Here is a 57,239-nt window from a genome sequence, read left to right as displayed (position 1 = left end):
GGGTTCATAATTTTATTTTCTGGCTGCTTCTGTCATTTTTTGTGTAGCCACAGAGTTTTACCCCAGAGTTTTACCCCCTTCCTAATGTAACCCTCCTTATCTTAACCCAAAATCATTAAAAACTGGGACAGTATGGAAATGCAAAAAAAATTGAAGTGTTTGTTACATTTACTTTGACTTTACTTTGATTTCACTGTATGAACCCGGGCGGCACGGTGGCTAAGTGGGTAGCACTGTCGCCTCACAGCAAGAAGGACCTGCTTTCGATCCCCAGGTGGGGCGGTTCGAGTGCTTTCTATGCAGTTTGCATGTTCTCCCTGTGTCTGCGTGGGTGCTCCTGTTTCAGACCACAGTCCAAGAACATGCAGCCAGGCTAATTAGAAATACTGAATTGTCCTATAGGTATCGAGTCGCTAGGATGCATAAACCAGTGCATTGTAGTGCCGGTCTTAATCCCGGATGAATAGGGAGGGTTGTGTCAGGAAGGGCATCCGGCGGGGATGTTGTTGCTGCAATTTCGTTTCAAAATGTTCAACACACTCGCTACTGGGGACAGGTCAGGACTGCAGGCCGGCCAGTCCAGTACCCGAACCCTCTTCTTCCTTAGACATGCCGTTGTTATATGTGCGGCATGTGTTTTTGCATTGTCTTGTTGAAAAATGCATGTGGTTGCTGTTGCCTGATTCTCCTCTTCATCACTATTGTCATGGTGATGGTGGACGCTAGCGCATTTGGTTGCCGCTGCCGTTGCTGTATTTTGTCATGTTTTGCCATGTTTTATTGTATTTTTGTCATGTTTTTCTTTCGCTTTAGTCTTTTTGTGGTCGCTGCCGCTCCTGTTGCTCTGTTTCTTTTTTCGTCGGATGGTCTCGGCGTCTGTTGGGTACTGGATGGCTGGCGTGTGTTGGATAATTTTGAAAGATGCGGACGCTGATTGCAGTGTGCAGCTATGGAATTGCTTGGACTCCGATTCCGGCTTCCCTCCCCCGGGCCACCTTCGGCTTTGAGCTTGCATCGGGATGTCGCGCTCCTCCCTCGCCGAGGGTGCATCCATCGGGGGATCTCGTGGGAGTTTCGGGTTTGATGGCACTGGTGGTGGCTGGCTGGCCTGGCTGGGTTGGCTAGCATGGAACTTGACCTGAACTCTCTCTGCTTTAGATGACTTAACATCCGTTCGCTATCCGGCAAGGGTCCTCTGGTCTATGATATCCTGAAAGATCATGGATATGACTTCCTTTGCTTGACGGAGACATGGCAACAACCTGGTGACTTCTCCCAGCTGAATCAGTGCACTCCACCTGAGTTTGTTTACATCTGTGAAGCTCGTGTCACGGGATGAGGAGGCGGAAATGTAAAGTTTCCACAGTATCTGTTCCTGCTTACTCTTCTTTTGAATCAACTATTGATTCCCCCTCCACCTAAAGACTCACTTATTCAAACTAGCCATTCAATTAATTCACTTGATTGTTCAATGTTAATTGTAAATGTCTTGTATTGTCTGTTTTGTTGTTTAACTGCTCTGTAAGATGTAAGGTGCCCTTGAGTGCTTTGAAAGGCGCCTATAAATAAAATGCATTATTATTATTATTATTCATGATGCACCATATATAATCAATAGGACACAGATCTGAGTGATCAACCACTTTCAGTACTTCAGCAACGCTAACGTGAGTTGTATTTATAACAGTAGCGGGTGCAGCAGTGTTATTGGGATTTTAAAACACTTCATTATCAGTGCATTGTCCATGGGAGAAGAATAGTGCTCCATCCAAAAAGATAAAAGGAGCAATAATAACACACATAGAAAAGAAATAACTCTAGCCTCTGAGCTATAACTGTAGATATAAAACAAGTTTAGGTATGCAAAACATGTTGAATCATGTCCTGGTTGAGCAAAGTACCAGATTATTACTCCCGCCAGCCAAGATAGGTGCAGTATGCAAAATTTGGCATAACACGGGGTCAAAATTCAGCACTGAATGAAGCCATGGACCCAACCTGGTTTTGTATGTTCTTTAAGGTAGTTACAGGTTACACATGACTTATCAGTTCAATAACAAACCATCAAACCATCACAGGCGATTTTGAATCTCTAATTCACCTAAATTACTTGTCTTTGGACTGTAGGAGGAAACCGGACCTTTTGCAGGTAACCCAACAAAGAAGGGACCCGGACTGCTTCATCTAGGAATCGAACCCAGGACCTTCTCTTGCCACAATCTGTCTAAAGTGGGCGGTGGCTCGTTGCAGTATGACTGAAGCCTATTAAGTAGATTCTAGACATAATGTGGGAGATACTGGCTCAGTGGGTGGCGGATTGGTGCTGGAACCTGTACTAGCTTGTCAATGGGTGCAAAGTACACAGTAACACCCTGGACGGGGTGCCAGTCCATCGCAGGGCAGACACACATACACACACACACCCATTCACCTATAGGGCAATTCAGTGTCGTGTCTCCAATTAACCTGGCTGCATGTCTTTGGACTGTGGCAGGAAACCCACACAGACACGGGGAGAACATGCAAACTCCGCATCTGGGTATCGAACCCAGGACCTTCTTGCTGTGAAGCGACAGTGCTACCCACCGAGCCACCGTGCCGATCCTTGGGGCCTAGATACCTTTAATATTTCACCTACCCTGTAATTTCCTTAGATCATGACAGTGTTCCTGTAGAAAGAAACTTGGAATGGGATACTGGTGCCCTGTCCAAATACTTTATTGTCAAGAATTTTCTTGTTTTTGTATTTTTGTTTATGCCTTTTCTCCCAGCTTTTAGCGCATCCAATTGCCCGATTGCATCACGCTTCCTCTCCACGAATGCCGATCTCCGCTCTGATTGAGGAGAACGAAGCTAACCCCTCCGACACGTGGGAAGCAGCTGGATGCATTTTTGCACCTGGCGAGTGCTAATGCGGATCAGCCCTGTGTATGGCGAGACACACCCTGATCAATGCATCCCCTCCCCGCCCCTCAATCAACAACCAGAGGTCGTAGTTGCATCAGTTACGAGGAGACCCTATCCCTATTGGAGACACTGAATTGCCTTATAGGCAAATGGGTGTGTGTATATGTGTCTGCCCTGCGATGGACTGGCACCCCATCCAGGGTGTTACTGTGTGCCTTGCGCCCATTGAATAGCTGGAATAGGCTCCAGCACCCAATCCCCCCCCCCCGGCAACCCTGATTGGATACGCGGTTAAGAAAGTGAGTGAGTATATCTAAGTAACTTCCTCACACCCTTTAATTTTTTTCCTACAACCCCAAATCAGAAAAAGCATGGAAAATGCAAATAACAAAAAACACAGAGTTTCTTACATTTACTTTGACTTTTATTTCATTGCAGACAGAATGAACCCTAGAGAGTTCATGTTCCATCTGGTCAGCTTTATTTAATTTATTAATAAACATCCATTCCTGCATTTCAGGCGTGCAACACACTTAAAAGACGTTTTGGCACCGAGGATACCAAGTGATTTAGTGTTTCAGCTTTTATTTTGTCTCATTCTTCCTGCAAACACGTCTAAACGTGTTACAGTACGGGGTCGTCACTGTCACATTTTTCCTTTCAAAATTCTCTATTGGGGACAGGTCAGGACTGCAGGTAGACCAGCCCAGTACCCGTACTCTCTTATTCCGCAGCCATGCCTTTGTAATGTGTGCAGCATGTGGTTTTGCATCGTCTTGTTGAAAAATGTATGGACGTCCCTGGAAAAGATGACGTCTTGAAGGCAGCACATGTTGCTCTAAGGTCTCAATGTACTTTTCTGCATTGATGCTGCATCACAGAAGTGCAAATTACTTTTACCAAGGGCACTGACACAGCCCCATACCATGACAGACCCTGGCTTTTGGACTTGTTGCTGGTAAGAGTCTGGATGGTCCTGTTCGTCTTTGGTCCAGAGCACACGGCGTTCATTTTTTCCAAAAAAAGACCTGGAATGCTGATTCATCTGACCACAATACACGTTTCCACTGCGTGATGGTCCGCTTCTGGACATGGTTAACATAAGGCTTCTTTTTTGCACAGTAAAGTTTTAAGTGGTATTTGTGCATGTAACTCTGTATTGTAGAGCTTGCCAAAGTAATCCCTCACCCATGTGGTTATATCAGCTATTGTTGAGTGGCGGTTCTTGATGCAGTGCCGTCTGAGGGATCGAAGATCACGGGTGTTCAGCTTAAGCTTGCACCCTTGGCCTTAATGCACTGAAATTCCTCCCGATTCCTTGAATGGTTTAGTGATATCATGCACTGTAGAGGGAGAAATATGCAAATCCCTTCCAATTTTTCTTGCTTTTGTACCAAACCATGATTACAATCACCTGTTTGGTATCACATTATTTAGTTTTTTTTTCATCTCATTATTAGACCTACCGTCTACCAAACCGTCTTCAATAAAATAAAAGTCAATGTAAATGTAAGGAACACTGCATTTTATTTACATTTTCCATACTGTCCCAACTTTTTTCTGATTTGGGGTTGTATTTCCTTAATCAAGACTAAAATAAAAAAGACTAAAGAACATTTTCAAATATGCCATCTTTTATTATTCAGATACAAATGTTTAAAATGCTTTAAAAACAAGCAATGGACAGCGAAAGATGATGGAGGGTTCTTCTCTATTTCCACACACACCCCCAAGTCACATCACTATATAAAAGTTCTTATCCCAAATAATCTGTGTCCTCTTAGGAAGGGTTCAGATTCTGAATCAGTCCTTTACTGTAGGTTCTGGAAGCTTTTGAGGTTTGCGGTATTTACACTGCACCCAGACTCTGTACATGGTCAGCTGCTTCCCTCTGTTCACCTGCAGCCTCCGATCCACCAGGTTTTGCAACTTCTCCAGTCCTGCTTCACAGAAAAGCTCATGGAGATCCTCTGGAAGAGAGACAGGAAAAAGGACATAAGTATTATCAACAGTACAGTGCTTTACATTTACATTTACATTTTCAGCATTTAGCAGACGCTTTTATCCAAAGCGACTTACACAATGAGCGGAACACAATGAGCAATTGAGGGTTAAGGGCCTTGCTCAGGGACCCAACAGTGGCAACTTGGTGGTGGCGGGGCTTGAACCGGCAACCTTCTGTTTACTAGTCCAGTACCTTAACCACTGAGCTATCACTGTCCCACAAAATTTAAAATGTAATGTATTCTTATACACCTCCATGTTTCTACACTCACTGTCCTTTTTATCAGCTCCACACCACATAGTAGCACTTTGTAGTTCTACAATTACTGACTGTAGTCCATCTGTTTCTCTGCATGCTTTTTTAGCCCGCTTTCATGCTGTTCTTCAATGGTCAGGACCCCCACAGGACCACCACAGAGCAGGTATTATTTAGGTGGATCATTCTCAGCACTGCAGTGACTGACATGGTGGTGGTGTGTTAGTGTGTGTTGTGCTGGTATGAGTGGATCAGACACAGCAGTGCTGCTGGAGTTTTTAAACACCTCACTGTCACTGCTGGACTGAGAATAGTCCACCAACCAAAAATACCCAGTCAACAGCGCCCCGTAGGCAGCATCCTGTGACCACCGATGAAGGTCTAGAAGATGACCGACTCGAGCAGCAGCAATAGATGAGCGATCGTCTCTGACTTTACATCTACAAGGTGGACCAACTAGGTAGGAGTGTCTAATAGAGTGGACAGTGAGTGGACACAGTATTTAAAAACCCCAGCAGCGCTGCTGTGTCTTATCCACTCATACCAGCACAACACACACTAACACACCACCACCATGTCAGTGTCACTGCAGTGCTGAGAATCGTCCACTACCTAAATAATACCTGCTCTGTAGTGGTCCTGTGGGGGTCCTGACCATTGACAAACAGGGTAAAAGCAGGCTAAAAAAGTATGTAGAGAATTAGATGGATTTCAGTCAGTAATTGTAGAACTACAAAGTGCTTCTATATGGTAAGTGGAGCTGATAAAATGGTTTTAATGTTATGGCTGATCAGTGATTTATGCCTGCATAGTATAAATTGTAACCCGTGTGTAAAACGTCTTTACCTTGAGTAAAAAAATAGACCCGTGTTCCATCTCCTCTGACGTAGAAATTTTCGGACAAGCACCTTCCCTTTTTAAATCGAAGCTGGGCCATGTCATAGCGTCCGTAGTCACGCAGTAAGAGAACTCCTCCAGGTTTGAGCAGACTGGCCAGTCGACTGATACAGCTTTGCATCCTGAGAAGAGAGTGACCACAGTCAAACAGTCATGGACAATTTCATATCTCCAGCCTGCATGTCTTTGGACTGTGGGAGGAAACCGAAGCTCCCAGAGGAAACCCCCGCAGACACGGGGAGAACGTGCAAACTTCACACAGAAAGGACCCGGACCTTATACTACTAAACGTACTTTTCAGGGTGCAAGGCGGAGAGGACGAAGATGAGAACGATGACATCGAGGCTTTGTTCTGGCATTGGATAGGCTGCTGTCGCGTCACTCAGGTCGTGGACAAAGGCGTGGCAACGTGATGGGTCGTACTCCGGATTAGACTGCCAACAATGAATCAACTGATTAAAATGTTCATCGACACAATATCAGTATAGGAATGAATTAGCTATGAATTAAACAGTATGAATTTCCCACATTAAACCAATGAACCCAGTTAGCCATCATGCTAAGTTGGTAATATTCATGGTTTTAGGCATCCGCAGGTCTTAGGACACATCCCACGCAGATAAATGGAAACTACTATAGTGTATATACACCGATCAACCATAACATTAAAACCACCTCCTTGTTTCTACACTCACTGTCCATTTTATCTGCTCCACTTACCAAATAGAAGCACTTTGTAGTTCTACAATTACTGACTGTAGTCCATCTGTTTCTCTGCATGCTTTGTTAGCCCCCTTTCATGTTGTTCTTCAATGGTCAGGACCCCCACAGGACCACTACAGAGCAGGTATTATTTAGGTCGTGGATCATTCTCAGCACTGCAGTGACACTGACATGGTGGTGGTGTGTTAGTGTGTGTTGTGCTGGTATGAGTGGATCAGACACAGCAGCACTGCTGGAGTTTTTATATACTGTGTCCTCTCTATTAGACACTCCTACCTAGTAGATCCACCTTGTAGATGTAAAGTCAGAGACGATCGCTCATCTATTGCTGCTGTTTGAGTTGGTCATCTTCTAGATCTTCATCAGTGGTCACAGGATGCTGCCTACGTGGTGCTGTTGGCTGGATATTTTTAGGTGGTGGACTTTTCTCAGTCCAGCAGTGACAATGAGGTTTTTAAAAACTCCATCAGCATTGCTGCTGTGTCTGATCCACTCATACCAGCACAACACACACTAACACACCACCACCATGTCAGTGTCACTGCAGTGCTGAGAATGATCCACCACCTAAAAATATCCAGCCAACAGCACCACGTAGGCAGCATCCTGTGACCACTGATGAAGATCTAGAAGATGACCAACTCAAACAGCAGCAATAGATGAGCGATCGTCTCTGACTTTACATCTACAAGGTGGATCTACTAGGTAGGAGTGTCTAATAGAGTGGACACAGTATATAAAAACTCCAGCAGTGCTGCTGTGTCTGATCCACTCATACCAGCACAACACACACTAACACACCACCACCATGTCAGTGCAGTGCTGAGAATGATCCACCACCTAAGGGGCTCTGACCATTGATGAACAGGGTGAAAGAAGGTTAAAAAAGTATGTGGAGTAACAGATGGACTACAGTCAGTAATTGTAGACCTACAAAGTGCTTCTATATGGTTAGTGGAGCTGATAAAACGGACAGTGAGTGTAGAAACAAGGAGGTGGCTTTGATGTTATGGCTGATCAGTGTATATACTGTATATGCATGTGTCATCCATCCATCCATCCATCTATCTTGGTTTGACAATTGCAATAATGCATCTCTTACCTTGACAAGGTCAATAGCCGTACTGGAAAAATCACAGCAGTACACAAATAGGCCCGGGTCACTAAAAGACAAAAACAATTCTCAGTATGTTCTCAGAGAAAGGGTATTAATAGTCATACTGGTTATTTATTCTCTTGGATTACTTACTTATTGGTCTTGAGAATTGGAAACACCGTATTGCCAACTCCACAGCCAACCTACAACAGAAAGAGACAAAAGTTGTAACAGCATGATCATTTTTTAGTTCATTCCAATAACAGCTTTATCCTGGTATGAGTCAAAGCGGGTCTGGTTCCACCGGGAAACACTGAACGCAAGGCAGAAATACACTAGCCCGGGCGGCAATCCATCGCAGGGCTTTGATGCCCACCAACACCCCAGACATGGCCGATCATGTCGTATTCGTGTAGACGCTCTGCCAGCCGAGAGCACAGCTGAGATTCAAACCTGGATCTTAGCACTAGCGGGCCAGAGTAGCATGTAGACTAATTCTACAATGCACCCTGCTGCTAGTATTCAATAAACTGTGTGGTGTGACACCTCACCACATCACCAGTATTAAAATGCTCTGCAATCTGAGTCACATTAGCCCTTCTGTTGCTCTTACAAGGCCATGACAAGCCATTAACTAGCTAACAATAAGTTACTTTGATAGCAGGAGAACATGGAATAAATATTTATGCTTAATATATATAAGGTAAAGATGTAAAGTTGGTTCAAGGCCATTACAGCAGTGTAATTATAGGTTAAAATCAGAGTTGGAATGGATCAATTCTCTAGTGGCTGATACACAGACACCTCTGCCCCACCACCAGACATGTAAACACACTATCTACACTTATTATAGCAGTGTACAGGCCATTATAGCAGTGTAATCAGCATTAAAACTATTAATTATAGGTTAAAATCAGAGTTGGAATGGGTCAATTCTCTAGTGGCTGATACACAGACACCTCTGCCCCACCACCAGACATGTAAACACACTATCTACACTTATTATAGCAGTGTACAGGCCATTATAGCAGTGTAATCAGCATTAAAACTATTAATTATTGGTTAAAATCAGAGTTGGAATGGGTCAATTCTCTAGTGGCTGATACACAGACACCTCTGCCCCACCCCCAGACATGTAAACACACTATCTACATGCATTATAGCAGTGTACAGGCCATTATAGCAGTGTAATCAGCATTAAAACTATTAATTATAGGTTAAAATCAGAGTTGGAATGGGTCAATTCTCTAGTGGCTGATACACAGACACCTCTGCCCCACCCCCAGACATGTAAACACACTATCTACATGCATTATAGCAGTGTACAGGCCATTATAGCAGTGTAATCAGCATTAAAACTATTAATTATAGGTTAAAATCAGAGTTGGAACGGGTCAATTCTCTAGTGGCTGATACACAGACACCTCTGCCCCACCCCCAGACATGTAAACACACTATCTACATGCATTATAGCAGTGTACAGGCCATTATAGCAGTGTAATCAGCATTAAAACTATTAATTATAGGTTAAAATCAGAGTTAGAATGGGTCAATTCTCTAGTGGCTGATACACAGACACCTCTGCCCCACCCCAAACATGTAAACACACTATCTACATGCATTATAGCAGTGTACAGGCCATTATAGCAGTGTAATCAGCATTAAAACTAGAGATGGGACGATCGATCGGCTATGAATCGGTATCGGCCGATTTTTAATCAAAATATGCTATCGGCGATCGGCCGATATTTCCTAAGAGTAGCCGATCCGATCGTGTGATATATAAAGATCATGTTAAGTTAACAGCTCAGTGGATTGATCCAGACTTTGAGCTACGAAGCGCCAACCATCACATCACCATTCATCAACAATCGTACAGAAACCATCGTGAAAGCTCTTCATGACCTAAAATAACATCCTTAACGTTGTGCATCATACATACGATGTAATTTTGCTGATTGTAATATTTACTTTAAAAAGATCATTCAACCCGGTCACATCTGAGTCGATTCTATCAGCACGTTATATAAACTCCTGGTTCACTTTGGTAAATCGTAAGCGGTTCTTACTTGTGATGTACTAGATGAGAACAGAAGACGTTACAGAGCCAATCAGAGGCAAAAGTTTATTCATTAGCAAATTCGTTAGTTCAGGATCATCTGCTGAACTTTTAGCTCCTTAGACGGAACGAGTCTGACGGTCGGTTACAGATCTGTGGTAATAGCAGTTTAATTAAGCTTTTTAATTAAGCTTTTTAATGTAAGAGAGTCACACAGAATGTTCTGTATTAGTTGGTGTTTATTTAAAACCACGACATTTAATTAATAACAGTAAACACGGAGAGATAACTGAGAAGAGAAACTTACGCTTCGCGAAAAATGAATCGACTCGTGAATCAATTAATCACTTATAGCGACACTGTGAACAAAGCGTATCTTCTAAAGGCACACACACACACGCACGCACACACACACACACGCTGCTCCGGTTTATCTCCACTGTGAGGCTCTTTTTAAGTTTATTTATTTTTATTACCCCCCCCCCCCCCCCCCCTCTTCCCGATCGGAATCGGCTATCGGCCGATGTCCCTGAAAGGAGATTGGAGATCGGAATCGGTGCCAAAAACCCCGATCGGTCCATCTCTAATTAAAACTATTAATTATTGGTTAAAATCAGAGTTGGAACGGGTCAATTCTCTAGTGGCTGATACACAGACACCTCTGCCCCACCCCCAGACATGTAAACACACTATCTACACTCACACACATATACATTTCAGCTGACTCACCTCTAGAATGCGATAGGAGGCAGAGGTTCCAGGAAAGTTTGCCGCGCTCTGGGCGAGTTCCTCAGCCGAGGCCGTGTTTGCTGCAGAGCTCTGTGAATGCTGGGGGCCAAGCTCGGGAAACTCGGTAAAGAGCCAGTGTCGGTCCTTAAAGAAGCGGTTCTCATGAATGGAATAGAAGTCGTTCCAGTATTCATTGGCTCGGTTCTCAAACGCCTCTGATTAAAGTGAAATGAAGAACATTAATGATTAAATGTACAATCCATCCATCCATTCATCAAAATAAAAGCTGCAATTGTAATGTTAGAAAGTACCCACCCCAGGTTCTATTTCTGCATATTTCTTACAATTATCTTTCAGATCATCAAAATACTTTTAATATTACCTTCTGCTTGCTGTAACATGACTGTGCCACACCCCTGTAGTTTATTAAGACATGGTTTGACAAGTTGGGTATTGAGAAACTCTGGTGGCCTGCACTCTAGTGCCCTGAAACCTACTGAACACTTTTAGGATGTATTGGAATGTTGAGTGTGAGTCTTCTTATCTATAGTCAGTGCCTGACCTTAAAAATGCTCTTTTGACCAATTGGGAATTGATTTCTGCAAACACACTCCAAATCCTTGTGAAGAGCCTTTTTTAAAAAAGTGAGGGCTATTAATGCTCCATATACAATAAATATTGTAACTATAGCACACGAACACACACACCTTGTTTCTCTGCTGGGAGAGGCTCGCTGTTCTCCTGCACCTTTATCCGGGCCGCATCCTCCTGCTCTTTGGACCACTCCACGTTATCCCTAAAACATGTGCAACACACAGAAGGAATACAGCCTTAAGTTTCCAAATATGTGAGTAATTGCAAAAAACCCAAAGAACCATGCGTTATGGAGTGCTTGGGTGTAGCAGCAGTTTAATACACTTTGCCCACCACTCAACAAACTAAGGTCTCTGCAGTGTCACAGGTCTGCCTGGTGCCTAAAAGACAACACTGGTTATGAGGAAGGAAGAGCTGGATGGGATCATCACTGATTCCTACAGTCTTGTTAAGGCCTCAGCTTGACCAGTGGAGGAACAAAGAGAGCACAGTGTGTGTTATGGCTATTTGGAAGAATCCACTTCCAGGTGTTGTGCAAGAAAGTAGATATTATAGATAATTAGTTCAAGAGAGGCTTTATTGTCATTGTATGTATATATATATATATATATATATATATATATATATATATATATATATATATATATATATATATATATATATATACAGTATATACAGTGTATACAGTGTATACAGTGTATCACAAAAGTGAGTACACCCCTCACATTTCTGCAGATATTTAAGTATATCTTTTCATGGGACAACACTGACAAAATGAAACTTTGACACAATGAAAAGTAGTCTGTGTGCAGCTTATATAACAGTGTAAATTTATTCTTCCCTCAAAATAACTCAATATACAGCCATTAATGTCTAAACCACCGGCAACAAAAGTGAGTACACCCCTTAGTGAAAGTTCCTGAAGTGTCAATATTTTGTGTGGCCACCATTATTTCCCAGAACTGCCTTAACTCTCCTGGGCATGGAGTTTACCAGAGCTTCACAGGTTGCCACTGGAATGCTTTTCCACTCCTCCATGACGACATCACGGAGCTGGCGGATATTCGAGACTTTGCGCTCCTCCACCTTCCGCTTGAGGATGCCCCAAAGATGTTCTATTGGGTTTAGGTCTGGAGACATGCTTGGCCAGTCCATCACCTTTACCCTCAGCCTCTTCAATAAAGCAGTGGTCGTCTTAGAGGTGTGTTTGGGGTCATTATCATGCTGGAACACTGCCCTTCGACCCAGTTTCCGGAGGGAGGGGATCATGCTCTGCTTCAGTATTTCACAGTACATATTGGAGTTCATGTGTCCCTCAATGAAATGTAACTCCCCAACACCTGCTGCACTCATGCAGCCCCAGACCATGGCATTCCCACCACCATGCTTGACTGTAGGCATGACACACTTATCTTTGTAACATCTGAACCAAACAAATTAATCTTGGTCTCATCAGACCATAGGACATGGTTCCAGTAATCCATGTCCTTTGTTGACATGTCTTCAGCAAACTGTTTGCGGGCTTTCTTGTGTAGAGACTTCAGAAGAGGCTTCCTTCTGGGGTGACAGCCATGCAGACCAATTTGATGTAGTGTGCGGCGTATGGTCTGAGCACTGACAGGCTGACCCCCCACCTTTTCAATCTCTGCAGCAATGCTGACAGCACTCCTGCGCCTATCTTTCAAAGACAGCAGTTGGATGTGACGCTGAGCACGTGCACTCAGCTTCTTTGGACGACCAACGCGAGGTCTGTTCTGAGTGGACCCTGCTCTTTTAAAACACTGGATGATCTTGGCCACTGTGCTGCAGCTCAGTTTCAGGGTGTTGGCAATCTTCTTGTAGCCTTGGCCATCTTCATGTAGCGCAACAATTCGTCTTTTAAGATCCTCAGAGAGTTCTTTGCCATGATGGAACTTTCAGTGACCAGTATGAGAGAGTGTGAGAGCTGTACTACTAAATTGAACAAACCTGCTCCCTATGCACACCTGAGACCTAGTAACACTAACGAGTCACATGACATTTTGGAGGGAAAATGACAAGCAGTGCTCAATTTGGACATTTAGGGGTGTAGTCTCTTAGGGGTGTACTCACTTTTGTTGCCGGTGGTTTAGACATTAATGGCTGTATATTGAGTTATTTTGAGGGAAGAATAAATTTACACTGTTATATAAGCTGCACACAGACTACTTTTCATTGTGTCAAAGTGTCATTTTGTCAGTGTTGTCCCATGAAAAGATATACTTAAATATCTGCAGAAACTCACTTTTGTGATACACTGTATATATATATATACACATCAGCCACAACATTAAAACCACCTGCTTGTTTTTACACTCACTGTCCATTTTATCAGCTCCACTTACCATATAGAAGCACTTTGTAGTTCTACAATTACTGACTGTAGTCCATATGTTTCTCTGCATGCTTTGTTACCCCCTTTCATGCTGTTTTTCATAGGTCAGGACTCTCCCAGGACCACTACAGAGCAGGTGGGCAGCGTCCTATGACCAATGATGAAGGTCTAGAAGATGACCAACCCAAACAGCAGCAATAGGTGAGCGATCGTCTCTGACTTTACATCTACAAGGTGGACCAACTAGGTAGGAGTGTCTAATAGAGTGGACAGTGAGAGGACACGGTATTTACAAACTCCAGCAGCACTGCTGTGTCTGATCCACTCATACCAGCACAACACACATTAACACACCACCACCATGTCAGTGTCACTGCAGTGCTGAGAATGATCCACCACCTAAATAATATCTGCTCTGTAGTGGTCCTGAGCATTGCAGAACAGGGTGAAAGCAGGCTAAAACAGTATGTAGAGAAACAGATGGACTACAGTCAGTAATTGTAGAACTACAAAGTGCTTCTGTATGGTAAGTAGAGCTGATAAAATAAACAGTGAGTGTAGAAACAAGGAGGTGGTTTTAATGTTATGGCTGATCAGTGTATATATATACCTGCATGAACACATCTACCAGGGTAATACTGAGACAACGTGTAGTATGCAGGCAGCATGGATACATCAGTAGCACAGTAATCGACTACATAGTAGCTAGTAATGTGGATCACAAACTGTCTTACGTACCAGGCGTTATGCTGAAACACTTGGCGTGGGTCTGTCAAAAAGCGGGTACCAAACTGCGGTCGCTTTTGCCCATCATGCGAGTTTTCTGTCGCCCCATTAGCAGAATCTGTCATCTTCTCATCGGCTGGCACACCGGTGAGGTTTTCCCACCCGTTTTCTGCCTAACCCCACCTCTTGCCATAAGACTGGTCTATGGTAACTCCGCCCCCTTTTCTTAAAGGGGCACTCCACCGTTTCATTTTGGCAACAACACTCACTCATTGTCTTAACCGCTTATCCAGTTAGGGTCGCGGGGGGGTGGTGGGGTGCTGGAGCCTATCCTAGCTTTTCAATGGGCACAAGGCACACAGTAACACCCTGGACGGGGCGCCAGTCCATCGCAGGGCAGACAGACAGACACACACACACACACACACACACTCACACACACACACACACACACACTTATACCTAGGAGGACTTTTGCATCTCCAATCAATCTTTGGACTGTGGGAGGAAACCGGAGCATCCAGAAGTATCCCTATACAGACACGTGGAGACCATGCGAACTCCACACAGAACTGCTCTACATGGGAATCGAACCCAGGACCTACCACGGAATTTTACTAAGCCAAAATAATTCATTTTTGAACACTGTTGCATGTTTAAAAAATTATTTTTAAGGGTTTTAATCTCAGGCTTTAAGACAGTGACTATTAAATTAACCAGAGCAAAGGGTCTTGTATGATTGGTTGTGTTTTGGATAATAAATAGAACACAGTTTGCAGTGGCATTTATAGCATTCATTAAATTAAACGTTTTGCAATGCAATGCATAAACAAATACTCTTTCATTTAAAAATAGCATTTTTAAAAAGACAAATTACACATATTATTTCACAACTCTAATGAAGAATTAGTGTACACTTAAAAGAAAAGTAAGGGAATTTAAACAGGGACTGGGAGTCAACCGAAAAGAATCGATTCCCCATTACCATGTATTAGAAATAGAGAATCGACACTAAACTGTTCGAGTTGATACCTTACAGTAAAACTAATTTTGCTGACAAAAAGTCTCTAAAGTAACACAAAGTGCACAATAATATTACAATACAATATATTACTATTACAAAAACGATAAAACACATTCTGGATTTCATCATCCTTTATATTAGTCAAGCGTAGGGCAGGAAGAGGAATGTATCAGAAAACGGGTAGGGAAACACAACAACACCATGCTGACATCAGTAAGCGTCGCCATGCTGTTTAAAGACACCAGATATTCCTCAAAAGTGTAACAACATCGCCATCTATCAGCCTATGTGACAAACATAGTATACTATTTCTAAATCACAACATTCTAACTCCAAGTTTCTTTCTTTCTTTCTTTCTTTCTTTCTTTCTTTCTTTCTTTCTTTCTTTCTTTCTTTCTTTCTTTCTTTCTTTCTTTCTTTCTTTCTTTCTTTCTTTCTTTTCACACCTCATTTAGCACATTTAGGGCTTGCTAATCAGCTCATGATCAAACTCAGATGTGTTGACCTTGGTTTTGGGTTCCTAATGTCAGCTTCCAACACACCTGATCCAAATACTTCAGCTGACTAGTGGTAAATTAGGTGTTTTGAAAGATGGACACCAAAAGTAAAAATCTGACATTTAAAAACCTTGTTATACAGTATGCATAACAACGGATGGACGAGGGGCGCATTCCTAGAGACCTCTTGTATGGAGAGCTAGCCGAAGGAAAGCGTCCCACGGGCAGGCCTCAGCTACGCTATAAGGATGTCTGTAAAAGAGACCTGAAAGCCTTGGACATCAACCTCAACACGTGGGAAGCCCTGGCCACCGAGCGATCATCCTGGAAGCATACAGTGCAGAAGGGTCTCTCCAAGTTTGAAGAGAAAATAGCTCGACAGAGGTAAAACGCCAGAAGAGGAAAGCGCTAAGTGCAGCTGAGAGACCAGCATCTGCGCAAGATGTGGATGTCATTCCCGTATAGGCCTGACAAGCCACAACCGATGTTGCAAAAATTTAACAGTGCACAACTCCATAGTCTCCCGAGACTGATGGATGCCTATATATACAGTATGCAACATCCAGCTGGACAATAGCTTGACCTTGGTTTTGGGCTCCTAATTTTAGCTTCCAACACACCTGGTCCAAATACTTTAGCTGAATAGTTAGCAAATGTGGTAAATTAGGTGTTTTGGGAGAGGGACACAAAAAGTAAAACCTGCAGGTCAGTGGGACCTTAGGAATGACATTTAAAAACCTTGTCATACAGTGTAAAACATCTAGCTGGACAATAGCTTCAAAAACCAACACTGAATAAGTAACAAACACTATGGGGTATACCATGAAATTTACAGGTCTCACAACAAAAAAGGTCCTGAGTTCGATTCCCAAGTGGAGCTGTCTGGGTTGTTTCTGTGTGGAGTGCGTGTGTTTCCTCTAGGAGCTCTGGTTTCCTCCCTCAGTCCAAGGACATACAGTCAGGCTAAATGAAAATACTAAAGTCACCCTAGGTGTATTTGCCCTGTGATGGACTGGCAACTGTCCTGGGTGTTTGCTACCTTTACAGCGGTGGTAAAACAGACAATGAATTAACTTATGATTCTGATTGAATACAATGCAAACGATTAAGGGTTAAGGGTCTTGCTTTGGGCCAAAGCAATGTGTTAAATCAGGAGTTTTGGAAGTAAGACACAAAAAGTAAAAATCTGCAGAGCAGTGGGACTTTAGGAATGATATTTAAAAACATTGTGTACAGTGTGGAACATTCAGCTGGACACTAACTTTAAAAACCAACGCTGAATAAGTAACAAACAGTCAGAAAGCCACATGTTTTTGTGGGGAGCCAACTGGAGAAAACCCAATGGATAGAACATGAAGAACTCCTCATACAATAACTGCAAGGAGAGGATTAAACCATGTCAACACTCACTCACTCACTTTCTTAACCGCTTATCATGGGTGCTGGAGCCTATCCCAGCTTTTCAATGGGTCGCCAGTCCATCACAGGGCCGACACACACACACACACACACACACACACACACACACACACACACACACACCTGCAGGGCAATTCAGTGTCTCCAATTCACCTGACTGTGGGAGAAAACCGGAGCTCCCGTAGGAAACCCACTCAGACGCGGGGAGTACATGAAAATTCCACACAGAAAGGACTGCCCCACTTGGGGATCGAACCCAGGACTTTCTTGCTGTGAGGCGACAGTTCTACCCACCATGTCAACAGAATCCATGTTACTGTGTGACACTCACTCATTCACAGCACAAGCTAATCTAATTATGTACAATACTAAATTAATATTTGCTAATAAACACTTAAATTTACTCTACATGGTCAATGTGGTGTTTAATTTACACTACAGTTTCACAAAGTCAGTCCTGTACAGCCCGGTAAATAATCCATACCCCAAACACTCCTGATTATGCTCACAAGCATAACTATAAATACATAAATGAGCTTTGGTTTGTTTGGAGTAGGAAAAGCTTCAAACTCTGTTGGCTAGTGGGTCTCCAAGACTGGACTTGATAAACCATGGGAAGATCTAATGTATGGTGTATGTATGGTTTAAAAAACCCCAATTCATGCAGCTTCCGATATACATTACCTACCAGAAGCAGCAACCAAGGACAAATAATTGTTGTAAATATGTACAGGGCAACTTTAGCTGAGCAGAAAATTGGAGTTATATTTTGCTAATCAGAACAAGCGTTATATCTGGACACCAGAGGGCGACATATCTGTATAAATGCCCCTTTAATTGTTGTATTTGGGGGGTTTGAGAGAGACGGTTTTGTGGTTTAGAACATACTTTTTACTCATATTTTTCTGATAAAGACTGAAGCAATGGGAGCTAAAGAGGCAAGTTGAAGCTGGTAAAACGAGATTCAGAGTTTAAATGGGTTCCAACAGCCAATCAAAGGGACAGAGACGTGGTCATATATACAACCCCTGGCAAAAATTATGGAATCACCACTCTTGAAAGATGTTCTTTCAATTGTTTAATTTTGTAGAAAAAAAATAAATCACAGACATGCCACAAAACTATCATTTTTTAAAATGTCAACCTTCTGGCATTAAGAAACAATAAAAAAAGAAACAAATATAATAGTTGTGGTCAGTCACAATTGCTTTTTTTAGATCAAGTAAAGGAAAAAAATATGGAATCACTCAAATCTGAGGAAAAAATTATGGAATCATTAGAAAACACTGCACCATTATTACTTTGTTGCACCACCTCTGGCTTTTATAATGGTTTAAACTCTCTGAGGCATGGAGTTAACTAATGACAAACAGTATTCTTCATCAATCTGCCTTCAACTGTCTCTTATTGCTGTTGCCAGATCAGCTTTGCAGGTTGGAACCTTGTCATTGACCATTTTCTTCAATTTCCACCAGAGATTTTCAAATGGATTGAGATCCGGACTATTTGCAGGCCATGCCATGCCATTGACATTATATGTTTTCTTGAAGGAAAGTTTTCACGTCCTTTGCCCTATGACAAGATGCATTATCATCTTGAAAAATGAAGTCATCATCACCAAACATCCTTTCAACTGATGGAATAAGAAAAGCGTCCAAAATTTCAATGTGGACTTTGGCATTTATTGAAGACCATCTCCCCTGTGCCTTTACCCGACATGCAGGCCCATATCATCAACAACTGTGGAAATTAACATGTTTTCTTTAGGCAGTGATCTTCATAAATTTAATTGGACAGACACCAAACAAAAGTTCCAGCATCATCACCTTGCCCAATGCAGATTCGCGATTCATCACTGAAGATCACTTTTATCCAGTCACCCACAGTCCACGATTGCTTTTCTTTAGCCTACTTTAACCTTGTTCTTTTCTTTATAGGTGTTAATTATGGCTTTTGTTTGGCTTTTCTGTATGTAAATCCCATTTCTTTTAGGTGATTTCTTACAGTTCAGTCACAGACATTGACTCCACTTTCCGGCCACTTGTTTCTCATTTGTTTTGTTGTGCATTTTCTGTTTTCAAGACATATTGCTTTAAGTTTTCTATCTTGATGCTTTGATGTCTTACTTGGTCTACCAGTGCTTCCCTTTTACAACCTTCTCATTTTGTTTGTACTTGGTCCAGATTTTAAACACAGCTTACTGGGAACAACCAACATCTTTTGCGACATTCCACAATGATTTATCTTCTTGAAGGAGTTTTATAATCCTCTCATTTGTTTCAACTGACATATCTTGTGTTGGAACCATGATTCATGACAATCTGCTTTGTGCAACAGCTCTCCGAGGTGTAAGCACTCTTTTTAAACTGAAGAATAATTAGCAAATCTAATCTGCTGCAGATGTTTTGTTTTTAAACTGCAAATTACAGAGTGATTCCATAATTTTTTCCTCAGATTTGAGTGATTCCATATTTTTTTCCTCTACTTGATCTAAAAAAAGCAATTGTGACTGACCACAACTATTATATTTGTTTCTTTTTTTTATTGTTTCTTAATGCCAGAAGGTTGACATTTTGAAAAATGATAGTTTTGTGGCATGTCTGTGATTTATTTTTTTTCTACAAAATTAAACAATTGAAAGAACATCTTCCAAGAGTGGTGATTCCATAATTTTTGCCAGGGGTTGTAGAAACAAATCCCAGAGTTTGTATAGTACAATAAAATCTGTGATATGTTAACTTAACTTGAACCTTTATTTAACTGACAAATAAATGACATAATGGGTGTGTTCGAAAACCTAGTGAGCTCTCTGCATAGCCAGCATTTTACACCATCCTACACACGCTCCCGAGAAGCAGGCTGTTCGAATTCTTAGATGCCTTAAAATGTTGTCTAGTAAGGTACCTTAAATTTGAATGGTATTTTGACTGAATAACGAGGAAGCATCCGATGCTGCCTTAACGGTGAAGGCAATCCCAGCATTCAGTGCGGCACAACTCTTCTCACAAAAAAATTACAAAATTACATGGTGGACGAATGCAGAGCAACGAACAGACTCAGGTGGCACGGTGGCTAAGTGGGTAGCACTGTCGCCTCACAGCAAGAAGGTCTTGGGTTCAATCCCAAGGTGGGGCGGTCCGGGTTTTTTCTATGTGGAGTTTGCATGTTCTCCCCGTGTCTGCCTGAGTTTACTTCTGGTGCTCCGGTTTCCTTCCACAGTCCAAAGACGTGCAAGTGGGGTAAATTGGAGACACTAAATTGTCCATGACTGTGTTTGATATAACCTTGTGAACTGATGAATCTTGTGTAATGAGTAACTACTGTTTCTGTCATTAATGTTAGACATTTGTGCTAATTTATTAAAAATCTAAATGTAAAATCATATCATATATCATATCATATCATATGACATGATATGACACCCAAACGTGAGCTGAGGTGCATTTTGTTTTCACTCATACTGCTTGAGATGTTTCTACAATTTAATTGGAGTCCACCTGTGGTAAATTTAATTGATTGGACATGATTGGGGATTGCCAACACCTGCCTATATAAGGTCCCACAGTTGACAGTGCATATCAGAGCAAACTCCAAGCCATGGTGTCAAAGGAATCATCTGAAGACCTCAGAAACAGGATTGTGTCAAGGCATAGGTCTGGAGAAGGGGACAGAAAAATTGCTGCAGCTTTACAGGTCCCAAAGAGCACAGTGGCCACCATCATTCATAAATAGAAGTAGTTTGGAACCACCAAAAATCCTCCTAGACCAAACTGAGCAATCGGGGAAGACGGGCCTTTGCCAGGGAAGTGAGCAGGAACTTTTATGGTAAGATACTTGTACCTTTATACTTGTACCTTATTACTTTAACTGTAATGCAAGTCGCTTTGGATAAAGCCGTCCGCTAAATGCCAAAAATGTAAATGAAAATTAGACAACAGTGACTAAGGACTGCTGAGCAGCTAAAGTGTTGTATCAAGCAAGAACGGGCAAAAATTCCACTTAAATAACTGCCACAATTGGTATCCTTATTTCCCAAACGATTAAAAAGTGTAATTACAGGCGCCCAGGTGGCACAGCGGGATATTCGGCTAGCACACCAGCGCCGAGATTCTTAACTCTTCTGTTCGAAACTCGGTGTTGCCTCCGCTCGGCTGGGCGCCATCTAGCGGGCATAATTGGCAGTGCCTGCAGCAGATACTAATTGGCCACCGTATCTGCAGGGTGGGGGCCTATGGGGGACTATGTGTGAGTGGGTGGGTCTTCATACACAGTGTAAGGACCCTAATTGGCGGAAGAGACGCCTGTGCAGAATGCACGGACGAGAAGAGGAGGGCTGTGCACGTGTCAGAAGAGGGGTACAGGGGGGTACAGAGACGTGCTCTCCTTTGATGCAATCTGGTATCTCTGGTAGCAGCAAAAGACAAAATTAAGTGTGCTAAATCGGGAGGAAAAATGGGGAGAAAATGCATAAAAAAAGAGTAATTATAGGCACAGCGGGATATTCGGCTAGCACACCAGCGCAGAGATTCTGAACTCTTCGGTTCGAAACTCGGTGTTGCCTCCGGTCGGCTGGGCGCCATCCAGTGGGCATAATTGGCAGTGCCTGCAGCAGACACGCCTCTGCTAGAGCGGGAGGACCGGACTATGTGGGTGGGGTCTTCAAACGCTGTGTAAGGACCCTGATATGCAGAGTGCATAGGTGAAAAAGGGTTCCGCTGAGCGCTGCACGCGGGTCAGAGAAGGCGTGAGTAGCAATATACCCTCCTCGACTGCAGTCAGGGATCCCCCAGCAGCGGAAGACAAATTGACTATGCTAAATCGGGAGAAAATGCATAAATAAAATAGAAAAAAGTGTAATTATTAGTAAAGGTGATGTAACACAGTGATAAACATACCTCTGTTCTAACTTTTTATTGTGTTTCGGGCATTAAAATATGTTTATGGTCAGTGAAAACACTGGAAATCTGTCCATTGTGCTTTTGCCAGTTGAATAAACGTTCAAAGAGAATGAACAAATCACAGATTCTTGTTTGATTGCATTTTACAAATTGTTCCATATTTTATGTACCAGATTTGACGATAGTTGGAAAATAGTACGTCCAACAAGCTTATGATTAGATGCCCACATACACCGATCAGGCATGACATTGTGACCACCTACCTAATATTGTGTTGGTCCCTTTTTCTCCCCCTTTAGCACGTCCAATTGCCCAGTTGCGTCATGCTTCCTCTCTGCCCATGCCGATCCCTGCTCTGACCGAGGAGATCGAAGCCAACCCATCCCCCTCCGACACGTGGGCAGCAAGCCGTATGCGTCTTATCACCCACACATTGACGAGTGTTGTGCCACCTAGCGTTGTGTACGGAGAGACACACCCTAAGAGCACTCTTTCCTCATCTCTGTGTAGGTGCCTCTAATCAGCCAGCAGAGGTCGTAATTGCACCAGTTTTGACAGAGAGAGACCCATATCCGGCTTAGTCCCGCCCATCTGAACAACAGGCCAATCGTTGTTCATGTAGCCGCTCAGCCTCAGCCGGCAAGGCAGCGTGTGTTTTTACCGCTGCGCCACCTAAGCGGCCTGCACTGTGTATTCTGACACCTATCAGAACCAGCATTATCTTAATTAGCAATTTGAGCCACAGTAGCTCGTCTGTTAGATCGGACCACACGGGCCAGCCTTCGCTCCCCATGTCCATCAATGAGCCTTGGCCACCCATGACCCTTGTCGCCGGTTTACCACTGGTCTGTCCTTGGACCAATTTTGATAGATACTGACCACTGCAGACCGGGAACACGCCACAAGAGCTGCAGTTTTGGAGATGCTCTGAGCCAGTCGTCTAGCCATCACAATTTGGTCAACTTTGAGGATAAATTGTTCACTTGCTGCCTAATATATCCCACCCACTAACAGGTGCCATGATGAAGAGATAATCGGTGTTATTCACGTCACCTGTCAGTGGTCATAATGTTATGCTTCATCTGTGTATTTTTGGTAGCAGAGTGTAGTTCATCTCAAAGCAGTTGCATAGATTAATCTAAAATGACACTGAACTGCAGATAACCCTGTGTGATCTGTGCTTACTCCTGGAAGAAATGTCAAAATTACTGGCATATTCCACAGCAACAGTGTTTATAACAGTTTATTACCGAAACAAACGATTAAGGACATTAGCTACTTTGCACGGCATGAAATAAAAGTCAATAAAGTAAAAATGAGGAATTGATTGGATTTCTCGACTTGACATTTTCATGAATGACTGAATCCCCAAACTCCGAAGGGCTCCATTAGCGGCTCTGCCACTGCTTCCATGGCAACTAAAGTTTCTAAGGAATGCACAGGAGCTCCAGGGTATGATGTATCTATGGCAACCAAAGTTCCAGTGGGTGATGCGACATGGCGTTCATATGAACCCTCGGATTTATACCTCACACCATCAGTCCAGACACAAAACTTATCAAATACAGTTGGATGAAGGTTTACATACACTTATTAGTAATCTGTACCAACTTTACTTTTTGTCCAGGTAAAATTAGGTTAAATTGAGTCCTTTTAAGTTGCATGAGCATTAGGGTCTTAATTTTAGAGCAGGGGGTGGTTTCTCGCATGGCAACCTTTAATATAAAGCTTGTTTGACCATGGACAGTGGTGCCTTCCTGCAGCTGTTTTAGTGGTTCTTTGTGGTTCTTGATTTTTAGAAATGTAATTATTTGAATTATTGGGAAAAAGTTGGGACAGTATGAAAAATGCAAACACAAGCCAGCAACACATTCCAAAAAAAGTCGGGACGGGGGCAATTTAGTGCTAGTAATGAGGTGAAAAAACTAAATAATGATGTGATTCCAAACAGGTGATTGTAATCATGGTTTGGTACAAAAACAGCAGCCAGGAAAAGCTTTGAGTCTTTGATGAGCAAAGATGATCAGAGAATCTCCAGTTTGTCAAGAAATGTGTGAAAAAACGATTGCTCAGGTGGCGCAGCGGTAAAGTGCGCTAGTGCACCAGAGTTGGGGTTTCGAATACATCGTATCGAATCTCAGCTCTGCCTTCCGACTGGGCTGGGCGGCTGCATGAACAACGATTGGCTGTTGGCTGGAAAGTCGGATCATAGTTCCTCATAACTGGTGCAACTGCGGCCCCTGCTGGCTGACTGATGGCGCCTGCACAGGGCTGAGGAATAATGCTGATGGGGGTGTGGCCCTCCGTACCATAGGTGTATGAACTCGACTCGTGCAGGTGAAAAATGCAGTCTGTACTGACTGTACGTGCCGGAGGGGGCACGGTGAAGGGTCGAATCAGTATAGAGGACGCATTCAGGGTAATTGGACACGACTAGATTAGGGGAGAAAATTAGGGGAAAAAAGTGGGAAAAATTATAAATAATAATAAAAAAACAAAACAATGAAGGGATTTGCATATTTCTCCCTCTACAGTGCATAATATCATTAAACCATTCAAGCAATCAGGAGGAATTTTAGTGCATAAAGGCCAAGGGTGCAAGCTTAAGCTGAACGCCCGTGATCTTCCATCCCTCAGACGGCACTGCATCAAGAACCGCCACTCAACAATAGCTGATATAACCACATGGGTGAGGGATTACTTTGGCAAACCTTTGTCAAACACTACAATACAGAGTGACATGCAATAAGTTTGAGGTGTTGACTTGGTCTCCAAATTTCCCAGATCTCAATCCAATCGAGCATCTGTGGGATGTGCTGGACAAACAAGTCCGATCCATGGAGGCCCCACCTCACAACTTACAGGAGTTAAAGGATCTGCTGCTGACATCTTGGTGCCGGATACCACAGCACACCTTCAGGGGTCTAGTAGAGTCAGTGCCTCGACGGGTCAGGGCTGTTTTGGCAGCAAAAGGGGGACCAAGACAATATTAGGAAGGTGGTCATAATGTTATGCCTGACTGGTGTATACCTTTATAAAAAATACCTGCAAACAGGAGACACCCCAGATAGGTCACATTCAGGGCAGTATTAAGTAGCTCCAATTGGCCTGGCTGCATGTCTTTGAATTTGAGGAAACCCTCGTGGACACAGGAAGAACAGGGAGAACCCCTGGATGGAAAATCAAACCCAAGTCCTTCATGCTGTGCTGCCCCAAATTGTCAAAGTGTTTTTAATGAAACAAGTATGGAAGAATGACAAACAACCTTAAAAAGCCTACTTTATCCAGTGCAATAACACATAAATACATTTAGGTATTACCGTATTCCTGTCTGAGCCCTAACAAATATGGTAAAATGAGATACTAAAACAAAGCTAGAAATGGAGCAGAACACTGCTGTCTGTTATAAACCCAACCATTAACCTGTAACTAATGTTAAATAAAAACAAGCAGACAGGCGTCAGACACAGAAACAAAAAAAAAATCTCATAGTCGGAGTGGCTACAGTCTACAATTATTAACCCACAATCAACAAGCAAGACGTGTGTGGACATTTGTGGCTTGTGACTCCATCTCCCCAGCCATAACATTAAAACCACCTCCTTGTTTCTACACTCACTGTCCATTTTATCAGCTCTACTTACCATATAGGAGCACTTTGTAGTTCTACAATTACTGACTGTAGTCCATCTATTTCTATACATACTTTTTAGCCCCCTTTCATGCTGTTCTTCAATGGTCAGGACTCACCCAGGACCACAACAGAGCAGGTATTATTTAGGTGGTGGATCATTCTCAGCACTGCAGTTACAATGACATGGTGGTGGTGTGTTAGTGTGTGTTGTGCTGGTATGAGTGGATCAGACACAGCAGCGCTGCTGGAGTTTTTAAATACCGTGTCCACTCACTGTCCACTCTATTAGACACTCCTACCTAGTTGGTCCACCTTGTAGATGTGAAGTCAGAGACGATCACTTATCTATTGATGCTGTTTGAGTTGGTCATCTTTGAGATCTTCATCAGTGGTCACAGGACGCTCTCCATGGGGCACTGTTGGCTGGATATTTTTGATTGGTGGACTATTCTCAATCCAGCAGTGACAGTGAGGTGTTTAAATTCCAACAGTGCTGCTGTGTCTGATCCACTCATACCAGCACAACACACACTAACACACCACCACCATGTCAGTGTCACTGCAGTGCTGAGAATGATCCACCACCTAAATAATACCTGCTCTGTGGTGGTCCTGTGGGGGTCCTGACCATTTAAGAACAGCATGAAAGGGGGCTAACAAAATATGCAGGGAAACAGATGGACTAGTCAGTAATTGTAGAACTACAAAGTGCTTCTATATGGTAAGTGGAGCTGATAAAATGGACAGTGAGTGTAGAAACAAGGAGGTGGTTTTAATGTTATGGCTGATTGGTGTATATTAGGCCACTCTTAGTATTTCAAAGATTAATTAATGATTATGATTAACACATTCTTATTGTAAAATTTCAAAAAAAAAAGTGCTAACAGGTCAGTCAACTGTTCACCATGGCATCCCAGTTGCAGGAGTCACACCATGACCTCCTTATTTATATCTGATTGTTGTCATCATTGATGGTTGAGGCTCAAGTCATTATCAGTGGTGTAGATGACTGTCGATGGAAGCGATGGATCTTGAGATCTATGAGTTGCCACTGTAGGTAACATTCATGAAGGTGGTTGTAGCTCCTTTATACAATGGATTATTGGCCTAAAATAAAAAATAAAATACATGTTTCTTAGTGAAAATCAGTGCAACATATACAACCCCAAATCAGAAAAAGTTGGGACAGCATGGAAAATGCAAATAATAAAAAACACAGTTTCTTACATTTACTTTGACTTTTATTTCATTGCAGACAGGATGAACCTGAGATATATTCATGTTTTATTTACTCAACTTCATTTCATTTATTCCTGCATTTTTTTGCACAGTAAAGTTTTAAGTGGCATTTGTGCACGTCACTCTGTATTGTAGTGCTCGACAAAGGTTTGCCAAAGTAATCCCTCACCACTGATGGTCAGTAACGCGTTACTTAGTAACGCGTTACTCTAATCTGACCACATTTTTCAGTAACGAGTAATCTAACACGATACTATTTCCAATCCAGTAATCAGATTAAAGTTACTTATCCAAGTTACTGTGCGTTACTATTTTTGTCATTTTCCTTAGTAAAAAGATATATTTTTGCTTTCTTCTTGCGTCTCGGGGAGTGACGTCTGTCCTATGCGACAACTAAGTCACGGGCTGCGTCCGGAATCGCATACTTACAGAGTCTGTACTAGATTGGAGAAAGTATGCACTACTCGGCTGGTAAAAAAGTACATTTCACCAACGTCAAGTGATGACGTGGGACGTGATGACGTAATATCATGACTCATTACAAACCCCACTCGCCAAAATTTAGGATATTTATCGTCTTTTTGTTATTTATTTGTCTTTAAAAAATTTTATTTTATTTATCTTACTTACACTTGTGAACAGAGGACTCCGTTTCCCGCTATCTTTCTTGTTTCTTATTCCGCTTCAATCGCCTACGCAGCTCCAGTTGCATTATGGGATACATTAGCGGACCGCATTATATAACTGATAAAGTAACTTGTAATCTAACTTAGTTACTTTTAAAATCAAGTAATCCATGAAGTAACTAAGTTACTTTTTAAAGGAGTAATCAGTAATCAGTAATCAGATTACTTTTTCAAGGTAACTATGCCATCACTGTCCCTCACCCATGTGGTTATATCAGCTATTGTTGAGTGGCGGTTCTTGATGCAGTGCCGTCTGAGGGATCGAAGATCACGGGCGTTCTGGTTAAGCTTGCGCCCTTGACCTTTACGCACTGAAATTCCTCCTGATTCTTTGAATCGTTTAATGATATTATGCACTGTAGAGGGAGAAATATGCAAATCCCTTCCAATCTTTCTTTGAGGTTCATTGTTTTTAAACATTTCAATCATTTTCTCACACATTTGTTGACAAACTGGAGATCCTCTGGACATCTTTGCTCATCCCAGACTAAGCCTTTCCTGGATGCTGCTTTTGTACCAAACCATGATTACAATCACAAATATCATGAAACATGAAATATACATGTAATATCTTGAGTTCAAACTGTCTGCAATTAAATAAAAGACAAGTAAATGTAAGGAACACTGCATTTTTATTTCATTTGCATTTTTCATACTGTCCCAACTTTTTCTGATTTGGAGTTGTATTTGTGATGCTTTGTATCATGTGGGATTTTCTAGATATTTTGATATTATTGATACTATTGAAAATCCTTTTTATGACTAAATCAAATGTCTGTACTTTGTAATTTGTTGTTACTTACTGCTTCCCACTTGGCCTTGGCTCTCTCTTCTTCAAACTTGGCGAATTCCCGACGATCATGAATGGTGACCATCAGCTTCCATATCAGCAGAGCAGCCAAACCCAGCAGGAAGATGGAACCAATCACAGAGGCCACAGCTACCAGGATATCAGGACCCTTAGGACACTCTATACACATGAATAAATGTAAAGGTTAGTATGTGGTTGATTTTTATAGCGTGTCCAATTTTCACCCAATTGCTTTATGCTTCCTCTCTACTGGTGCTGACCCCCGCCCCGATTGAGGAGAGCGAACTGACACACGCCCCCTTGGACATGTACCCGACTGCATCTTTTCACCTGCACAGGGAGAGTTCATATGCGGATCAGCTTTGTGTACGGAGAGCCACACATTGATCGCTTTACCCCTTTACTCTGTGCAGATGCCATCAATCAGCCAGCAGAGGTCATAATTGCATCAGTTATGACGTCCCTATCCGTCTTTTTCCTCCCTGTATGAACAACGAGCCAATCGTTGTTCATATAGGTGCCCAGCCCAGCCGGATGGCAGATAATAAACTAATAAAATGTGGTCTGTTTGCATTTTTCTTGAATTTATTATTATGTATTTAATTACAAATCTCAACCAGTCCTCAATCAATCCTCAAAGCTTTGCAATAACTAATTAAAGATCAAACAAGAACAAGAAATGCTGACTCTCAGTGATTTTACTCCACAGTCAAATGACCTAAACCACATCAAGCATTTATGGAGTCAGTGGAAAACCGAAATGATGATATTTTGCATAAACCAAAGTCCAAACCTGCTTGACTGCATGCTGTTATTACAGGGTTAGGGTAAAAAAGTGGCAAAACATGGACTGAATTTAAGTTCTAAAATGTAAAACATGGTATTAAATTCAATTAAATTTAAGAGTATTTAATATCACTGCTTTATCAACATTATCAACAAATTCAGGTGTTACAGCAGCTCCAGTACAGTGTAAGAACAATAAGTACAGTAAATATTTATAGTTCTAAAATTACTGACTGTAGTCCATCTGTTTCTCTACATACTTTTTACCCTGCTTTCACCCTGTTCTTCAATGGTCAGGACCCCCACAGGACCACCACAGAGCAGGTATTATTTAGGTGATGGCTCATTCTCAGCACTGCCGTGACAATGACATGGTGGTGGTGTGTTAGTGTGTGTTGTGCTGGTATGAGTGGATCAGACACAGCAGCGCTGCTGGAGTTTTTAAATACCGTGTCCACTCACTGTCCACTCTATTAGACACTCCTACCTAGTTGGTCCACCTTGTAGATGTAAAGTCAGAGACGATCGCTCATCTATTGCTGCTGTTTGAGTTGGTCATCTTCTAGACCTTCATCAGTGGTCACAGGACGCTGCCCATGGGGCGCTGTTGGCTGGATATTTTTGAGAGGGATTGCCCTAATTTCGTCCTTTATCCTCATCTCACGCACTACCTCCAGTCTGTCCAGCTCCAGACCCACCACAGAGCTGGCTTTCCTTAATGGTTTCTCCAGAGTTGATGCCACCAGCCCAGCCCACCACAGCAAAAAAGAGGGTGCCGACCACCACAGATAAAAAGCTTTCAGCAGTCTATTACACTCATTACAAGACCTCAGCCTCCTCAGATAGAACAGTCCACTCTGTCCTTTATTATAGAGGGCATCGGTATTATGTGTCCAGTCCAGTTTGTTGTTAATATGCACCCCAAGGTACTTGGAGGAATCCACCCTCTCCATGTCCTTTCCCTGAATGAAAACAGGGGCAGGGGGGAATTCTGTTCCTTTGGTAATCAACCACAATCTCTTTTGTTTTACTGATGTTGAGCTTCGGGTGATTTTTACTGTGAAGCTCTCGATCAGTCCTCTGTACTCTGTTTCTCCCAATTTTCTCCCCTAATCTAGTCGTGTCCAATTACCCTGATTGCATCTTCCACCGATTCAACCCTCCACCGCTGACTGAGGACGCTTCTCAACTGACACACGCCCCCTCTGACACGTGCTCAGTACAGACTGCATTTTTTCACCTGTACGAGTCGAGTTAGTATATACCGATCAGCACTGTGCACGGAGAGCCACACCCTGATCAACATCATTCCTCAGCCCTGTGCAGACGCCATCAATCAGTCAGCAGGGGTCGTAATTGCACCAGTTATGAGGACCCATGGTCCGACTTGCCCCTAACCCTATGAACAACAACCAAGCGTTGTTCATTCAGCCGGATGGCAGAGCTGAGATTCGATACGATGTGTTCGAAAACTCAGCTCTGGTGTGCTAGCTTGTTTTACCGCTGCGCCACCTGAGCGGCTCAATTATTAGTAGTTTTAAATTAAATATATACGTAAATTATATACTGAATTTACTTAAGAGTATTATTCCCTAAACACAGCAAAGAGTTACAGCGCAATTAGCATTTGGAGTTGAAGTGTTTTGGAGTGTTGGAGAGTCTTTGTTGTTCTTTAAGTGCTTCTGGTGTCATAAAAAGCAAAGCACAGACAGTGACAGACATGCAGCTAAAAAAAACCCACCCCTAGCTGTCTGCTGAATGAGTATAAGGAACAACCTGTACCAACTTGTTTTTATCTGTCTCACCAGGTTCCTTAACAAGATAGAGGATGGATTTTCCACCGATGTCCTCAAAATACTGGAAGTGTTGGATGCAGTCGTTCTCGTCTTTATAGCTGCAGTTTACTGCACTCTTCTCATGCAGGACTGAAAGACAGAGATGGGTCAGTTACACAATGCAAAATGAGCTCACTGACAAAGTGTTTAGAGGATTAAGTGTTAGGACACATAATCATTAGGTTACTTAAGGATTTGTTGCTGGAGGTAAACACATATGACAGTGTAGGGAACTTGATTACAGAAATAGTTTCATCTGCGTACTGGAGTTGTCCCATTTTTATTTCCAGCATGTAGCAGACGCTCTTTCAGTGCTTCCACAGTAAACATTTCACTACACCGACGAGGCATAACATTATGACCACTGACAGGTGACGTGAATAACACTGATTATCTTTTCGTCACGGCACCTGTTAGTGGGTGGGATATATTAGGCAGCAAGTGAACATTTTACCCTCAACGTTAATGTGTTAGACGCAAGTTTGACAAGGACCAAATTGTGATGGCTAGACGACTGGGTCAGAGCATCTCCAAAAGCTCCAGTGGTCAGTATCTATCAAAAGTGGTCCAAGAAGGGAACAGTGGTAAACCGGCGACAGGGTCATGGGCGGCCAAGGCTCATTGATGCACGTAGAGAGCGAAGGCTGGCCCATGTGGTCCGATCCGACAGGCAAGCTACTGTAGCTCAAATTGCAGAAGAAGTTAATGCTGGTTCTGATAGAAAGGTGTCAGAATACACAGTGCATCACAGTTTGTTGCCTATGGGTTTGCATACCCACCGCCGAAAGCAATAACAATGGGCACGTGAGCATCAGAACTGGACCACAGAGCAATGGAAGAAGGCGGCCTGGTCTGATGAATCACATTTTCTTTTAAATCACGTGGATGGCCGGGTGCGTGTGCGTCGCTTACCTGGGGAACACATGGCACCAGGATGCACTATGGGAATAAGGCAAGCCGGCGGAGGAAATGTGATGCTTTGGGCAATGTTCTGCTGGGAAACCTTGGGTCCTGCCATCCATGTGGATGTTACTTTGACACGTACCACCTACCTAAGCATTGTTGCAGACCATGTACACCCTTTCATGGAAACGGTATTCCCTGATGGATAATGTGCCTTGCCACAAAGCAAACATGGTTCAGGAATGGTTTGAGGAGCACAACAACGAGTTTGAGGTGTTGACTTGGCCTCTAAGTTCCCCAGATCTCAATCCAATCGAGCATCTGTGGGATGTGCTGGACAAACAAGTCGGATCCATGGAGGCCCCACCTTGCAACTTACAGGAGTTAAAGGATCTGCTGCTAACATCTTGGGGCCAGATACCACAGCAGGGTCTAGTGGAGTCCATGCTTTGACGGGTCAGGGCTGTTTTGGCAGTAAAAGAAGGACTAACACAATATTAGACAGTAGTCATAAATGTTATGCCTGATCGGTGCAACGATACAAATCTTCTAAAACCCTGCTAGAACAAGGTTTTTGACAGATAGTATAGATGGTTAGAAAGTACTGTATATGTTAGTTCTCAGCTTAAGTGCTTAGTAAAGAGGTGCGTCTTAAAAGTGTGTTTTGAAGACAGTGAGAGACTCAGATGTTTGAACAGACAGGGTACAGAGAATAACCTTGTATGTCCTCCTCAAGTTCTGGGTAGAGGGTCAAGACGAGCAAGACTTGGGTAGTACAGAGCAGGGTCTCCTTCCTCTTTGCCCCATACCAACCTCCACTCTTCCGAAAATGCTTTATTTAAAATTAAGACTTTAGAGCTCATAAAAAAGCCTTTGTGTAGCCCTCTGGAGTTCCTTCATACAAAATGTATCAAACTACAGTATGTCTTTATGGCCTTTGATTTGTGCACAGACTTGCCCAGACTGTTGCCACAAGCTTGGAAGCATATCCTTGCCTTATATAACAGATGTTACACACCTGGTAGAAACTGGTGTAGCTATAAAAAGCTAGGATTTTAGAAGATAGGTGACCACATATAGGATATAACTTTTCTGTATTCACAGGAACCTAGGTTGTTAAACAGGATGCCTAAAACCACTGCTGCTATTTCTGTTCTTGCCATCATATCATCACTGTCGTCACATCACTATGCTTGTAACTACGTAGATCATGATTACATTGGATGGCAGGATTTGGCTGGTCATGTGGTGCAAACTACTGTAGCTCTACCAGCAGAAAATAAAATGACTTTGGTCAGTTACAGGACATTTGCCTTGGATTGGACTAGCTAAGATTAAAAAAGTAATCACTTTATACATAATATACACTTATCAGCCATAACATTAAAACCACCTCCTTGTTTCTACACTCACTGTCCATTTTATCAGCTCCACTTAACATATAGAAGCACTTTGTAGTCTCACTTTGTAGAAGCACATCTATCTCTCTACATACTTTTAGACTGTTTTCACCATGTTCTTCAATGGTCAGGACTCCAACAGGACCACTACAGAGTAGGTATTATTTAGGTGGTGGATCATTCAACTGATGGTGTGTTAGTGTGTGTTGTGCTGTTGGCTGGATATTTTTGGTTGGTGGACTATTCTCAGTCCAGCAGTGACAGTAAGGTCCACTCATACCAGCACAACACACACTAACACACCACCACCATGTCATTGTTACTGCAGTGCTGAGAATGATCCCCCACCCAAATAATACCTGCTCTGTGGTGGTCCTGGGAGAGTCCTGACCATTGGCGAACAGCATGAAAGGGGGGTAACAAAGCACACAGAGAAACAGATGGACTACAGTCAGTGATTGTAGAACTACAAAGTGCTTCTATATGGTACGTGGAGCTTATCAAATGGACAGTAAGTGTAGAAACAAGAAGGTGATTGTAATTTTATGGCTGATTAGTGTATATTATAAAAAAACATCAGTACAGGAAGGACCCAACTCTGCCATGTTGGACCCTTGAGCAAGGCTCTCAACCCTCTCTGCTCCAAAGGTGCTGTACACTCGATGACCCTGCACCTCCTTGTACCGCTCAAATGGGCTCGTGGGTAGCACTGTCACCACACGGTAAGAACGTCCTGGGTTTGATTCCCTGGTGGAGTGGTCTGGGCCCTTTCTGTATGGACTTTGCATGTTCTCCCCTTGCCCAAGAGGGAGCCACGATTTCCTCCCACAGTCCAAAGACATGCAAGCAAATTAATTGGAGCTACTAAATTGCTCTAGTAATGAGTACGTGTGTGTTTGCCATGTGATGGACTGGCAACCTGGCTTGTGTGTTTCCTACCTTTTGCCAAGTGAAACTGTGGTAAAACAATGACTGAATAAATGAATGTACTGCATTGTACCCTCATATTTGTTTCAACAGCTGACATAATTTAAGTTTCTTTACTTTCTTTACTGACCCTAACCCTAACCCTAAACCCTAACCCTAAACCTAACCTTACTTCTCATTGTCTGTATATAAGCTAAAGCACCTTCTGTCTCTAGACAGTAAACAACTGACATGCCTTTTAAGTTCAAATCTAGTTTTCAGCTACAACTATTCACAACAAGCTACACTCAGGTATTCATTAACTCAAATCCACCTGGGTTAATCCACTCTCTGTATGTTTTGTGAGGACATTAAGATGGTGACTGTAGAGGAGGATGGAAACTGGTCCCCAGCACTCAATCTGTCACGGATTCAGCCTCTGTATGCTCCTGCTGGAGCTCCTGTGCACCTGCCACACCCTCTCAGTTTGATTGGTCTCTTGCTTATAATTATCCCCAGCTGCACCTCATCTAAAGGCATTTAGGAGGGAAGCTGGGATTCAGTCTTTGGAGACTATTTTATGTTTTGCCTTTGTCTGTTTAGCCCTGTTTAGTCCCGTTTAGTCCCGTTTAACTCTGTCTAGTCCTGTCTAGTTCTTGATTAGCTTAGTGTTTAGTTTAAGTTAGCATTTAGCATAGGTCTTACACCTAGTTTACCGTGTCTAGTTCCTACCCGCCTTGTGTGACCTTGTCATGTGTCTTGTCTTTTGTTATCATTAAATCTTTGTTAATACATCTCTGCGTGTGTCCGCCCTCTCTTGGCTCGTCATAGCCCATAGCGTTACACCAACTAGCTGTGCCACCTTGTTATCCATGAGTAAAAGAAAGATGGAATAATAATAATAATAATAAAAAACAATACCTATTTCATCTACTAGCTGAATTTCATCCCTGCAGATTGTGCTACAGCTTTTCTTCTCAAACAGACTTCCTCTTTTATAATGCTTGCACTCCACACACTCCCTGAGGACACAAGAATTAATACCATTTCATTATGCCAATTCACCACAGGGTGAAACTGTCACTACATTTCTGCTGAAAACGTACTTTTTGATGGTGCAGGAATCAGGGCAGGTGGGGCATTTCTCACAGGTGGCACCATACGCGCCGGGCTGGGTGCACTCGCACTCGCCGCAGACACACTGACCTCGGCCACTACACAGCAGCCCTATGCCGGCCATGCAGGTGTCGGTTCTTGTGGAACAGTTACAGCTCTCACCTGACCAGTCAGGATGGCATTGGCAGAACCCGCAGACACAGTCGCCGTGACCTGAAAAATAACACACACACATACACACAAGGTCAGATCATTTCTCAGGCAGGTCATTTACTCATTTTCACACACACATTCAGGCTTTCAGTTAGCCTGACTGTGTGGAAGGAAACTAGAGTACATGCAAACTCCACAAAGAAAGACCCCTGGAGGGGCGTGGCACATAGGCACGGAGGCAAACTCCAGGAGCACAGAGTCTGATTTGTAACAACTGTATGTCTTTTGCATGTACTTGTCACATGTTTAAATGTCTTATTCCTTGTCTTAAATGGCCCTGTCCTAATTTTTGTTGGAGGCATTACTTCAGACTTAGTGTGTTTGTAATAGGTTCTCCCATCTCCTCAAGGATACGCTGGAGCTCTGTCAGAGTGACCCTCGGGTTCCTGCTCACCTCTCTGACCAAGGCCCGTCTTCCCTGATCGTTCAGTTTGGCCGGGCGGTCAGGTCTAGGAAGATTTTTGGTGGTTCCAGACTTCTTCCATTTACGAATGATGGTGGTCACTGTGCTGTTTGGGACCTGTAAAGCTGCAGCAGTTTTTCTGTACCCTTCTCCAGATCTATGCCTTGACACAATGCTGTTTCTGAGCTCTGCAGATAATTCCTTTGACCCCATGGCTTGGAGTTTGCTCTGATATGCGCTGTCAGCTGTGGGACCTAATATAGGCAGGTGTTGGCAATCCCCAATCATGTCCAATCAATTGAATTTACCACATGTGGACTCCAGTTAAATTGTAGAAACATCTCAAGCAGTATCAGTGAAAACAAAATGCACCTCAGTTCACGTTTGGGTGTCATATCAAAGGGTCTAAAACGTCTAAAAACATTTCACTTTGTCATTGTGGACTATTTTGTGTAGAATTCTGTGACAAAATGAACTCAATCTATTATAGAATGAGTCTGTAATGTAATAAAACGTGGAGAAGGTGAAAGGGGTGTGCAGACTCTCCGGTTTGACTGTATATAATAAAATTGCAAAAACTGCACATTCATTTACTAAAAAGAACATTCCGCTACTTTGTAAAATTACTTCCTCTGGCTCACAGTCTGATGCAATCTGATCCGCACTACTGTGTACACTACTTCATGAGTCTCAGCTAGTCATTTAACTGACATTTAACTGATTTACAACATTTACATTCTTGTTTTCTGTACCTCACCTATGCTTGTCTTGCCCTGTTTAAACCTGATTCTGGGTGGTTGATGGATAGGGGTTGTTAGTTAGCACTCTTCTATTAATTATTTAAATTTGGGGTGTCCGAACTTTTCTTGTTGGGGCTCAGATGGAGTAAACAAGATGCAAACACGAGCCACACGAGACTCTTTTGTAATGAAACTAATAAAAAATATAATAGACTAACTTAATTAGAGAGTGTTGTGTAAACCAGGGGTTTTCAACCTGTGGGCCGGTACTTGTCTGGGGGGGCGCGAGTGCCTGACCGGGGGGCGTGGCATTACGAGATTTTTTTACTTCTAAAACTAAAGCAATTCATTTTTCACCCACGGGAGACATATTTCATTACTCTAACTGACCACGCTCACACGCACGTTTAATGTTATTCAGTTCCGTCTGAAAAAAAACTTCAAAATAGGGCTCACAGCGAAGATAACCGGTGTCAAAAGCAATGACCACTGTTATAGGACGTGTTTGTGTCTTTAAGAGAGACGCTCTGTTTACAGTATCGATTATAAGTGACTCGGGAGTCAATTCATTTTAAGCGCAGCGTAAGTTTCTTTTCTCAGTCATCTCTCCGTGTTTACTGTTATAATAAATGTTGCGGTTGTAAATGAACACCAACTACAACAGAACATTTTGTGTGACTCGCTTACCTTAAAAAGCTCAGGCTTAATTATACTGAGTATTACCACAGAGTCGTTCTGCCTGTGGAGCTAAACGTTTTCAGTCAGAGCAGATGATCCCGAATTAACCAACTTAGTAATTGATGAACTTTTGTCTATGCTCTGTGAAGTAAAGTTTTCTGCTCTCATCTACGTCAAAAAGCAAGAACCGCTTATGATTTACCAAAGTGAACCACGAATTTATATAATGTGCTGATAGAATCGGCTCAGATGGGGTCGGACTGTATTATCTTTTTAAAATAATATTTTCAATCAGCAAAATTATGTAATGTGCACAACATTAATTGCGTTCTTTTAGCTTGTCAGAAGCTGTCTCAATGATTTCTGTGCGGTGGTTGACGAAGGGGAGGGGGGTGTGGCGCAAGTTGGGGGAGGGGGGGTGCAACTTCACGGTTGGCACACAAAGGGGGGCGCCTGTCCAAAAAGGTTGAAAACCCCTGGTGTAAACTGTGATTATGCTAATTTCACTTGCCAATTTACACCGATCAGCCATAACATTAAAACCACCTCTTTGTTTCTACACTCACTGTCCATTTAATCAGCTTCACTTACCATATAGAAGCAATTACTGACTGTAGTCCATCTGTTTCTCTGCATGCTTTGTTAGCCCCCTTTCATGCTGTTTTTCAATGGTCAGGACCCCCACAAGACCACTACAGAGTAGGTATTATTTGGGTGGTGGATGATTCTCAGCACTGCAGTGACACTGACATGGTGGTGGTGTGTTAGTGTGTGTTGTGCTGGTATGAGTTGGAGTCTTTAAACACCTCACTGTCACTGCTGGACTGAGAGTAGTCCACCAACCAAAAACATCCAGCCAACAGCGTCCTGTGGGCAGTGTCCTGTGACCGCTGATAAAGGTCTAGAAGATGACCGACTCAAACAGCAGCAATAGATGAGCGATCGTCTCTGACTTTACATCTACAAGGTGGACCAACTAGGTAGGAGTGTCTAATAGAGTGGACAGTGAGTGGACACCACTGATCCACTCATACCAGCACAACACACTAACACATCACCATCATGTCAGTGTCACTGCAGTGCTGAGAATGATCCACCACCTAAATAATACCTGCTCTGTGGTGGTCCTGTGGGAGTCCTGACCCTTAAAGAACATTGTGAAAGCAGGGTAAAAAAGTATGTAGAGAAACAGATGGACTACAGTCAGTAATTGTAGAACTACAAAGTGCTTCTATATGGTAAGTGGAGCTGATAACATGCACAGTGAGTGTAAAAACAACGTTTGCAACATTCATACTGCAATGTAAGAAGAATCATGTTGTAATGATTAACAGATATGTTGTGTAATCCTACCCAAAGCATCGGACAGAATGGTGTAAGATTAGATCACAAATCTTTCTGGATTAACTATGGGATTTACTGTTGTAAGCAAGTCTTCACCAAGAGCGGAACATGACCTGCTATGAAACATACCAAAGAGTTTGCAAACGTGCACAAACATGCACCAAGACTTTGCAAGGTCTCTGTATCTTATCTAACAAAATCCACTGGTTTACAGGATTACAACACCAGTCTAGTGACCCATCTTTTCTAAAACCACTGTGCTTACAAAATCATATGTTGACAGAATGCACATATTCATTTGAGCAATAAACAAACAACTACACCATGTTTGCTCACCAAAACTGTCTAAGCCCGTGTGCTTATGAAACATAAGAACATTGCTAAATGTCTGACTACAGCCATGCACAGACATCTCATTAGATGAGGATCAGAGGTGGCAGAATTACACACTCTCATTCACAAATACTCTTTACTCTGGTACGAGTGAATCAAATATGTATTTTTACTTCAGTAAAAGCATTAACATACTTATAAATATACAACCCCAAATCAGAAACAGTTTTAGGCCTGCAACACATTCCAAAAAAAGTTGGGACAGGGGCAAATTAGGGCTAGTAATGAGGTGAAAAAACTAAATAATGATGTGATTCCAAACAGGTGATTGTAATCATGGTTTGGTACAAAAGCAGCATCCAGGAAAGGCTGAGTCTTTGATGAGCAAAGATGATCAGAGGATCTCCAGTTTGTCAACAAATGCGTGAGACAATGTAAGAAACTCTGTGTTTTCTTTTTATTATTTGCATTTTCCATGCTGTCCCAACTTTTTCTGATTTGGGGTTGTATGTCATAACACTAATGTAGCAGCCAAATGGCTCACTGTACTTATTACATCCTTTTTGGTGTGTGAAATCAAGTCCAAAGTATTAAAGTTAACTTAATTCTAAATGTCTGGAACAGACTTGTGAAATAACATACATACTGTATACAACTAAAGAGCTGCTCTTATCATTATATGTCAGGACTATGTGCAACATGCTATTACAGCAGGGTAATTACTGTAGTTACACGTGTCTTCAGCTGTTGGAGTTCCAACCATAGGTGCAGACACACACACACACACACACACACACACACACACACACACACACACACACACACACACACACACACACACACACACACACACCCATTCACTTATAGGGAAATTCGGTGTCTCCAATTAACCTGACTGCATGTGCTTGGACTGTGGGAGGACACCGGAGTTCCCGGAGGAAACCCACGCAATCACGGGGAGAACATGCAAACACCACACAGTAAAGACCCGGACCGCCCCGCCTAGGGATCGAACCCAGAACTTCTTGCTGTGAGGCGACAGTGCTACCCACTAAGCCACCGTGCTGCCCAAGTTTCTAACCATTACTTTTTAATACATTTTTATCTGGTCTATTTTTGTAATCCCCTCCACCACCAGTTTTCTCTTTAATCTAACCATATCCAACTGCCCTGACTGCAGGCCTCTTTTGGTCACATGGCCCCTTCGACAATCCCACCAGCCTGCCGGTAGCAGATGCAGATACATTCATTTTGAAATTATATAAAATGGGCGCTCAGGTAGAGCAGCAGGCTATTCAGCTGGGCGCCATCTAGCGGGCATAACTGGCAGTGCTTTCAGCAGATACTAATTGGCCACCGTGTCTGCTAGGGCGGGATGACCGGACTATGTAGGTGGGGTCTTCAAACGCTGGGCAAGGACCCTTATTAGCAGATAGAGGCATCTGTGCAGAACGCAAGGGCGAATAGAAGGGGTTCGCTAGAACTGCGCATGGGTCGGATTCCCAGCAGCGGAAGACAAATTGACTACCCTAATTTGGGAGAATATACTTAAATAAATAGAAAATATATTAAATGTAGTTATGGTCAATCAGTGTAGATAAAAAGAACCAAACTATACAACATGGCAACCTAACTGACACTACAAATGACCAGATGTCCTAATGTGTTGGAGTAGACCTATGTATGGACCATGTATGGTCAAGATTGGTATTTCAGGCCTTCTTTTAGTGCCAACTCTGCCCATGTGCAACAACAAGGAAACAGGTTTACTATAGCATAGTATTAGCATCTGTGGTGAACAAAAACACCTTTAATATACACACCAATCAACCATAACATTAAAACCAGCTCCTTGTTTCTACACTCACTGTCCATTTTATCAGCTCCACTTACCATATAGAAGCACTTTGTTGTTCTACAATTACTGACTGTAGTCCATCTATTTCTCTACATATTTTTTAGCCTGCTTTCAGCCTGTTCTTCAATGGACAGGAATCTCCCAGGACCACTGCAGTGACACTGACATGGTGGTGGTGTGTTAGTGTGTGTTGTGCTGGTATGAGTGGATAAGACAGCAGTGCTGATGGAGTTTTTAAACACCTCACTGTTACTGCTGGACTGAGAATAGTCCACCAACCAAAAACATCCAGCCAACAGCGCCCCGTGGGCAGCGTTCTGTGATCACTGATGAAGGTCTAGAAGATGACCAACTCAAACAGCAGCAATAGATGAGCGATCGTCTCTGACTTTACATCTACAAGGTGGACCAACTAGGTAGGAGTGTCTAATAGAGTGGACAGTGAGTGGACACGGTATGTACAAACTCATACCAGCACAACACACACTAACACACCACCACCATGTCAGTGTCACTGCAGTGCTGAGAATGATCCACCACCCAAATAATACCTGCTCTGTGGTGGTCCTGACCATTGAAGAACAGCATGAAAGGGGGATAACAAAGCATGCAGGGAAACAGATGGACTACAGTCAGTAATTGTAGAACTACAAAGTGCTCCTATGTGGTAAGTGGAGCTGATAAAATGGACAGAGTGTAAAAACAAGGAGGTGGTTTTAATGTTATGGCTGATCGGTGTAAGATTGAAAGCTGAGATCATATGAGGCTGTGACTGTGCAAAAACTCACCAGAACAGAGTTGTCCTCTGGATCGGATGCAGCTAAAGTCATCACACTCACAGTATTTACCCCACACCTTCCCGTAGTCTCTTGAGTAACAGCTACACTGGCCGCAAATGCAGTCGCCTTGTCCGTTGCAATCGGGGGCGCCGGGGGAGGGTCTGCAGGTTTCTGTCTGGGTGGGCTTGAAGTCGCCTTCGGTGCACTCGCATTTAGGCCCCAAGCGGCCAGCGTCACACAGGCACACCCCGCATTCCAGAGTGCCATTGCCGTTGTGACAGGCAGGGCTAGCGGGCTGAGAGGAGTCCTGGCACGAGCAGCTACATTCAAAGTCGACTGTCACTTGTAGCGTGTCTTTAAAACCAATAGGCTTGATCGTAAAGGTGCGTCTTTTTTCTTTGGGGCAGCTCCGGAGTTTAGCGTCTACACTGAATGACACCTGAAGGAGAGACAGAGAGTCAAAGACAAAGTTCTTCTACGACTGTGTCAGGGCATGGCCATATTTAAGATATAGCTATAAGTTATTATAGATATGGGTGACCATATGTCCTCGTTTTCACGGACGTCCTCTTTTTGAGAGAATAAAATGCTTTTGGCTAGAATTTCTGAGTTGCGTACAGAGAGTCACACCAATCTCTATTATCCCCTGTCGGTTGTCATTGCAGCAGCTCTGAGGGATCCCCTCTGGCAAACCAACCCAACGGATGAGCCAATCACTGTCCATGTGGGTGCCCACGAATTCAAGATGTCAGGTCTGGTATGTTATTGTGTTATATACTCCCATCAGGTTATCAGTATAAAGAACTTTGTCTAGATTTGCAGTGACCCTAATCTACACCAACTAGGCATAACATTATGACCACTGACAGGTGAAGTGAATAACACTGCTAATCTCTTCATCACGGCACCTGTTAGTAGGTGGGATATATTAGGCAGCAAGTGAACATTTTATCCTCAAAGTTGTGTGTTAGAAGCAGGCAAGCAGGGCAAGCGTAAGGATTTGAGTGAGTTTGACGAGGGCCAAATTGTGATGGCTAGATGACTGGGTCAGAGCATCTCCAAAACTGCAGCTCTTGTGGGGTGTTCCCGGTCTGCAGTGGTCAGTATCTGTCAAAAGTGGCCCAAGGAAGGAACAGTGGTAAACTGGCGACAGGGTCATGGGCGGCCAAGGCTCATTGATGCACGTTTGGTCCGATCCAACAGACGAGCTACTGTAGCTCAAATTACTGAAGAAGTTAATGCTGGTTCTGATAGAAAGGTGTCAGAATACACAGTGCATCACAGTTTGTTGTATATGGGGCTGCATAGCCGCAGATCAGTCAGGGTGCCCGTGCTGACCAAGGAGCAATGGAAGAAGGTGGCCTGGTCTGACGAATCACATTTTCTTTTACATCAGCAGGATGATGTGCCCTGCCACACAGCAAAATAGTTCAGGAATGGTTTGAGGAGCACAACAACGAGTTTGAGGTGTTGACTTGGCCTCCAAATTCCCCAGATCTCAATCCAATCGAGCATCTGTGGGATGTGCTGAACAAACAAGTCCGATCCATGGAGGCCCCACCTCACAACTTACACTTAGAGTTAAAGGATCTGTTGCTAACATCTTGGTGCCAGATACCACAGCACACCTTCAGGGGTCTAGTGGAGTTCATGCCTTTGATGGGTCAGGGCTGTTTTGGCAGCAAAAGGAGGACCAACACAATACAAGCCTGGGTGTGGACCTGTTTTAAAATAATTGCTTCAGATGAGGTATTAAATGTTTGCCAGTGTTGTTCACCCTCCTATTTTGGTACTTGAGCAATTGGCGAGAGATTTACTCTGAATGGCTATGACTAAGAATTTAACAAATAAGCTTGTAACCATTGTGCCATCATAAGTGTCAAGATTGTTGGTCCTAATCTGAAATAATTACCTAATTTTTGGTCTTTCATGCCTATTTTGCCCAATTGCTTATTGGATCTCCCCTATCACATGTCAGCCACCAACCTCGGCTAGAACATGCTTCCTGCCTTTAACCACAAACAGCTTGTGGCCTAGTCTGGGCTCAAACCCACAATGTACAGAAAATAGGGTGAAGGTTTATTCTGATACTAACCGTGTCTCCAATCTTAAGCCCAGAGCAGGATCTGACCCCTGGTACTACCTCTCCGTTAAGGCACGTGGCATTGAACGACAGGCTCAACTCCTCCGGAACACCTGAAACTTCCAATTCAGCTTTTGATCTAATATTCTACATAGAGAGGAAATATATAGAGTCAGTGTCATTTTAATCAACATCACTGTAAAGTGGGTGTTTTACCAAGATGTGTAGCTTACCGCATAGGCGTCCAAGATGAGCTGGATGACGTTACTAGAGTCGCGAGACAATAACCCGACAGTGGTGCCAGGAATCAGCTTACTATAATTCTGAGAGATTTAACTGTGGGTGAGCACTGAGGTGCAACCTTGCAATATTACAAGACAGGTGGTACAGACTGCATTAATACTATACGTGTATGTGTGAGAACTCACAAGGTACAGAGGTACCACATCTTCTGTTACAGCAAAGATGAGGTTAATGTTATTCTCACTCAGTTTTTCAGTCACCATTCCAAGAGAGGGATAGTCCTACAATACAAAGCCACGTACTTTTTAAACATACAGAATCCAGCAGAACAGAATAACCAGTTCTTGTCTTTTTATGCAGGCATACAGTATATTTATGATTCGATCAAGTCATAAGCAGAGGTGCATCTAATGATAATGATAATCTAAGGTAGATTGAATGCCTTTATGTGTCGTATATACATATACACATGTACAGTACAATGAAATGCTCTTTTCACATATCCCAGCTTCTTTCCATGCTGATCTCCACTTCTGGTTGAGGAGAGCGAGACTGACACACGCCTCCGTAGCCGGCCGCATCTTGTCACCTGCACGAGGCGAGTTCATATGCGGATCAGCTTTGTGTGAGGAGAGCCACACCGTCCGCACCATCAACCAGCCAGCAGAGGTAGTAATTGCATTAGTTATGAGGTCCCTATCTGGCTCCCCACCCTGTCAATCATTGTTCATGTAGCCACCCAGCCCAGTTTCAAACCAAAGAGTTCGAAATGTCAGCTCTGGTGTGCTAGCGTGTTTTACCGCTGCGCCACCTGAGCGGCACAAAAAAGTGATTACCTGTTAAATTATAAAAACTATTTATTTTGTGTTTTATGTTTATAACTCATTCTTTAACTTATAGAAAAGAAGATGCTGTGTCTCAAATTACACACTATATCCTATATCCTATACAAAATATCTACAGTTAGTACTATTCTTAAAGGCCAGACTCTGGGTTTAAACACTTAAGTGCCAATCAGAGAATGTATCGATGTGGAACTGTAGTATACATTTGTTAAACAGTTAATAATTATTTATTTTAAAATAAACATTCACGCCAAGGCTTATGCATTTTTTTGCATTAACAAGAAATGCCATGCTCATCATCAGCTACTTCTTTTTCACACCAGAACTGGAAACAGCAACCAGTTGTTTTACACCATGCACGATGCACCCTAGATTTTAACAAATCAATTAATGCAACATTAATATATATATTTTTTGAAATAAACACTCTTGTGATAGATATTTACTCCAGGGTTTTTGTACACATTTTTTGGCATTTACAACTTAATATAATAATAATAATAATAATAATAATACATGCAGCAATGATCAGTCAGCTTCTTTTTCACACCAGAAGTGATGTAGTTACTTGTTTCACACCATACATAACGTTAAAGTTAAAGATAACATAACTTGAATAATTCATGCAAAAAATGATATACATATATACACCGACCAGGCATAAGATTATGACAGGTGAAGTGAATACCACTGATTATCTCATCATCACGGCACCTGTTAGTGGGTGGGATATAATAGGCAGCATGTGAAAAATGTATCCTCAAAGTCGATGTGTTAAAAGCAGGGAAAAAGGGCAAGCGTAAGGATTTGAGCGAGTTTGACAAGCGCCAAATTGTGATGGCTAGACGACGGTTAGAGCATCTCCAAAATGGCAGCTCTTGTGGGGTCCCGGTCTGCAGTGGTCAGTATCTATCAAAAGTGGTCCAAGGAAGGAACAGTGGTAAACTGGCGACAGGGTCATGGGCGGCCAAGGCTCATCGATGCACGTGGGGATTGAAGGCTGGCACGTGTGGTCCGATACAACAGGCGAGCTGCTGTAGCTCAAATTGCTGAAGAAGTTAATGCTGGTTCTGATAGAAAGGTGGAAAATGTGCAGGTGGAAAATGCAGTTTGTACTGACTGTACGTGCCGGAGGGGGCGTATGTCAGTTGAGATGCGTCCTCAGTCAGTGGTTAAGTAAAATTGAATAATAATAATACATGCAGCAATGATCACTGTCAGCTACTTCTTTTTCACACCAGAAGTAATGTGGTTACTTGTTTCACACCATAACGCACCCTGAAGTAAAGTATAACATAACTTGAATAATTATACCCGGTGAGTCAAAATAATTTTAACACTAATGGATCTATTCCCCATGAAATGTGTGTCCGGGCTTTAAATGGTACTTCAGCCAATGGGCTGATTTTATTATGGACCTAGACTTCACAGTATAGCAATTTCAATAATACACTATATTGCCAAAAGTATTCGCTCGTCTGCGTTCACACGCATATGAACTTGAGTGACGTCCCATTCTTAATCCATAGGGTTTAATATGATGTCGGCCCACCCTTTGCACCTACAACAGCTTCAACTCTTCTGGGAAGGCTTTCCACAAGGTTTAGGAGTGTGTTTATGGGAATCTTTGACCATTCTTCCAGAAGCGCATTTGTGAGGTCAGACACTGATGTTGGACGAGAAGGCCTGGCTCGCAGTCTCCGCTCTAATTCATCCCAAAGGTGTTCTATCGGGTTGAGGTCAGGACTCTGTGCAGGCCAGTCAAGTTCTTTCACACCAGACTCGCTCATCCATGTCTTTATGGACCTTGCTTTGTGCACTGGTGCACAGTCATGTTGGAACAGGAAGGGGCCATCCCCAAACTGTTCCCACAAAGTTGGGAGCATGAAATTGTCCAAAATCTCTTGGTATGCTGAAGCATTAATAGTTCCTTTCACTGGAACTAAGGGGCCGAGCCCAACTTCTGAAAAACACTCCACCAAACTTTATACTTGGCACAATGCCAAGACGGAGAAGCGTGATTGATCACTCCAGAGAACACGTCCCCACTGCTCTAGAGTCCAGTGGCGGCGTACTTTACACCACTGCATCCGACACTTTGCATTCCGCTTGGTGATGTAAGGCTTGGATGCAGCTGCTCGGCCATGGAAACCCATTCCATGAAGCTCTATACACTCTGTTCTTGAGCTAATCTGGAGGCCACATGAAGTTTGGAGGTCTGTAGCGATTGACTCTGCAGAAAGTTGGCGACCTCTGCGCACTATGCAGAATTCAGTGATTCTGCACCTGAATTCAGTGATTTGGATGGGTAAGTGAATACTTTTGGCAATATAGTGTATGTTAAAGTATTTGTACTATTTCTTTGTAAGATCAGGTAGCAGGATGCACGTTAGTATCAGCATTGTTAATCAAACATAAAAAAACAACACAAAACCTCAAAGTGTAAGTAAGAAGACATTGTTTCATCTGTCTTTTCTAAAGCTTTCAGGTTTCTAGTTTGCATTATATAGCCACATACTGAATTAAAATTGCTTATTGGCAGAATTAATTACTGGGGATTCTTCAAGTCTGTTGATTTTCCATTCTTTCCCAAGTACATGACAAAATGCAAATATTATCCATGGTACTTGCTAACATGGTACAGGCATGGTTGATAGAAACATGGCTAAGAAATGCCAGAGTAATTTAATAAGCCCAATACAATCACGATACAAACAGTTGACTTACTAGTACAGTAGACTTGGCGTAGTAGTTGTCATTATTAACGTAACACTCTCCATCACTGGGTTGGACGAGACCAGCGATTTTGCCATCCAAGGCGGTGTGACTTGTAGCATCTGTAGTAAACAAGAGCAAGTGGGATGCATCAGACCTCCAGCCAATCTTATCCTAATGCAAAGAGAGACAGAAAGACAGACAGACAGGCAGACAGATTGATTTCTGAGTTGATGGGTGAATGCGTTGATATATAAATAAGAGTTATTTGTGCTTTTCAACAGTCTTTACCATATGTATATACAATTATTATTGATGCATTTAAAAGGAGGATCATACAGAGACTAGCATCTCATGGTTACCCAAAGAGGATGGGGACCCTGATGGGGTTTCTTCCGGTAATTTTAAAGCAGTTTTTCCATGGCAGTGTCGCCCTTAGCTTGCTCAGCAGTGGTTTTTGGTCTGTTGGTCCTGCACACTGATCATCTTTTAGATGTTTCTACAACTTGATTGGAGTCCACCTGTGGTAAATTCAGTTGATTGGACATGATTGGGGATTGCCAACACCTGCCTATATAAGGTCCCACAGTAGACAGTGCATATCAAGATTGAACTCTTTGGCCTGAATGCCAAGCGTCACAGCTGGAGGTGGTGGCAGCATCATGCTGTGGGGATGTTTTTCGGCAGCAGGAACTGGGAGACTAGTCAGGGATGAAGGAAAGATGACTGCAGCAATGTACAGAGACATCCTTGATGATAACCTGCTCAAGAGCGCTCTGGACCTCAGACTGGGGCGAAGGTTTATCTTCTAAGAGAACAATGACCCTAAGCACACAGCCAAGATAACAAAGATGTGGCTTCAAGACTTGACCTGATTGAACATCTCTTGTGAGATCTGAAAATGGCTCTACACCGACGCTCCGCATCCAACCTGATAAGACATTCATACTCGAAAAGACTTGAGGCTCTAATTGCTGCAAATGCATTTATGCAGCAATTTATGCATATGTATATAACATTAATATATGCATTAAAATACTTCATTAGGTATTAGTTTGTTACCTTGCACACCGACGCTTGCATGATGGCATCAAATCCTCCCTCTGGTGAGTCTCTATTTCTGGATATTTGCTGTTTCTTTACCTCCTCTGTGAAGCGAGTCACCTGCTCCGTCAATGACAGGACATTCTTATAACCAAACTGTGGCCAGCAAGTCGTCTTAATACTTCATCACACAGAATGCAACAGGGTCGTACAGAAAAAAAGAACACAAATATTAATTAGACCCGAACAAAAGGTTATTAATATTTCTGCCAACTGAAACGTCCATTAAAGAGTAGATTGTGTTAGCTGGTGCATGTAAATGTAGACGTTTTACTGTTACTCACCCCAGACAGGGGTTCTTTATGGCGTCCTCTGGGTACATGTACATATATGGGGAAAGTGTTTTGTCCACAAATGCCCCGAATCCCATACGCAGGTTACTAGTGGTACGACCCATAGCCACGGCCAGTTCATTTCCAAGGGAGCGGAGATTGACCAAGTCATCTTTCATAGAATAGGACAAGTCCATCAGGTAGTACAGGTCAACTGGGTAATCAGCCACTTGACGGACGGTCACTGTAAAACGCTTTGAGTCATCTGATCAAAATGGAGAGACAAAGATATACAGTTAAAAGTCCATATTCTTGAACGTCAGGGATTGTAGACAACTCAAGATATTTCATTTATTAATAAACATCCATTCCTGCATTTCAGGTCTGCAACACATTCCAAAAAAAGTTGGGACAGTAAAGCATTTTCCACTTTGTAATGTTGCTATTCCTTTTCACAACACTTAAAAGACTTTTTGGCACCAAGGATACCAAGTGATTTAGTGTTTCAGCTTTTATTTTGTCCCATTTCTTCCTGCAAACACGTCTTAAGATGTGCAACAAATTCTCCACACATTCTCTATTGGGGACAGGTCAGGACTGCAGGCAGGCCAGTCTAGTACTCATACCCTCTTCTTCCACAGACATGCCTTTGTAATGTATGCAGCATGTGGTTTTGCAAAAATGTATGGACGTCCCTGGAAAAGATGACGCCTTGAAGGCAGCACATGTTGCTCTAAGATCTCAATGTACTTTTCTGCATTAATGCTGCCATCACAGAAGTGTAAATGAGCTTTGCCAAGGGCACTGACACAGCTCCATACCATGACAGACCCTGGCTTTTGGACTTGTTGCTGATAACAGTCTGGATGGTCCTTTTCGTTTTTGGTCTAGAGCACATGGCGTCCATTTCTTCCAAAAAAGACCTGGAATGCTGATTCATCTGACCACAATACACGTTTCCACTGTGTGATGGTCCATCCTAGATGCCTCCGAGCCCAGAGAAGCAGACGCCGCTTCTGGACATGGTTAACATGAGGCTTCTTTTTTTGCACAGTAAAGTTTAAAGTGGTATTTGTGCATGTAACTCTGTATTGTAGTGCTTGACAAAGGTTTGCCAAAGTAATCCCTCACCCATGTGGTTATATCAGCTATAGTTGAGTGGCGGCTCTTCATGCAGTGTCGTCTGAGAGATCTGAGATCATGGATCTTCAGCTTAGGGTTTTAAACATTTTAATAATTATCTCATGGAGATCCTCAGCCTTTCACTGATGCTACTTTTGTACCATGTCACCTATTGACATCACCTGATTTTTTTACCTTATTATCAGACCTAAATTGTCCCCGTCCCAACTTTTTTTTGGAATGTGTTGCCACAAAGTTAATGGACATATGATCTAAATAGCTGTGTGTATATTTTGCAATACTTATTACATAACTTATAATGTATTAACAGTTGCAGAAGTAATTTTTCTGCATCACACCTGGGCGCAGGGTAAGGCGGATTCGCTGTGGCTGAATCTGGGTGATGTCACCGGTCGATCCCTGAGCTTGGGCACTGAGAGGACGGTTTTCCTCCAACGTCACACTACTTACTGGATACTCAATAAACTCGGGCTGACATCCAGACTGCACCAAGATGGACTTCAGATTACACCGGTAAGCAATAGGACTGCCCGTTCCCATGTCCTGATAACCACATACAATCATACAAACACACGTATTGTTTGGTTAACATACACTATATTGCCAAAAGTATTCACTTACCAATCCAAATCATTGAATTTAGGTGTTCCAATCACTTCCATGGCCACAGGTGTATAAAACCAAGCACCTAGGCATGCAGACTGCTTCTACAAACATTTGTGAAAGAATGGGTCGCTCTCAGGAGCTCAGTGAATTCCAGCGTGGTACCGTGATAGGATGCCACCTGTGCAACAAGTCCAGTCGTGAAATGTCCTCGCTACTAAATATTCCACAGTCGACTGTCAGTGGTATTATATCAAAGTGGAAGTGATTGGGAACAACAGCAACTCAGCCACGTAAAATGACAGTGGGGTCAGTGGATGCTGAGGCGCATAATGCGCAGAGGTCACCAACTTTCTGCAGAGTCGATCGCTACAGACCTCCAAACTTCATGTGGCCTTCAGATTAGCTCAAGAACAGTGCGTAGAGAGCTTCATGGAATGGGTTTCCATGGCCGAGCAGCTGCATCCAAGCCTTACATCACCAAGCGCAATGCAAAGCGTCGGATGCAGTGGTGTAAAGCACGTCGCTACTGGACTCTAGAGCAGTGGAGACGTGTTCTCTGGAGTGACGAATCACGCTTCTCTGTCTGGCAATCTGATGGACAAGTCTGGTTTTGGCGGTTGCCAGGAGAACGGTACTCGTCTGACTGCATTGTGCCAAATGTAAAGCTTGGTGGAGGGGGGATTATGGTGTGGGGTTGTTCTTCAGGAGTTGGGCTCGGCCCCTTAGTTCCAGTAAAAGGAACTCTTAATGCTTCAGCATACCAAGAGATTTTGGACAATTTCATGCTCCAAACTTTGTGGGAACAGTTTGGGGACGGCCCCTTCCTGTTCCAACATGACTGCGCACCAGTGCACAAAGCAAGCTCCATAGAGACATGAAAGAGCAAGTTTGTTGTGGAAGAACTTGACTGGTCTGGACAGAGTCCTGACCTCAACCTGATAGAACACCTTTTCTGAAAGGTCAAGTCCTGATGATGCCATCTATGCCCAAGAGTCTTTAAGGGAAATGTTAAGTTTAAGGGTACACATTTCTTGACGAAGAAAAGGTCATTTAATGTTGATCTTTTGTTACCAGTCTATATGTACATCACTTTCATTAGAACCAATAATACAAAAAAAAAAAACCAAATTAATGTGTATGTCCTTCCTGACACAACCCTTGTATTTATCCGGGCTTGTGACCAGCACTAAAGGTGCACTGATGTGTGCTCTTGCAATGGCTTGGTCATGTAAGGTAATGCTTCTTCTTTATCTGTGTGCCCAGCCTGGGATTTAAATGCCCGGACCTTAGGCACTGCTGTTACTGGAAGCATGGCTGCTTTACCGTTATGCCACACAAGCTCACAGATTAATGCATAGTAAATATTGAGAAATATGAGACAATTATGAGACAGGTCTGATGTCTAATCTGATGTGCAAAGTGTTTATGGGTACACATTTATTGACAAAGGGTGTTGAGTTTCAAAGATTTAGAGTTTACAGGACGTTGAGTTACAAGGTACCGCTGTAAACGTGTCACTACCTTTGTAGGACACTTAATGTTGTTTTGTTTTGTTACCAGTCTATATGTACATCACTTTCATTAAAACTAATAATAATAAAAACGTCAAATACTGACATTCTTAAAGCACCAAGCACAGGATGGGTGGATGGAAAGGCATTCTTTGCAGGTTTTCACACCTCTGGAGGTACAGATGTTTAAACCTAGAAACACACACACACACACACAAACACACACACACTTTTGATTACTTTAGGTTCTTTACCTTGCAGGCATTATTTTGACTCACTCCAACATGTTAAGTCATGCTCATACTAAAGCACTGAAAGCACATGTATTAGTTGTATCATTATGGCTTAGAGCATTATCAGTAAAGATGTTTGTAAGTAATCTGGAATAGGAAGAAGCAGCGTTTAAGAAATTTTAAACACTTGAGGACGTTTTCACAATACATGTTTGTATCATGCAGTATTTGCATGATGACCAAGACATAAGCAGAACAGCAGGACAGCCTATTTTCATATACTTTAGCTTATTACTGACTTGCATGTTGTTAACAAGCAAGGAAATTATGGGTACATCATGCCAGATGGTCCTTTTTTTCTATTTTATTTATGCATTTTCTCCCGTTTTCTCCCAATTTAGCGTAGTCAATCTGTCTTCCGCTCCTGGGGGATCCCCGATTGCAGTCGAGGTGGGTATATTGCTGCTCACGCCTCCTCCGACTCGCGCACAGCTCTTAGCGGAACCCTTTTTCACCTATGCACTCTGCACAGGCGCCCCAATCAGGGTCCTTATACAGCGTTTGAAGACCCCACCCACATAGTCCGGTCATCCCGCCCTAGCAGAACCGTGTCTGCTGCAGGCCGACTGGTGGCAACACCGAGTTTTGAACCGGGGAGTTCAGAATCTCGGCGCTTGTGTGCTAGTGGAATATGGGCGCCAGGTGGTCCACTTTTGAGATTATTGCATAGTGAATGAATGAATCGATTCCTTTCAACTGCTCCTGTTAGGAGTCGACACAGTGAATCATTCATCCCCATATTAGATTTTTACGTCAGATGCCCTTCCTAACACAACCCTTGTATTTATCGAGGCTTGTGACCAGCGCTAAAGGTGCACTGATGTGTGTCCCTGCAATAGCTAGGATCATGTTATGTTATGCGCCTTCTGTATTTGTCAGCCCAGCCTGGGATTTGAACCCCCAGACAGTATGCACTGCTGTTACCAGAAGCATGGCAGCATTACCATTACGCCATACAAACTCACAGATTAATGCATAGTAAATATTGAGAAATATGAGACAATTATGAGACAGGTGTTAATCTGATGAGCAATGTGCACAATATCTACAATGTTTGCAGTAACAAGAAGACTACCAAAAGAATGTACATTGAAAATCTGATTAAAAATGGACATAACAGGAACTTTGTAACGTGGTGATATTTTTAAAGAGACAAGGGCAAGTTTAAACAAGTGTATAAAAGTACATACACCAACTGTGCTAGACTCTGACTTGCTTCATTCTACTGAAGTGCATTTAATATATACACCGATCAGCCATAACATTAAAACCACCTTGTGTCTACACTCACTGTCCATTTTATCAGCTCCACTTACCATATAGAAACTGACTGTAGTCCATCTGTTTCTCTGTATGCTTTGTTAGCCCCCTTTCATGCTGTTCTTCAATGGTCAGGACCACCACAGAGCAGGTATTATTTGTGTGGTGGGTCATTCTGAGCACTGCAGTGACACTGACACGTCAAAAATATCCAGCTACCAGCGCCCCATGGGCAGCATCCTGTGACCACTGATGAAGGTCTAGAAGATGACCAACTCAAACAGCAGCAATAGATGAGCAACCATCTCTGACTTTACATCTACAAGGTGGACCAACTAGGTAGGAGTGTCTAGTAGAGTGGACAGTGAGTGGACACGGTATTTAAAAACTCCAGCAGGGCTGCTGTGTCTGATCCACTCATACCAGCACAACACACACTAACACACCACCACCATGTCAGTGTCACTGCAGTGCTGAGAATGATCCACCACCTAAATAATACCTGCTCTGTGGTGGTCCTGTGGGGTCCTGACCATTGAAGAACAGGGTGATACCGGTTAAAAAATGTATGTAGAGAAATAGATGGACTACAGTCAGTAACTGTAGAACTACAAAGTGCTTCTATATGGTAAGTGGGGCTGATAAAATGGACAGTGAGTGTAGAAACAAGGCGGTTATAAAAGACCTGTTGAAAGTCTTAATATTTTTATACTTTTAAACATTCTCATTGTTTGCTTTAGCATATTAGTGCATGTTATTTCAGATCTAGGTAAACTAAAAAAATACAGTATATACAGTGGTACCTTGTAACTCAACGTCCCCTAAGCTCAAAATCTTTGAAACTCAACGCCCTTCGTCGAGAAATTTGTACCCTTAAACTCAACGTTTCCCTTAAACTCAACATATTCAGTTTCTTTTTTAAAAATTTACAATGAGCAGTCGCTTTGTTCAGCGCTCAGCTTGGGCGGTGCGGTAACACAGCATCAAAGTGCGCATATGAGACGAATCTGCATTTGTGTGGAATAACCGTCAGATTCACTCTAAAAGCTCCACATGTATCTGTGTTTAGCTGGATTTTCCTCACTGGTTTCCTTTTTTTAATGCATTTTCTCCATTTTGCGTCCAATTTGTACCCAATTGCGTTATGCCTCTCTCTACTGGTGCTGACCCCCGCCAGTGATTGAGGAGAGAGAACTGACACAGGTCCCCTCCGATACGTGAGCAATAGCCGACTGCATTTTTTTCACCTGCACCAGCTGAGTTCATATGCGAATCAGCCCTGTGCACGGAGAGCCACACCCTGATCAGCATTATTCCTCTACTCTGTGGAGACGCCGTCAACCAGCCAGCAGAGGTCGTAATTGCATCAGTTATGAGGTCCCTATCCGGCTCCCTAACCCTCTACGAACGACAGCCAAATGTTGTTCATATAGCCGCCCAGCCACACAGCTGGCACAGCTGTGCAGCATACATCCTTATGGGAAAAAATACCTTAAAAAATACCTCCATGCCTTTTAAACTCAACGCCACTCCCAGAACCAATTGGTGTTGAGTTACCACAGGTACCACTGTATATATTTTTGTTTTAGCTGAACATTTGCAATCAGATGGTCAAGAAAACAGAAGAGCCATATTATTAATCATATGAAATATATAAATCAGTGACGTTTGGACTATTTGACCACATTGACCACTGTAAGAATGTTTATTATGGTGTCAGTGTATCGTAATATAAATGCACAAATTGGAACTTTATATCATCCAGGTCTTATCTGTCTGTAAACATCTACTTTCCCACTTTAAATTCATAAATTAAATCAGCAGAATAATTAATACAATTTATTTATACATGTTAATAATAATCTGAATGGTAACGTTTGCCTTCACAAAATAACAGTACATAGTAACGCTACCCTACCACCCTTAATTAATTATATATGTTACTTATATGAAAGGATATAGAACTCACCTGTAACTGTTGTAAATGCTGTAAAAGTAAATAGTGCCAGTACTATCCAAAAGTAAGCCAAAAACCTCTCCATTTGAGAGACTACAGATTTGATCTGATGTTGCTGTGTCCTCTTCTTGTGTAAAAGTGTGGTAGTGTGTGTGTGTATGTGCGAGCACTGTGGATTTCCTCATTCTTCAGGGCACTTGCTCATGTATGACTTCATGGGTTAAGAAACCGTACTCAGTCACTGTCTGTTTAATGGGTTTTTACTAATTAGCCTTTTACACCATCAAACATTGTGTGTGAGACTGGTAGGCTGATCTATAATTATGTCTGTAATAAGTTTTATAGTTTTAAAATCTTTAATTAAAGTACTTGAGTGACTCGTTACTTGATGCTTCTATTCAAGTCCCAACCAGAACGAGTACTAACAGGTATGTGTTCCTAATAAAGAGGCCAGCAAGTTTTTAAAATCCCCACAACATTGCTGCACCTAATACACTCATACCAGAATGACCTGTACAGATGTGCATCCACAAAATGTATCTATACAGTAGGAGTAGCTTATGAATGATTTATCGAATTTACACCGATCAGCCATAACATTAAAAGCACCTCCTTGTTTCTACACTGTCCATTTTATCAGCTCCACTTACCATATAGAAGCACTTCATAGTTCTACAATTACTGACTGTAGTACATTTGTTACTCTGCATGCTTTGTTAGCCTGCGTTCACCCTGTTCTTCAATGGTCAGGACCACTACAGGATGATTCTCAGCACTGCAGTGACACTGACATGGTGGTGGTGTGTTAGTGTGTGTTGTTCTGGTACGAGTGAATAAGACAGCAGCGCTGCTGGAGTTTTTAATCACCTCACTGTCCCCACTGTACTGAGAATAGTCCACCAACGAAAATATCTGGCCAACAGCGCCACGTGGGCAGCGTTCTGTGACCACTGATGAAGGTCTAGAAGATGACCAACTCAAACAGCAGCAATAGATGAGCGATCGTCTCTTTTACATCTACAAGGTGGACCAACTAGGTAGGAGTGTCTAATAGAGTGGACACGATATTTAAAAACTCCAGCAGCACTGTTGTGTCTGATCCACTCATACCAGCACAACACACACTAACACACCACCACCATAACAGTGTCACTGCAGTGCTGAGAACGATAATACCTGCTCTGTGGTGGCTCTGTGGGGGTCCTGATCATTGAAGAACAGGGTGAAAGCAGGTATAAAGTAATAGATGGACTACAGTCAGTACTTTTAGAACTTCAAAGTGCTTCTATATGGTAAGTGGAGCTGATAAATTGGACAATGAGTGTAGAAACAAAGAGGTGGTCATAATGTTATGCCTGATC

The 57,239-nt window shown here is 42.7% G+C and overlaps 2 protein-coding genes across 2 annotated transcripts; both read right to left on the bottom strand.

Annotated features, from left to right (window-relative positions):
* Positions 1-4,523: 4,523 nt before the first annotated feature.
* Positions 4,524-14,617, bottom strand: mettl2a (methyltransferase 2A, methylcytidine). Its single transcript, XM_062985033.1, has 9 exons — positions 14,614-14,617; positions 14,357-14,513; positions 11,379-11,467; positions 10,672-10,886; positions 8,037-8,086; positions 7,890-7,950; positions 6,359-6,498; positions 6,014-6,186; positions 4,524-4,877 (listed from the first exon to the last, which is right to left on the bottom strand). Exons 1-9 carry the CDS (start codon positions 14,615-14,617, stop codon positions 4,711-4,713), a joined length of 1,056 nt encoding a protein of 351 aa, XP_062841103.1. The 3' UTR covers positions 4,524-4,710.
* A 12,184-nt stretch (positions 14,618-26,801) lies between these two features.
* On the bottom strand, positions 26,802-55,963 carry itgb3a (integrin beta 3a). The gene is made up of 15 exons (XM_063018552.1): positions 55,891-55,963; positions 52,475-52,560; positions 50,590-50,794; positions 49,121-49,373; positions 48,795-48,957; positions 47,745-47,906; positions 44,358-44,453; positions 44,163-44,252; positions 43,942-44,076; positions 41,856-42,285; positions 35,489-35,711; positions 35,304-35,404; positions 31,144-31,263; positions 28,545-28,711; positions 26,802-26,923 (listed from the first exon to the last, which is right to left on the bottom strand). Exons 1-15 carry the CDS (start codon positions 55,961-55,963, stop codon positions 26,855-26,857), a joined length of 2,373 nt encoding a protein of 790 aa, XP_062874622.1. The 3' UTR covers positions 26,802-26,854.
* Between the last annotated feature and the right edge of the window lie 1,276 nt (positions 55,964-57,239).

This window comes from Trichomycterus rosablanca, chromosome 22 (assembly GCF_030014385.1).
Source record: "Trichomycterus rosablanca isolate fTriRos1 chromosome 22, fTriRos1.hap1, whole genome shotgun sequence".
In the NCBI taxonomy this organism is placed as follows: domain Eukaryota; kingdom Metazoa; phylum Chordata; class Actinopteri; order Siluriformes; family Trichomycteridae; genus Trichomycterus; species Trichomycterus rosablanca.
This window is presented reverse-complemented; position numbering and strand designations above follow the sequence as displayed.

Bases quoted from the DNA above. Each gene is read 5' to 3' on its own strand.
- mettl2a (XM_062985033.1), bottom strand. The intron at 11,468-14,356 runs GTACGTAAGACA...CACATGTTTTAG, and splicing joins GTGTTTCAGCATAACGCCTG to GGATAACGTGGAGTGGTCCA. The intron at 10,887-11,378 runs GTGTGTGTGTTC...CACTTTAATCAG, and splicing joins TCTCCCAGCAGAGAAACAAG to AGGCGTTTGAGAACCGAGCC.
- itgb3a (XM_063018552.1), bottom strand. From the start codon at position 55,963: ATGGAGAGGTTTTTGGCTTACTTTTGGATAGTACTGGCACTATTTACT. The intron at 49,374-50,589 runs GTGTGATGCAGA...CATTTTGATCAG, and splicing joins CCGCCTTACCCTGCGCCCAG to ATGACTCAAAGCGTTTTACA. The intron at 44,077-44,162 runs GTAAGCTACACA...CTCTCTATGTAG, and splicing joins TCATCTTGGACGCCTATGCG to AATATTAGATCAAAAGCTGA.